Source organism: Rhinopithecus roxellana, chromosome 7 (genome assembly GCF_007565055.1).
Source record: "Rhinopithecus roxellana isolate Shanxi Qingling chromosome 7, ASM756505v1, whole genome shotgun sequence".
NCBI lineage: Eukaryota > Metazoa > Chordata > Mammalia > Primates > Cercopithecidae > Rhinopithecus > Rhinopithecus roxellana.
In genome coordinates this window covers 63,175,983-63,248,071 of record NC_044555.1, presented here as the reverse complement: position 1 = coordinate 63,248,071, position 72,089 = coordinate 63,175,983, and the positions used below count along the sequence as shown (strand labels likewise).

Here is a 72,089-nt window from a genome sequence, read left to right as displayed (position 1 = left end):
GAATAATGCTCCCCCTCAAAGTTGTCCACATCTGAATTCTGAGCATCTGTGAATATGATACAGAGTGCAAAAGACACATGGCGTATGTGATTAAGTTAAGGGTCTTGAGAGGGAAACAAGAGGGCAAGAGGTATACATCTCTCCTTTGTAAAGATGCCTCACATCTCCTTTGAAGCAGAGGCAAGACAGGAGAAAAGATACTACTGGCTTTGAATTTGGAGTAAGGGGTCATGAGCCAAGGAATGCAGGCAGTCTCTAGAAGCTGGAAAAGGCAAAGAAATAGAGTCTGTCCTGGAGCCTCCAGAAGGCATGCAGCTCTATGGGCCCATTTTAGACTTCTGACCTCCAGAACTGAGGCAGGAGAATAGGGTCAGGAGGCAGGGAACTTAAAACTGTTTCACGCTGACTTCCTAGAACTAAATTGAAAGGAAAACCCTGGCCGGGCGCAGTGACTCATGCTTGTAATCTCAGAACTTTGGGAGGCTGAGGCAGGCAGATCACCTGAGGTTGATGAAGTCGGGAGTTCGAGACCAACCTGACCAACATGGAGAAACCCCGTCTCTACTAAAAATACAAAATTAGCTGGGCGTGGTGGTGCATCCCTGTAATCTCAGCTACTCAGAAGGCTGAGGCAGGAGAATTGCTTGAAACTGGGAGGCGGAGGTTGCGGTGGGTGAGCCGAGATTACGTCATTGCACTCCAACCTGGGCAACAAGAGAGAAACTCCGTCCCCCAAAAAAATAAAAATAAAAATAAAAGGAAAACCCTAACCTTCTATGCCTAAGTAACAAAAGGACCAGAGGCTATTCCCTTTGCAAACCCCCACCTTTTCTGCGGGGCAGATGGGAAATTTAAACTACCTCTGATTGGTTGCTTTTTGCAACCAATTAGACATTTGCAAATTGCTTTTTGCAACCAATCAGACATTTGCATAGGAGTGTAACTTTGTAACTTCAGCCTCTGATTGGTTGCTGTCTGCAACCAGTCAAACTGATTATGGGCCAAGTCTTTGAATAGAAGTGCAACTTTGTAATTTCATTTTAGCCTCTGATGGTTGCTTTCTTGCAACCAATCAGATGTTTGCATAAGAGTGTGGCCTTTGTAACTTCACTTCAGCCTCTGATTGTGGGCCACTACTTCATTTACATGGGGTGCACACCAAGTGGCCAATGGGAAACCTCTAGGGGGTATTTGAACCAGAGAAGATTCTGGATACCGGCCCTTGAGCGGCTTCTCTGCCCACTCCCACCCTGTGGAGTGTACTTTCGTTTTCGATACATCACTGCTTTTGTTGCTTCATTCTTTCCTTGCTTTGTTTGTGCGTTTTGTCCAATTCTTTGTCCAAAGCGCCAAGAACCTGGACACCCTCCACTGGTAACAGAACTGTAAGAGAACAGGTCTGTGCTGCCTTAAGGCACTACATTTATGGTAATTTGTTACAGTAGCAATAGGAAAGTAATACAGTGGTTAAGAGCTTGGGCTCTGCTATCAGACTACTTGAGCTCAAGTCCCTTTTCTACACCCTGCTGGATGTATGACCTTGGGCAAATTAAATTCTCTATACCTCAATTTCATCTTGATAAAAGCAGTGATGGAAGAATTAACTCTTCTGACTTATTGTGAGGTTTTGAGGAAGTGTCTAGGATCATCTGGAAATTAGTAATTTATTTTAAAATTACTAATTTAAAATTACTACATTTATTTTAAAATGTAGCCATTGTTCTCTTGTTGAGAAGCATCTACTTTAGGAGCCGTGTATACAGCATCTCATCTGATCCTTACAACCAGCAGTGAAATAGGTATGATGGTAAGTTTCCATATGAGAAAACCGAAGCTGTGGGAGGTGAATTTTTCCAAGTAACATAGCTAGTAAGTGGACAAATCAAAGTGACTGATTTACCCCGAAATTAACTTTTCCAGAAAGGGCAGAGGAAGCAAGGAAGAAGTGCATGGCCTGAAGTGACGCCTGGCGTTGCCCAGAGCCCGCCCAGCGCTGCCAGGTGACGCCATTGCGACACAAAGGCGGGGAATGCGTAGGGAAAGGCCCTAGGCCATAAACGGGGGTGGGGCCTCCCCGGAGGCCAGTGCGCGGCCGCGGTGCTCCACCGGCGCGTCGCTCCGCCCCCAGGGAGAGCCGGCTCTACCATGGAGGAGTACCATCGCCACTGCGACGAGGTACCGCCCCTTGGCTACCTGGGAGCGCCCCCCACTCCTGCCTTCCTCTGCGCGGGGCTCTTGCCGAGTGGTTTCCCAGCGAGGGCGGCCCCAAGAGTTGGGGTGCGGCGTCCTCCGAGCCCGGGTCCTCTCCGCTGGGCCAGGGATCCGCCCCGCCCGACCCGTTCTCCCCACCCCGAAGTCCTGAGATTCGGGGTGGCAGGGGTGGCCAGGAGCGCGCGGATCAGACGGTGGGGTCGGGGCAGGGTTGGGAGGACGAGGCCTGACTCGGGTGCGAGGAGTGGGCATGGGGTGACAGGCGCCGCCCTCCTACCGGGCGGGCCTCGAAAACGGGTCTTCCCGCTGCTTCCTCTGTCCCTTGGCTTCCTCAGTGCAGGTGCTGCAGCCCCCATGGCTCGGGGTCTCGGGGTCCTGGTGGCACTGCCACTCCCGCTCCCGGTAATGCTTGCCTGGGTGGGCTGGAAGGAGGTGCTTTATGGATTACGAGCCCTTGCTTACTGACTCAGGCTTTCCCAACCCTCACCAGAACCCCATGATGTCAGTTGTCATCTTCCTGTTATTGATGGGGACTCCAAAGAAAAGACTTAAGTTGTCAGACCACTGTATAGTACTAAAGTGATATTAATCTTGAGTTATCAAGTATTTTCATAGTCTTTAATTTGGGAAAGGAATTTTTGCGTATAAATTTTTGCCTAGCATAAGTTAAAAACAAAATTGAAAATAGTCTATTAAGCATTCTCTTCTTATGAACCACTTCATTCTCTCACTTAGCTGAAACCATATCTATATTCTTATAACACATCTTCATAGCCACCTCTTGCTTATTTCCTATGTGTTACAATACAATGATTCTTAATCTAGGATGTTCTTTAGAATCACCAGTATAAAGCACTTTAAAAAAAATATATAGACTTGCAGGCTCTGCCCCAGACCTCATGAGTCAATCTCCAGGGAGGTAGGTAGGGAAAGCATTCAGTATTTTTAAGTGTTTAGGGGCAAGATTGGCCCCTTCTGTAGACCCGATGCCCTGTATCACTGTGGTCTCCTGTCACTAACACCTGTCTAGGCCAGCCTATGATATTCTGTGTAGCGTCATATTTGCAAGCCTGTGTTGAAAGCAGCTTTACCTTTTGTTTCCCCTTTAGGTTGGCTTCAATGCTGAGGAAGCCCACAATATTGTCAAAGAGGTGAGTCATACATTTTGCTTCTCTTGAAGCTTGCTGCATTGGTGGAGACTTTTAAAAGCTATATTTTGAGTTTCAGTACAAACTTAGAAACCTTACTGTTAAAAGAACAAGATTTTGCTATTTTATTTTATTTTATTTTATTTATTTTATTTTATTTTATTTTATTGTTTTTTGAAACGGAGTCTTGCTCTATCGCCCATGCTGGAGAACAGTGGCACGATCTTGGCTCACTGCAACCTCCACCTCCCGGGTTCAAGCAATTCTCCTGTCTCAGCCTCCTGAGTAGCTACAGGCGCCCACCAATACACCCGGCCAATTTTTGTATTTTTAGCAGAGATGGGGTTTCATCATGGTGGTCAGGCTGGGTTCAAATTCCTGACCTCAGGTGATCCACCTGCCTTGGCTTCCCAAAGTGCTGGGATTACAGGCGTGAACCACCACACCAGGCCAAGAACAAGATTTTAAATATTTGTCCACTAATTCTTTATAGGGGTCCTTCTATGTTTTGTTGTGTGCTATCAGCATCTTGGGGCTTATTCTGAAAGAGATGCTTAAGGATTTTCTTAGTCTAGAAAACTGGTTTAAAATTGATGCCCTGTCTTTTGGATAAAATAACTTTTATTCCAGAAGGCAAACATTATTTTAAATGTTAATGCTATAAAAGTATATGTATGTGTATATATATGTGCACACATGTCAACTTTTATAATGTAAAGTATATGTATAATATATATGTATGTTATGTAAAATAGATAACAAAAGCCCTAGAAATATCGGCCTTTGGGCATGTACACTTTTTTGCCCAATATAATTGGAGAAATGATCACTTAACATCTTTTAAACATTGATATGATAGTAAATCAAAATTTTAAGAAAAATATTTGAAACTCCTTTTAGGCAAATAGAAAAGAAATTGTCTTTGGGAGTTAATTCTGCAGGGGAAGTCTCATTATTTTAGAGGTATCACATACAGACTACGGTATGGGAAAGGTATTTTTTAACACCCAGGTCTGGCCTTACACAGTGAGAATTAATTCAAGGTCTGAGAGGACTAGACAGGCACCTGAAAATCCTGCCATATTTTAATACTTCAGAATTATGCATTCTATCTGTGTAGCCTGGGAGTATTAAATTATTAAAAGTAGAAAGCAAAGGTTTTTAATACCTTTACAATGTAAAAGCACAAATGAGGGAAACTGGGAGGTGGAAGAGGGAGTGGAGGTAATGAGAAGGGAGTGATCTTAGTTTTCAAAGTGGAAAGTCAGGAAAGATTGTCCTTGGTTGATGGAACATAGAAGAAAGAATGCTGCGTTATTTGGGATTCCATTTAAATAGTGCCTTCTTCCTTAAGTTCTGAACCAAATGAAAAGAAAAAAGAGCCAATAGAAAGAGAACAAAATACCACCTTTATTACTGATAAAAACTAGTTTGGTGATTGTAGCTTGTTTTGCTAACTCCCATTCAGTTCAGCCCTGGGAAGAGTCATCCAAGAGAAAGTTTGAGTCAGCAGAGAGAAACACTTGTTCAGGCTGGTGCCTTTCATTTGTTTGGGTGGAGAGGGAAGGAGAAACTAAAGCCCAAGTTCAACACATTGGGGAGACTGGCTCTCCCGAATGAGATGTTAGAACAATGGTTATCACCCACCAACCAGGTAGCTCGTTCCACCTCCATGGGGAGGAATAACTGACAGGAAAAGAGGCCAGGAATATTAAAGAACAGTCCTCTGTGTGGAAGAAAACATCTAGAGTGGAAAAGAAACATATTTCTAACAGTGTAAATAGACTTAAGTTAAAAAATTGTAATTTCACTATATTGAGAGAAGGGGGCGGGTGGTCTGAGGGAACCAAATTCTCATGTATCATAGTAGGAGTTATATGGATGTTGCCTGTAATTCATAAATCAGGAAATAGTGACATAAACATTATTTGGAGATACATAAGTAACCCTCAGAAGAAATAAAAACAGTTGTACACTGATGAGTTTCCTCTGGGGAATGGGACTGGGGATGGGAAAGGAAAGGGTGGGAAGGAGACTCTTTTCATTCTAAGCTTTTCTGTTCCACTGGATTTTTCAAACCATATGCCTGTTACTTTAATATTATGTCAAATTAAAAGAGTCATGCTTTTTCAACTGGAAATGCATACTCGGCAGTGGCTAGGTGGTGCTAGAAGTCACTGGATGCATTTTGGAACATCAGTTTTTCTTGAATATTTGTGAGAGGGAGTTAAGTAATATAAGTAATTTAACTGAAAACATTTTAAAATAAAAACAAACTCTGATGCATTATGTAGTCAAAAGCAAGCTTCTCTTGAATTTGTATATGAAATATGAGACTACAAAGAAACTCAGCTTTGCTACAGGTTACTTGCAGCTAAATGTCTATCTTTCCTCTTCCCATGAACCAACCCTCTTTTGCCATTGAAACATTTCCATTGAGGCATTGGAAATGCCTGAGAATGAGCAACATTTTAAAACAGTTCAGCACTTCCTAGATGATTACATAATTTCAGCAGTTATTTCTGATTTCCTTACTGATCTTATTGTCTTATTAATCTTATTCTCTTTCCTTTGATTTCTTGCTCTGAGCCCCTATGCTGATATGTTTTTCCTTCTGAACTCAGAGACACCCATTTATCAGTAATATGCATACATTTTCTTTATTGTTAGTAATAGAAATTGCTTCCCAATAAAATCGTCGAAGAAAAAATGAGCTACAAATGTAATTAACTTAGAACTTAGTCTAAAGTGTATTTAAGATACCCAGCGAGTATATCAAAGTCAATATTGCTTCAACAACATTTGTTGAATACCTACTAAGTGCTAAGTTTAGCACTGAGAATACAGAGCTGTTTAAGGACCTCATTGTCTCATGGGCCTCCGTGTTAATGTAATTAATTAGGCTAAATGTTAATTAATAGTAATTAGCAGGGCTATTTACAGTGGCACCCACACCCCATGGTGTTTTCTGCTGTTTAGAGCAAAACTTGGAGTGGTCCTACTAAATAACCTGAAAGAAAAATGAGTGCTCTTACTTTATCCTTAAGGAAAGGTGATCTCAAGAGAGGAATAGGTCTGTCCAAAGGTCACCAGCTTAGGAATGGTAAAGCCAGAATTAAAATTCTATTCCCCTGATCCTCAAGCCACTACTCTTCCTACTTTCTCATGTTATTGAGCTTTCTAGGAGAAAAATTTGAGCCACATTACTTTTGTCAACCCTGCTAAAATATTTAATTTCTCTTTTTATATTTTATCATTAGTGAAGATTTTATACTATCCAACTTAAGATTTTGTATTAGTGCCTTTATAAATATTTACTGTGGTCTAATCATAGCAAATAAAGCTGCATGTGTGTGTATGTGTGTATTATTAAGCTAGATTCTAAAAATGAATTAAATGAGTCTAATTATAGTAAATGAAACTGCATGTGTGTGTTAGAGTCTAAAAATGAATTAAATGAGTGCTTTATTATCCAGTTTTCGTCACTCAAATGTAAAATGTAACAGCAGCAATATGATAATAGTTAACATTATTTATATGCTAACTCTATGCTAGTCCCTGAGCACTTGGTATTCATTGTCTCATTTCATCCTAACAGCAACCTGATAAGATGATGCTGTTATCCTTTCTATAAGGATTAGGAAAATAGGGATTTGAAGGGGTTAAGTCACTTGCTAAAGGTCACACAGCAGATAGGTGTCAAAGTAGGCCTTAAAACCTAGGATTGTGATACTAGAGCCAGTGCTTTTAATCAGGCGTCAGAAGTGGATGAAATTAAGCACTATGGGAAATTATGATATTTGACTTTATCTTTCTAGAACATCTTTATTTACTTTCAGTGGCAGGTATGCTAGTTGTTTCATAGCTAAACAATCACATAGTGTGAATGAGAATATAATTATTATGCATAAGAATTACATTTTTAAATTAGTCCAATCCTGTTTCTAGCATGTGAGCCCTAATTCAAATCCCAGCTATTTCAAAGCTACTTGTTAACCAGTTGATATCACCTTTTAATTTCTCCACCACAATTTTATTACATAATTTATCATTAGTCTTCCTTGTGTTATAGATATTAGAATGTTTTATTAGCTTCTCTGCTAGATTAAGTTATTTACACAGAAACCATGACATATTTATCTTTATACGGCCCATAGTATCTCACAGAGTGAGATAATGCATGTGGAAACTCTTTCAAAACTCTTAAGCAATTAGAGACAGTGCATAATCAATATTTACCAAGTGTATATTTTCTAAGATGCCTTATTGAGCTGTAAGTATATTTTATGTTTTCAATAATTTTTTCACTGCAATTTGTGTAAAACTTGTTCTTTTTGAACAATTTTACTGACTAAATTAACTGCCCTCTGTGCCCTTTTAGTGTGTAGATGGGGTTTTAGGTGGTGAAGATTATGATCATAACAACATCAACCAGTGGACCGCAAGCATAGTGGAACAATCCTTAACACATTTGGTTAAGTTGGGAAAAGCTTATAAATATATTGGTAAGTATCAGTATCCTTCCTCACTAGTTCACTTGCCTTTGTCATTGTGATTTTTTTTGAATTTTGAGAAGGTATATAAACAATAGATCTTTAAGTTGGATACTAACAGGGTATAAAGGACTTCTGATTTACTCATTCAAAGATAATCTATAATAATACTTAAAAGACGAAGATCTTTCACTACTCAAAGGCAGTTTGAGCTACTTGTCTTTGGTAGCATCACCCTTTGCATTTCCATCAGTTCTTTCTTTCCACTGAGACCCCCGCTCTTAGCTCAACTGTGTTTCTTTCAGTAGTCCCATGCCTCTTTATCTGTGATTCCACACAGCAGCTGTTTATAAAGTGGAATATTTCCTGCATTTCTGTGTGTGAATTCTTCCCATGGTACAAAGCACAGGATTTGGCTGATATTTTTCCAGCAATACAATCACCAGTGGTAATGGCAATGGTGAGAAAACCAACTGAATCCAGTGGGGTCAAAATCATGATGCTAAATAAAGATGAGAGGCTTTTATTTTTTTTTTCAATCTATTTGCTGAATGCTTTGTTTTCTGTTATTTTTTATTTGTATTGTTATTTTTTTAAGGCTTGTAGAGCTCTGAACTCACACACTTTGACCTTGGTTCTCTTTCCCTTTGTCTGTAAGTGTCCTCATTCTGTGACTTTATTTGCAGTGACCTGTGCAGTGGTCCAGAAGAGCGCATATGGCTTTCACACAGCCAGCTCCTGCTTTTGGGATACCACATCTGATGGTAAGAGATCTTAAGCTGATTTACGCAAAATCCAACTTTTAGCAAAGTCAAACTGCACTTTTTAATCAAATACTTATTTAATTCTAATTAAATTCTGAAAAGACTATCAACAGTATTGCTTTGTACCTAGTAACAAGTATACCTTCAGACCGATATGAAATGTGAAAACGTAACAGGTTGAAGGAAATAAGATAATAAAACATGAGAAAAATGTATATGTGTATATATATACTCTGATAATTTTTATGTTTTGCTGGTATTTCAAAATCTTTTTTGTGTATGTTTCAGGAACCTGTACCGTAAGATGGGAGAACCGGACCATGAACTGTATTGTCAATGTTTTTGCCATTGCTATTGTTCTTTAACTGACTAAAAATGTTGGGCTAAAGCCATTAACTTAAGAATTTGTCAGTGTATCCTTTCCAAAAAGAGTAATAGTTGTTTACTAGTGTGCTAGATGACAAGCGTGCAATATGCTTTATAGCTATCAACAAAAACTGATATTATCAGCAAGCAATATCATAGTAATTGGCAGATTAGCTCATATTCTATACAGCATCATTTAAATAGGAAAAATGTAATGCTAGCAAAAAATAAATTTAGAAATATGGCATGACATGAAAATACAATCTTACATTTACACCAGCTTTTCACTAATATTTTGTACCTAAGGTGATGGGGAACTACATTCAGATAATAAAGTTCTCTTTCAGCTAGAGAAGTTAACAGGAATAAATATATGAACAAAAAAGCTGTAAGGATAAATGTGGAGAAAATGATAAGAATTAGCTAACATCGGCCGGGCGCGGTGGCTCAAGTCTGTAATCCCAGCACTTTGGGAGGCCAAGACGGGCAGATCACGAAGTCAGGAGATCGAGACCATCCTGGCTAACACGGTGAAACCCCGTCTCTACTAAAAAAAAATACAAAAAACTAGCCGGGCGAGGTGGCGGGCGCCTGTAGTCCCAGCTACTTGGGAGGCTGAGTCAGGAGAATGGCGTAAACCCGGGAGGCGGAGCTTGCAGTGAGCTGAGATCCGGCCACTGCACTCCAGCCCGGGCGACAGAGCGAGACTCCATCTCAAAAAAGAAAAAGAGCTAACATCTTTTAGTTTTTTAAAACTTTCTTCCCCTCACTTAGTTGTACTTAATATTTAGTGGAAAGTAATAATTTTTTTTAATTTTTTATCAACGGATAGTATAGTAACAGCTATGATTAACTTGTTTACTTTTTATGAGGTTTAGTAAATCAATTTTTTTAATATTTCAAATTTTTGGATTTACACTTGAGGGTAAATTAAATCTGGTAAACTGAATTTCCTAGTTAAAGAAAATTAGTTGCAGTATATGATGAACAGTATATGACTCAAACAGCTGCCTTACAATTCACTCATTCCATGTGGAACAAACATTTATCAGATGCCTATTATGGGCATATTTCTCTGCTAAGCACTATAGTTGTCAATGTGCTGTGCAAATGCTAAGTTTCTTTAGCAATTGTTCAGTTGGAAGACAAGTATTAATATTTGGGGAAGGAAAAGAAAATAGTGGTTTTACAAGGGAGGAAAAAAGTGAATCTGGTTACACATATAGAAGTAAGCAAAATGAAAAGCACTTACTGTTTTCTGACAGAATTATAGATGTAATTTTAAGAGTTGCTCCTAGCAAGTTAAAAGTGCGTATAAAATATGCAACTCTTAGTTAAAGGCCTTATTATCAGTCTTATCTATACAAGTAGTAAATTTTGTCATTGCTTTAGTTACAACCATCTGTAAATAATTTAAAAGACTTATTATATGGGTTTCAAATTGAGTGGAATAAAGTATAGATTAAAAGTATACAATCATTAGCACATTATCTCAGGGCTTATGAAATGTAATTAAATTTATTAAGAAAATAGATGAAAATTAGGGTACACGGCTGGCCACCAAATGCGAAGTCAATTTGCTACTTAACCCTGAAAACAAAATCAGTTTTGCGTATTACCACTAACACTAATACATATAGAGAGTGGAACCATAACCCATTGAATTTTGGAGAGGAATAAGCTTTGTGTTAATACTGACAATATTAAGGCAATATTCTTGTAGGAATACTATGTGCATGTTTGATATTTTGCCGAATAACAATAATTAATAATTGTTCAATGTTTAAGAATAGTAATAACAAAATAAAGGAGTTTAATGCAGTGATCTTTGTTTTTGGCACATCAAAAATTCTCAGTCATTATTCATGTTTCTTTATGCTGCTGGCTTTTGTGCCCTGGAAGATTATAATAGTGACCAAAATATATATGCAGACTTGTTTTTTATTATTGTTGTTTAAGCCTAATTTAAGAAAAAAAAATTCATACCTCGTGAACTTGCTATCTGCTCTGTTTCTAGTTAAAATATAATAAATATTATCTTCCTGTGCTGTACTTTTGCTTCTGGATAATCATTTAATACTTAGAGAAATGGCATTCTGCTTGCTATTAGAAATTCTAAATAGAAGAAATGCCGGGGGTGGTGGCTCACACCTGTGTAATCACAGCACTTTGGGAGGCAGGTGGATCATTTGAGGTCAGGAGTTTGAGACAAGCTTGGCCAACAGGGTGAGACCCCGTCTGTCTTAAAAATACAAAAATTAGCCAAGCATGGTGGCACACATCTCTAATCCCAGCTACTCAGGAGACTGAGGCAGGAGAATTGCTTGAACCTGGGTGGCGGAGATCGCAGTGAGCCGAGATCACGCCACAGTACTCCAACCTGGGCAACAAAACAAGATGAAAGAAAGAAAGAAAGAAAGAGAGAGAGAGAGAGAGGAAGGAAGGAAGGAAGGAGGAAGGAAGGAAGGAAGGAAGGAAGGAAGGAAGGAAGGAAGGAAGGAAGGAAGGAAGGAAGGAGGGAGGGAGGGAGGGAGGGAGGGAGGGAGGGAGGGAGGGAGGGAGGGATGAAAGAAAGAAAAAGAGAAAGAAAAAGAAAGAATATTATGCAGAATAAATATCATTAAAATAGCAGCCCAAATCCAGTACATTACAACATAATTAATAGCTTCTATTTTATGCCTTTTACTTTTTGATTTTAACACAAAATTTCATTTTCATAAGTCAGTGTAAAAATATACTCTGTAACTACTAATTTTTAATGATTATTTTTTGCAAGGGATTTTGTCTTATTTGTCAACTTGCAATTGTGTTGTTGTTTTTAATTAAGGACTTTAAGTTTGTAAAATTAGGGTATTCAAAGGATTTTTGTAACATTCTAATTTTGTGTTTGTAAAGTACCCATAAGCTGCCTAAATGATGGCAACCTCTCATTACGATTTCTCTAGTGAAAGTACTTTCTGCTCTTCTTTCCAAGCTGTTACCTAATTATGAGTCATTGAATATTACTACCTGCTTTCATCATCACATTCTTTAATCTTAGGATGTCCAGGATTATATTTTCAAAGTTTGAGTAAAAATAGTTTTCTATTTTTGATAACAGTTTTTTTTTTTTTTTTAAGTGGGAGAAAAGTGTGTGACTTTTTGTGGCAGAAGTCATTCTTATAGCAGATACCAAAGCAAAGATTAAGGCTGGGCATGGTGGCTCATGCCTGTAATCCCAGCACTTTGGGAGACTGAGGCAGGTGGATCACCTGAGGGCAGGAGTTTGAGACCAGCCTGGCCTACATGGCAAAACCCTGTCTCTACTAAAAATACAAAAATTACCTTGGCGTGGTGGCGCATGCCTGTAGTCCAAGCTACTCGGCAGGCGGAGGCAAGAGAATCGCTTGAAACCAGAGGTGGAGGTTGCAGTGAGCCAAGATAGTGCCATTGCACTCCAGCCTGAGCGACAGAGCCAGACTTCATCTCAAAAAAAAATTAATTAATTAATTAAAAAAAAAGATTAAGAAGTAAATAAATTTTACCTCATGTGCTAGAATCTACCCAAGGGGCATTTGTTTTATAACCTAGAAGGTGGAGCTACATTTGTGGTTAAAGAGGATTCAATGTCAAGTAATTCTGTAAAGTTAACCTTTGCACATTTATGAAATTTTTTTTATTTTTTATTTTTTTATTTTTTGTTTTTGTAGGTGGAGTCTCGCTCTGTCGCCCAGGCTGGAGTGCAGTGGTGCGATTTCGGCTCACTGCAAGCTCTGCCTGCCAGGTTCAAGTGATTCTCCTGCCTCAACCTCCCGAGTAGCTGGAACTACAGGCACGTGCCATGACACCTGGCTAATTTTTCTATTTTTAGTAGAGATGGGGTTTTGCCATGTTGGCCAGGATGGTCTCGAACTCCTGACCTCAAGTGATCCACCCGCCTCGGCCTCGAAATGTTGGGATTACAAGCGTCAGCCACCCTGCCCATCCAAAAAGATCTTAAACATTCATCTCTTACAAGATTTAGATGACTATCATCAATATGCCTTAACATCAGTAGTTTAGGAGACTCTAGCCCACTTTGTCTAGTTGCAAACTGTAATTCTCCCTGTGGTCCCACTGAATATCGTTCCACATCATTCTTGGATATATATGATGTATTGACAATTCAGGTCTAGATAGAAATAGCCCCAATTGCTTCATGAGGAATGTCCTCTCCCCAAATGGCTTCTGAGGATCTCACAGTTAAAGCTAGTATCCTGTACAGACACTTGTAGGGCTGCTAGTATGATATATCTCGTCCCTGTGGAAGACAAAATGTGGGCAACCACCCCCATTCTGGGATCCTTAAAAGATGAGAACCATATCAGAAAGTTCCTTCACAGCTACCCCCAACTGGGTCAGGGAATTTGTTGCCTGGGCTTATCTAGTAATAAATATTCAACTTTATGGCAAATGCATACCTTTTAATTTTATTGAATGCTTTATCTTTTTAGATACATTTTTCATGAATGCCATTGTCTTAATCGGTTTGGGCTTCTATAACAAAATACCATAAACTGGGTGACTTATAAACAATAGGAATTTATTTCTCACAGTTCTGGAGGTTGAGAAGTCCAAGATCAAGGCACTGACAGATTCAGTGTCTAGTGAGAGCCTGCTTCCTGGCTCATAGACGACAGCCTCTAGCTGTGTCCTCACAAGGTGGAAGGAGCAAGGCAGCTCTCTGGGGTCTCTTTTGTAAAGGCAGTAATCCCAATCATGAGGGCTCCATACTCATAACTTAATCACCTATCAAAGGCCCCACCTCCCAACTCCATCATATTGGTATTTAGGCTTCGACATGAATTTGGATGAGACACAAACATTCAGACTGTAGCAACCAGCTTTAATTTGAGATATTTCAATCTAGATTTCTCAGGGCAGAGTTTTATATGAGGAAGTATTATTTAATGAAAATTCTGTCAATTTATTTTTATTTCTTATAAGGCCTTATGGAGAAAATCTCTTTGAAAATGATTAGATTGTGGCATGTACTGACCTTTCTATAACCTCTAATTTTGTAGGCTAGGAATTTGATATGGGTTAAGTTGCATGAATTAACATGGGCTTTTGCAGCTAATGCTCATACAGAATACCACCAAAAATAGTCAGGATTGGTGTAATGGGTTCTTGGTAATTAAACAAAGCAAACTTTTTTTGTAAAGGGCCAGCTAGTAAATATTTGAGGCTTTGAAGGTTTTTGCAACTACTCAAGTATGCCACTGTAGTGTAAAAGCAGCTGTTGACAAGTAAATGGATGGGGATGACTGTGTTCCAATAAAACTTTACATATAAAAATAAGTAGCAGGCTGGTTAGAGTTTACCAACCCCTACATTAGAGTAAGTAATGTTTTGTGGTCACTTTAAAAATTGTACCTTAATGATTTGAGCCTTTTTTTTTTTTTTTTTACTGTTATAAACAATCGAACACAAAACACATTTACCTATTATGATTTTATCATCTTGGACTCAGAGGATCCTTATCAGTAAACCAAACTTGTGATCTCTTTATTATAAGAAAGCAGGGCTATACATCAATTTTTCCAAAACTAGATTATTCCTTTTTGATACACATCACCTAACTTTTAACTAGATTACAGATTATTTTGTATCTTCTTATCTTGAAGTTTATTTTACAACCATATTTTTTGAAGAACATTATTATAAAAATTCAACACTTTGTGAGTGTTTTATTATTTTTTGCTTACTTTATGATTAAGATGGGCATCTAGTTTACCTAGAGAATTGTCCATGCATACTGGACATCGCAATCACGGCCCACTCAATATCTCCTGTTAGCAGAAATCGCGTAGCCCACAGATCAAATAATCCTGCCCTTCAGCTTGGGGAAACAGATGCTCTACTTAGGAGTGACTACATATTGCATTAGGCATGAGCACCTGACCCAGTGATGGATCATCCATACATGGATTTTAAACCCCTAAGGCGGCAGGTACATTAGCTAAGCCGAGCAAACTAGTTCCCTCTGAATTTTGGATTAGAAAATAAGGAGAGTATTAGTCAACAGGCGGAGAAGAGTGCAGATGAAGAGAGAAGCAGAAACACTTGAGTCTGGTTAAGGATTAGCCCACGTTTTCTTAATGGCAGAGCTGGGGCTACAGATGCCCTCTCGTCTCTCTACCACTCTCCAATCCAGGGAAGACTGTCCAAGCTTCAATACTACTAACACCGGCAGCAGTATTGATAATGGTATCAGCAGCAATTGTGGCAGAGAGCATGATGTACTAGGCAGGAAACAGATTGATGGGAATAGTCTACTCCAGTAGATGACAGAATTTCCAGCACATGGTGATAAAAAAAATAGACCAGTAACCTAGACATGGGTGTTCATAACAGCTTTATAAGTAATAGCAATAATCTAGAAGCCACTCAGATATCCTTCAATGGGTGAATGGCTTAACAAACTGTGGTACATACATATAATACTACCAAAAACAAAAACAAAAACAAAAAACACTTGATATGTGCAACAAATAGCATGAATCTCCAGGGAATTAAGTATAAAAGTCAATCTCAGCCAGATGCAGCGACTCAGGCCTGTAATTCCAGCACTTTGGGAGGCCAAGGCAGGAGGATCACTTGAACCCAGGAGTTTGAGACCAACCTGCGCAACATAAGGAGACCCCCATCCCTACCAAAAGATAAATTTAAAAAGTGGCCAGTGTGGTGGTGTGAACTTGTGGTTCCAGATACTTCGAAGGCTGAGGCAGGAGGATCGCCTGAGACCAGGAGGTCCAGGCTGCAGTGAGCTGTGATCATGACATTGCACCCTAGCCTGGGAGATAGAGTGAGAACTTGTTTCAAAAAAAAAAGCCAATCTCAGAATCATACATACTGTATGATTTAATCTATATAAAATTTTTTAACCAATAGTTAAAAATGGAGAAAAGATTAGTGGATGTCAGAGGACAGAGATGATGAAGGGAGAGGAGCCTCCTTCACCAGGAGGCAGGAGAGAATTTGGTATGGTTATAAAAGGGCAGCACAAGGAATCCTTGTGTTGGAGCTGTTCGGTATCTTGGCTGTGGTGGTGGATACACAAACCTAGACGTCATAAAATTGTGTAGAACTAAATATACACACAAATGAGTACAAGTAAAACGGGGAAATCTGAATAAAATCAAATTTTATCAATGCCAATATCCTGGCTGTGACATTGTGCTCCAGTTTTGCAAAATGTTACCACTGGGGGAACTGGGAAACAAATACATAGGATCTCTCCCTATTATTTCTTACAATTGCATAAAGTCTATTTATCAATACAAATCTCAATTAAAAATGAAGGTGAAATAAGATAATTTCATACCAAAAACATTTTAAAAGCAGAGCAACTCTTGATCAGTTTTATTATTGTCTTTAAATTCCCTCCAGACAATGCACCCTCTTATTGTTTATACCCAGAGAGGACCATTCTGACTACTCTCCTTGATACAGCACTGGGTAGAGACATAATGAAAGATAAAGTGAGATGCCAGAACAGCCAAGTCATATTGCAGGGGGAAGGGTGTGCCAATAGGGAGCAGGTAGGTAATATATACGGTATTAGAAAAATTAGCTGTCATGAATAGAATTAAGCTTTATTTTTTAAGCTTTGATGTCAGTATTAATAATTCATACATTAGAAATTATGTTTGAAATTTGAAATTTGAAATTTAAAAACAAATAGAAACAGGAAAATTTTAGTTTTGCTTTTGTAATATTCTGATCCTTTCATGTGAGTCTAACATTTTTCTTCAGGCCCAAGATGTCAATGTCAAGGTCTTTTATTTCTCTTTTTGATGTACAGGCCAAAGAAAACATGTCTGTGGGGCCGGGCGCGGTGGCTCAAGCCTGTAATCCCAGCACTTTGGGAGGCCTAGAAGGGCGGATCACGAGGTCAGGAGATCGAGACCATCCTGGCTAACACGGTGAAACCCTGTCTCTACTAAAAACACAAAAAACTAGCCGGGCGAGGTGGCGGCGCCTGTAGTCCCAGCTACTCGGGAGGCTGAGGCAGGAGAATGGCGTGAGCCCGGGAGGCGGAGCTTGCAGTGAGCTGAGATCTGGCCATTGCACTCCAGCCTGGGTGACAGAGCGAGACTCTGTCTGAAAAAAAAAAAAAAAAAAAAAAAAAAAAAAAAAAAAAAAACATGTCTGTGGGTCACATGTAGCCCATGGGTCATTAATTTGTCGGAGTTTCATAGCTCCTGCAGATTTAGTCTTCTAGTAGCTCTTATCACTCTACCCCAGCTTCCTCTATTGATTGGGTCATCTGGTCAGACATTGCACTTGTTCCACCAATGGTCAACAGACAGAGGGAAGGAAATGAAGCCAGCTGTCATCTGGACTTGAGGTCCCATCAGAACGTCTGCGTGCAACTGCTATTGTAGCAAGCTTGGTAATGTAAACTAGGAAGTTTACATGGACAAAACTAATGTTCTATGAATCATTAGCGTACTCTTTCTAGAGGGCAATTTGGCAGCATCTGTCAAATTTTTAAGTGCTTACGTTCCATGACCAGAGTATTAGAGATCTATACTACAGAAATAATAACATGAGTGAAAAAAAGAAAAAAGCAAGCAAGAATTTTCTTTGTAATAACAAATTTAAAAAATGAAAACAACTTTAAAGTGTCCACCAAAAGGGGAAGGGATAAATACATTATGGAAAAGTAAAGATGAAATATCACTTTTTACTTTATGTATTATATGATTTGAAATAAACAATTATATAATACTTTTTAATACTTAATTTAAATTGCACAATACATGATATTGTTTTTCACCCAAAGCATTATGGTATAACAAAAGCCTAAAATGCCCCTTGCCCTTCATCTTGTCTTCTCTCTGTCCCCCACCTTCCCATGTACTCCCATGAGGTAAAATCTACTGTCATTTTCATGCATAAGATTCCAGGCTTTTCTGCACATTTACATGTATACATCAATGTATAATTTTTAATTGTAAATAATATATATGATTCTGCAGATTGCTCCTTTTATGGAACAGTATGCCTTGGGGATTTTTTTTTTTTTTCATGTCAGTATATACAGACTCATCTTGTTGAGTTTAGCTGCCATATTGTATCTACGGTATGGATAGGACACAGTTTATTCATTTTCCTATTGATGAACATTTAGGTAGTTTCTACCGTTCTACTCTTATAAGACAATGCTGCTATGAATATCTTTGTACAAACTTCCTTGGGTCCATGTATCCACTTTAGAAGTAGGATTACTGGGTTATAGGATGTATACCTTTTAAATCTTAATGAATAGTATTTCTTCTGTAATTTAAAAATAATACTTTGTTTTAAGAAGAGAGAAAACAATATTCTTAAAAATAGCAAGTGGCTCTCTCATGTACAGATGTACAATGTATACATACATAGCTAAAGAGATCCTGTGCCAGCCCTTAAAATTATCATTGTAAAATAGAATTCATTGTGAATCACAGCTTACCCCCCAAAAAAGCACAACAGTCATACACACTGGGCCTACTGTTTTTGGTATGCTTGGGATATAATACCAGCCGTGCTCTTTACATATACTTATGAGTAGTGTGTGTGTGTGTTTCTGTGCATGTGAGCATGTGTGTGTGTGTGTGTGTGCTGGCACATGTGTGCTGCATAGAACTTGCAACAGGGTTTCTTCTAGATGACTCTTCTGAACCACAGCAATTTCTGTGGAAGTAGGAAGAAAATTGATGAATGTAAGAGATATCATGGAGTTGGAATCCCCTGGAAATCATGACTGGTAGGTCTAGGCAGCCAGGCAGAGAGCAAAACTAAGGATGTCATAAAGTTTAGTTTCTTGTTTGCTGAGCTGAATGAGGTTTGCTGAACTATCCAAAACCACTGAGAGCACTGTTCACTGGGGTCAGCTTCGTCGACGCTCATAGCTTTGTCTCTCTGCTACTAACAGCAGCATTTGGTAAGGTGTAAGAAGGCCTGCATTCTAGTCCTGGCTCTACCTCCAATTCGCTATGTGATCTTGAAGTAATCATTTCACTGCACGTAATTCATCTATAAAATGAATAGGACTTTTTTCACCTTTAATATCATGGACTAAAAATTCCAAACCAAGGGTTGAACAGACATTTGGATATCTGTTACACATACCTAAATCTGTACAAGCTTGCATCTAACAGATATACAATGCTAAATTAATTCTTTTCATCTGTCCAGGATCTATTCTGGTATTTTTTCTTCAACAATACTTGTTATAGGGCTTTGCAGAACTAAAATGGGGCAAATAGAAGTGAATCCAAAGAGGATGTAGATGTTTCCAACAAGTGAAAGCCTGAAGTGGGAAAGTTTGGGATGCCCAGACTCATAGACTGGAAGGAGGTAGAATGAGAAAGAATCATCATAAAGTTGTAGAATCCCAGACTTTAAGCTTGCCTATACAAACCTTCCAGCTTCAACAGATATCAGTTCTACAAACACACCTTGCAGATAGCTATGAAAGGAGCTTGTTTGTGGTCTGGACTGGGGGGTGTGTTTTACAGCAAAACATAGCTGTCAGGGTAATAATGTCTTTCTTCCATTCAACTGGTCTCCTTTGATGCTGAACTCACAGTAAGGCAGCACGGGCATGTTTCATGAAAAAGAAACCTTGGGAGATATTTATGCGAAAACGCACACACACACATACATTGCACACACATGTATGGCTGGTATAGGCTTTGAAAGATATTACCTTGAAATTATTGTTTTGTTTTCTCATCTTCAGACTTTATCTCTTCATGCAGTTTAGCTGTGCGGCCACCAGGGGGTAGAAGGATGCCATTGATTGTATGGTGAAGGGTAAGCCTCGAAGTCTGTTCTCTCCCTGAGATTCAAAATAATGGCTCTCTGCCCATTTTGACCCCCTACCCAAGATATACAGTCACATATATCCAGCTTTTTCTATAAAACGAATGCCTTTGCTAAACTATTTAAAATATGTCAAACTTTAAACTCATCACACTGGAACCACATTTCCCAGGCCCCTGAAAAACAGCAGCAGTCTCTGGTTTGTAGGAACTCTTTTTCAGAGAAATCACCAGAATTCCAATTCCTTCTGCTTTTTTTTAAGTTCTCTCAACTGTGTCCCATTTGGATTCCTCAGTGGCCCTTCCAAGGCCTCTTTTGCCTAACTTTCCAAGACTCATTCTCCTTCGCTGGTCTCTTTCCACACGCAACATGGGGTTAGGTCAGTAATTCATGCAGTAAATATTTACTTTGTATTCACTGTGTGCCAAAACAATCCCAGACTCTCAGGAAACAAATAAAACTTTTCTGTCCTAGAGGTTGCATTCTAGTGAAAAGGCAGACAATAAACAAATATGTTCAGATGATAATAAGTGCTGTAGAGAAGTAATAGTAAGAAATAACGCAGGAGAGGGATATTGGGAGTTATTCAAGGAGGGGATGGTGGCAGGGCTGATATTTTAGATGGTACTGTCAGAGCATATTTCTCTAATAAAGATGGCATTTCAGCTGTGACCTGAAGGAGTTGAGAGAGCAAGCCACATATTCCAGGAAGTTGGAGAGGGGGGCACAAATGTAAAGATCTTAAGGTGCCACTAGTCTCAGTATGTCTGAGGGGCAGCAAGGTGGCCAGTGTAGCTGAAGCTCAGTGAGAAATGGAGAGAATGATGGGAAATAAGATCAAATAGGTGACAAGGAATCTGATCTTGTAGGACCATCTCTGTGAGATAATGCAGCTCTGACAATTTTGAGCAGAAGATTGACATGGTCACTGTGGCTGTAGTAAGAAGTGTGGGAGAAGGGATCATATTCTGGAAATGGCTTGAAGGGAAAGTTGACAGCATTTAATAATGAATTGTGTGTGGTAAGTGTAAGAAAGAAGAGTCAGGGGTAGGCTAAATATTTGGCCTAAGCAAATGGAGTTTCTATTTGCCGGGACAGGAAAGACTGGGGGACAGGCAGTGAAGTAAAAAAGAAAACTAGATGAGTGTGTGTGCCGTCCTGAAAGCCAGGTGAAGAAAGTTTTGCAAGGGGGAGAGAGTTATCATCTGTGTCCTACACTAATGAGGTGGATGGCATCCCTTCTGGCTGTAGCTGTCGCTACCTGCCTCACAGTCTCACTGACATTGGTGTGCTTTTCTGCCACGTCAGATACTTGCTGGATTGGGAAATGGTCCTCAAGTGTTAGAGACAATTCCACATAACCTCAAAACACGATGGTCCTCTATATTCTGTTCTCGGTTCCCAGTTTCCTGGAGCTCGATTAGATGACAGACAACTGAACTCTCATCCTGCATCAAGGGACAAAGGGATGCACTACTCAGTGCTACATTCAAAAGGCTCCTCTCCACCAGACTCTGTTTAGCTTCCAGAGCAAAGTCTGTAAGAGGACTCCAGCTTTTTCCATTTGTAGTGGTTCTTTTCCACCTAGAATGCTGCCTGGGGTTGAGCGTCTACCTCAGCTCTCCCACACAAATCCTACGGCATCAAGCAATACTGCCTACTTCACGGCCATTAAACCTTCGTGTCCAATCTACTCAGATAATCCCAGGCACTCCAGGACTCACAGTGGCCCTAGACATACAAGCTGTACTGCACTAAATTAAAGAATCATGCCTTACGCATTTTGTTGAGTAAATGGAATTACCAAAATAGAGACATGTTGTTCTCACCCAATTTTTAGCTGTTTATTTAACATCATAACATAATTTTGCTTTTATATACTGTCACTAATTAAAATTTTAAGTCTGAAATTATCATTCTCTTCCCAGATCAGTTTTTGAGAAAAACCCTTACCCTTCCCTCCCATCCCAGTGAATTTTATTATCACCATTCATTTACCATGACTCTTCACAAATATCCTACGAAGGTATAGGGTAAGCTTGGGGGGAAACACGTTGTCCAGATTCAAGTCCTAACTGATTTGTTTCTTAGATGCATGACATTGGGAAAATTGCTTAATATCTCTATGACTCAGTTTTCTCTCCTAGAAAGCACAGATAATAATTGTTGTGAAGATTAAACAAGATGAAGTATGTAAAGTTCCAGGCACATTGTAGAAGTAAGAAGATAGAGCCCATCTTAGCGTGGGTCCATAAGAAAGAAAAATGTTGGCCCCAGTCAACATGCAATGATCACATAATGTAGCAATAAATAAGCTCTAGTTGCTTTAAGCCATTGAGATTTTGGGGGTTGTTACTTCAGCAGAATCAGATGCTGACTAAGTAAAACAGAAATTGATACAGTGGGTAGGGCATACAGTAACAAAATCTAAAACGAGTGAGTTTGACAGAATGGTAGGTTGGTGGGTGGCAAAGAAACATATTGAAGGCTGAAAAGATGAAGATCCCTGTTAAGCAGAGGCAAAACATTTGTTATAAATGTTGCCTGTAGTCACTTGGGAAGAAAATCATGTGCCTATTGAATGTGTAGACTTGGAGGGAAAGATGGAAAACATAATGCTGGTAGTCTGTTGTTTGCTGTTGACTGAGAATTGACTGGCTTGACAGTAGAAATGGTGGAAACTTCTCAGTATCAACTAAAGTTTATGGACTTTGCACATAATGCTGTGACAGGTTGGAAGAGCTTTGAGATTGCCCCCTTGACAGCAGGTATACTATCAAGAAATGAAGAAGTAAAGCAAAAGGAGTAAACACAAGCCAAATCATGAAATCTCTTTTAAGCCACTTAATTAAGGAGTTAAGTCTCTTTCTTGAAACAGCAGGAAGCCTTCAAGGGTTTTTGAAAAAGGGATGACTTGAGTGGACTGGAAATGAATTTCTTATAAAAATTTAGAAGAGGTTAACATCTTGTAAACAATATATGTGCACAAATCAGATCATACATAATCTGAATTAAAATATTCAGAAACAACATAGCATACATAATATAAAGTAAAAATTAAAATTCCCTTTCATGTAACACAAATTTCCTCTTATTTCCCCAGATTATCATATTGATACTTTGATGTGTGTCTTTCCAGACCTTTGATATGCACCCAAACACACGCATGTGCATGTGTGTCCCATTCCCCCCTCCCCCCACACACACTCTTAAACATAGAGTGTTGGTTTGTAACATGAATAGAGTCACACATATAGATGTAACTATATGACTATTTAACATGTATTCCAGTGTGTGGATGCACTATAATTCCTTTTGTTAAAATTTTACTTTAAGTTCTGGGAGACGTGCAGAACGTGCAGGTTTGTTACATAGGTATACATGTGCCATGGTGGTTTGCTGCACCTATCAACCCATCATCTAGGTTTTAAGCCCCGCATGCATTAGGTATTTGTCCTAATGCTCTCCCTCCCCTTGACAGGCCCCGGTGTGTAATGTTTCCCTCCCTGTGTCCATGTGTTCTCATTGTTCAACTCCCACTTACGAGTGAGAACATGCAGTGTTTGGTTTTCTTTCCTGTGTTAGTTTGCTGAGAATGATGGCTTCCAGGTTCATCCATGTCCCTGCAAAGGACATGAACTCATCTTTTTTATGGCTGCAGAGTATTCCATGGTGTATATGTGCCACATTTTCTTTATCCAGTCTGTCATTGATGAGCATTTGGATTGGTTCCAAGTCTTTGCTATTGTAAACGGTGCTGCAATAAACATACACTGCACTAGAACTTCTTATTGATGAACAATTAGAATGTTTCCAATGTTGCATTAAATAACTGCACACATCTAGAGTAGTTGTAAAGCTGTCTCCAAACTCAGGTGTGCACGATGTATGACTCTATTTTTCTCTAACAAAGTGTAATTTCTCTTTTAAGCACCTTCTATCACGTAGCAGGAAAACTAACCCAGTCTTTTTAGGATTATGGCCTTACTGTCACTCATGGAATTTGAGTCATGGTTCCAGAATCTTACACAAGTCAAGAGGGTTGGTTGGGGCCCTTGGACATAGTGTCATCTGTTCATTTTCCCTATCAGATCCAGGGTCTTTCAGCTACTTCTGTGACACATCTGGGCATGTGAAATTATTTCTATGAAGCTTCCCATTATCATATCTACATGGCTTATGTTTACTCCTTTTGCTTTACTTCTTCACTTCTTGATAATATACCTACTGTCAAGGGGGCAATCTCAAAGCTCTTCCAACCTGTCACAGCATTATGTGCAAAGTCCATAAACTTTAGTTGATACTGAGAAGTTTCCACCATTTCTACTGTCAAGCCAGTCAATTCTCAGTCAACAGCAAACAACAGACTACCAGCATTATGTTTTCCATCTTTCCCTCCAAGTCTACACATTCAATAGGCACATGATTTTCTTCCCAAGTGACTACAGGCAACATTTATAACAAATGTTTTGCCTCTGCTTAACAGGGATCTTCATCTTTTCAGCCTTCAATATGTTTCTTTGCCACCCACCAACCTACCATTCTGTCAAACTCACTCGTTTTAGATTTTGTTACTGTATGCCCTACCCACTGTATCAATTTCTGTTTTACTTAGTCAGCATCTGATTCTGCTGAAGTAACAACCCCCAAAATCTCAATGGCTTAAAGCAACTAGAGCTTATCTATTGCTACATTATGTGATCATTGCAGCCTGGGTCCGTGATGCCCTGGGGGCGGCAAATGAGGCTCACAGGCCTCCCTCACTTCGGGCACCTGTCCTCTCTCGAAAACTTGTCTGTCCTCTGCCAGCATGTCATTGTGTCTCCCCACAGTATTTTGTTGAGTTCTGGGCCCATCAAACATGGAAATTCAGAGATGGGAGGGACATGGGTACAAGGGGCAGCACTGCACAGAGACCCATGGGGACGAATGACCCATGGCCCACGGAGCCAAAACCTCGACCCTGACCAATGGGGTTGGCCTACTGGTCCTGGAAAAGGAAAAGGGTCCCTTTTGCTTTGGGGAGACTTCCAGGCCCCCCATAAGGCCTCCAGAGTCAAAGCATCATGTTTCTGCAGCCCTTTCAAACCAGGCTTTGCTCGGACCCTTAGCCCAATTGTTAAAATCTGAGAGCACGTTCCAGCAGGGTGCGTGGCAATGAGGCCCCAAAGGTTCTCCTAGAGCCAAGGGCGTGGACTCCTCTATTACTAGTCCTTTTTTCTTTTTTTTCCGACAGAGCCATTCTGTCGCCCAGGCTGGAGTGCAGTGGCACGATCTCTGCTCACTGCAGCCTCGACCTCCCAGGCTTCTCCCACCTCAGTATCCCAAGTAGCTGGGACCACAGGCACATGCCACCACTTGTGACTGAGTTTTGTGTAAATATATATATATATTTTATGGAGTCTCAGTTTCATCATGTTACCCAGGCTGGTCTCAAAGTCCTGGGCTCAAGCTATCCTCCCTCCTCAGCCTCCCCGTGTTAGGATTGCAGGCGTGAGCCACTGTACCTGGCTTTAAGAAGTTCTAATTCCAGAGCAGACCAGTCGTATTATTCCATAAGCATCAAAAATTATCCAGCATATCATCTCGTTAAAATACCATTTTGTTTTAACCAACTTCAAGTAACAAATCTGCCCAATCATGTTAGTAATTATTAATTAAGTTGATGGCCAAGTCAGTTGGTCTCTCCCTGTGGTAGCGTTGCTCCTACTGTAGGGTGCTACCTCAGGAATTCAAAGGGTTGAAATTTCTCAAAGTTGTAAAGCAGAAGCTTTAAACATCCCCCAGAATGTAAGCTTGCTCTAACTTGCTCACCAGGAAAAATTACAGGTTACATCCGTTTGCCCTGCCTCATCATTTTGACTTTATAGAACCTCACAACTCTCCATAACCTTTATCTGTTATTTGTTAGATGTACTATTTGTTAGAGATGGTGCCATGCGGCCAGGTGTGGTGGTTCACTCTTATAATCCCAGCACTTTGGGAGGCCAAGGCAGGTGGATCACTTGAGGTCAGGAGTTCGAAACCGGCCAAGCTTGAACCTGGGAGGTGGAGGTTGCAGTGAGCCAAGATTGCACCACTGCACTCCAGCCTGGATGACAGAGCAAAACTCTTGTCTCCAAAAAAAAAAAAAAAAAAAAAAAAAAAAAAAAACAAGAGATGGCACCATGCTCCTTTAATGGATTAGCTCACATTCCTAATAGGCATTTGAAGCTCTTTCAGAAAAGACCCTTGAACTGAGCACACACACATGCTGAGTATGGTTCTTTGGGGCTCATTGTGAATTGATGGCTGTGCAGTGATGCTTCACATCTTCCCTTGCCTCACTTGCTGGGTTTCTCATGCTCATCACCTTAGGGTTATACCTCCCAAGCAAAGTATCAGTAGTTTAATCCCTGCCTCAAACTTTGCTTTTTAGCAGAGCACCTAGACTAAGCTAGCCAAGTATAGAATTCTAAGTTGAGGCCGGACGCAGTGGCTCACGCCTGTAATCTCAGCACTCTGGGAGGCCAAGGTGGGCAGATCATGAGGTCAGGAGTTTGAGACCAGCCTGACCAACATGGTGAAACCCGTCTCTACTGAAAAAACACAAAAATTAGCTAGGCATGATGATGGGAACCTGTAATTACAGCTACTCGGGAGGCTGAGGCAGGAGAATCATTTGAACCTGGGAAGTGGAGGTTGCAGGGAGCTGAGATTGCACCATTGCACTCCAGCCTGGGCAAAAGGGCAAGACTCCATCTTAAAAAAAAAAAAAAAGAAGAATTCTAGGTTGAATATAATTTCCAGCAGAACTTTGAATTTCTATGGAACTTCCCATGGACATATGTACATAAACAGATGGCATATCCTTTTTCTCTCAGGTGTGGTCCCTGGTCCATGGGCTTTGGTCCATAGACTTCTAGTTTCCAGTGTTGCTGAAACAAGTTTCATTCTTGCTACTTTATGGGTTACCTGTGTTTTGATTTGTTTTGTTTTGCTTTACTATTTCCCTTCTGGAGGCTGTTGCAAATTTACTTGAACCTCGATGTTCTAAAATTTTGCAATAATATGTCTAGACCTAAGAAATTATTTTCAATGTGCCGGCTACTCTGTGGACTCTGTCCATATGATGACTTGTATTATTTAGCTCAGATAAAGTATCTTATAATTTCTGACACTTTTCTCTCACGCGCTATTTCTGTACTCTCTTTCTGAAATTTCCATCAGTTGGATGACAGATTTGACTCTTCGTTTCCATGTTTCACTCTTCCCCTTCTTTGTATCGGGTATTTCCATGCCTCTAATTTCTCTGGAATTCTTCAGGGTAGGTAGGCATCTTCCTGAGCATTGTCCCTTCCTCACATACTTCTAAGTTTGATTTCTTTCTACTTAATTCATAATTTACCACTTCTCTATCAATTATCCAGCTTCTAGGAACATGGTAAAAATTTTTATTCCTTGATAGTCCTCTTCTATTCTCTTCACACAGGTTATATCATTATTATTTTTATTTTGTTTTTATTCTTTGAGACCGAGTCTCACTCTGTCACCCAGGCTGGAGTGGTGGCGCGATCTCGGTTCACTGCAACCTCCGCCTCCTGGGTTCAAGCGATTATTCCTGCCTCAGTCTCCTGAGTAACTGGGATTACATTTGCCCACCACCATGCCCAACTAATTTTTGTATTTTTAGTAGAGATGACATTTCACCATATTGGCCAGGCGGGTCTTGAACTCCTGGCCTCAGGTGATATGCCTGCCTCGGCCTCCCAAAGTGTTGGGATTGCTGGTGTGAAGCACTGCACCCGGCAACCATAATAATAATAATAATAATAGTAATAATAATAATAATAAATGCAAATATATATTATTATATATACTTTATATATATATACAATAATAATAATTATTATTATTATTTCAGATAGAGTCTCACTCTGTCACCCAGGCTGGAGTGTAGTGGCACGATCTCAGCTCACTGCAACCTCCACCTCCCGGGTTCAAGCGATTCTCCTGCCCCAGCCTCCTGAGTAGCTGGGATTACAGGCGCGAGCCACCACGCCCATCTAATTTTTTGCATTTTTGGTAGAGACGGAGTTTCACCATGTTGGTCTGGCTGGTCTCAAACTCCTGACCTCGTGATCTCCCCACTTCGGCCTCCCAAAGTGTTGGGATTACAGGCGTGACCCACTGCGCCCGGCCCCATTATTATTTTTTAAATGCCATTTAAGAGTCTTCAGGGACAGAGAGAGAGAGAAAGAAAATTGCTTAGGATCAGTTCATCATCCTGAACTGGAATTGTCTGAATTTTTATGATGTAGTTGAATCTGTGTTTTCCATGTAGCTTGTGGGTTTCAAGACTGCTTATCAGGGCTGTATTTTTCCTATATGTCAGACATGCTTTAGATTCATTCATCCAGTTTAATATTTACCAAGTGAAGGGTTTATGGTTCGTTGCCATCTCAAAGCAATAAACACCACCTGCAGCCGACCTTCATCTAGCAGATCAAGACTTCCTCATTTCTGAAAATAACTGTTTTTAAATACTATTGAGAAAGCAGAATGTAAAACAGTTGCTTCTTAGTATAATCTGTATTTTTCATTTTCAGCTGAAGATTTAAAAAATTATTTTTAGAAGAATTCAACTTTATTTTACTAAGTTTTATTATTTTTCTTAAAAAAGTTGTAACGCCTCAAATAAGATGTGTTTTGATTTTCTTTCCCTCCCTTTTTTAAAGCAACCTAGTTCTTTATTTTTATCTTTAAATAAATTGTAAACAAATTTCTACGTTTTTTAGGCACAGTCTACACAAATTCTTTCCTCCTTTCCTCTAAAACGTGGAGGTTCCTGCACTAGAAATGGAAACATACTAATAATACTTCAGTCATCTGAGAACACCATGAAATGAGTCATTCTCAATGGCTACACTTTTCTGATACCCTTTAAACTTAGGCAAAAATCCTATTTTGCATAAACATTTAGGCTGGCTTAACTTGAATTAACCCTTTTGTGAATGGACTGCTAACAATATCATTGCCAGATTGTAAACTCTAATTAATAGTCTCACTCCTTTAGGTTCTAGCCAGTACAATGACCAGAGAAAAATCTCAGTATACATAGCATTTGTTGAATAAACATGTGAAGTGAATGAATGAATAAATGCAGTACAGTGATGCTCTTAGGTTTTACTTAGGCATACGGAGCTCCTTTTCTCTTACACTAACGGGCCCCGAGCTGCTATGCTTTTAAGTGTTTTTGAATCTGCTTTGCAGTGTTTCTTTCTTTGCCCTTAGGTTCTCAGATGTCACCTGTTATCATTGTGTATGTACCTATCTCTAGAAGTCCTTCTCTCTTAACGTGACACTTCTCATCAACTATGACTTTGGGACCAAGATGACTAAGCTGGTTATGGCAAGTACACAACAACTCTGAGTGAATTTCTGACCGACTTCGCCACTGTTTAATGTACTGTTTGTGGATTTGAGCTCCAATTTGGTTGCCCAGACATTGTCCTCACACACTTACCCACAGTTCATACTTCCATTTCAAATAGTGAGATAGTCAGGTAGCTTATTTCTACACGAATGGAATGACATGCTAGTTATTGCAGTAGAATTGAAATAAACTACCTGTACTTTCTAGATGGTAACACCTTTTATCTGAGCCCAAGGACTTTCACACTTCCAAAACACGTATGCCTCCACATAATTCATGACAATTCAGAGGATATAGTATTTTACTCATAGCAAAGCTAATGTATTATTCAGGGCAATCCCCCAAAAAGGGCTATGTGGTATTAGCACAGATACAGTCACCTACAGCTCTCACCCTGAACCCCTCTCTCTCTTTCAACAATTTTTGATGCCATTTGCATCAGCGGTTTTGTTATATAACAAACTACTCTGAAGTTAGTGGCTTAAAACAACAATCATTTAATATTTCTCATACATCTACAGGACAGCTGGGTGGTTCTGAGGACGTGAGCTGAACTTACTCATGTATCTGCAGTCATCTGTGGATGACCTGGGCAGTTTTGTTAGTCTTGGGCTCTCTCTCACATATCTGGGGTCTTGGCTGGGACTAGCAGGCTGACTCTGCTCTGCCCCACAGGTTGTACCCTTGAGCAGGCTAGTCTGAGCATTCTGTATGGAAAAGGTAGAGGAACAAAAGAAAGAAGAGAAGCATGCCAGGTTTCCTGAGACCTAGACTCTGGAACTCACAAGTCACTTTTGCCACATTCTATTGGTCAGGTCATGTTACGAGAATATCCCAGATACAAGGGATGAGCAAATGGACTCCTCATGATGGAAGGAATTACAAAGTCACACTGCAGAGGATGTGGATCCAGGGAGAAGTAGGAAATAGGAGCCAATTTGCAATCAATTCAAGCATTACTGTTTTAGAAAAACAATAAAAAAATACACTATTCATTATAATATTCTTTATTTTGTTTTTTCTCTCTATTAATATGGTTACCATTCATTTGTTCTACATTTCCCCCAATTTCCATCCCCTCACCATTTGATATACAATATCTTAAAGAGGAAACGAATTTCTCAAAATGCATTTTTATATTTACCAAAAGGAAAGGAAAGTTTTCTGATTATTTTCTATAAAGGAAGGGCAAAAACTCATATTCTTAAAGGCTGTTTTGCATCTGACTTTCTTTGTGAGTTGAACATGGTCAAGCTTGCTGTTGCCTTCGATCTTAGTAAAGCCATAGGCATGTTTGTCCCAACAGAATAAGCACTGGGTAAGGAATGCAGCAGGAAGTTGATAACACAGATGTATGAGTGTGATATTTTAGTCACGAGTGATGCAGAGCCCCCACCTGGAAAACAGGATAATCAGCTGTGCTGAGCTCCAATAGCTTGGTCTGGAATAACTCCCACGTTAATAGTGTGCCCTTGTGGTTTTCAGCCAATGCAAGCACATTTGCTATTCCCAGGAGATGTTTAGGTAGCATAATTTTTTTTCTTTTCAATCAACGTAAAGATTTATAAGAATTGCCCTGAAATCTCTTGGAAATAACAAAGGTGTTTTCATTCCTTATGCCCTGACTTGCCCTCATCTGATCAGAAAAAGTGATGTTTAGTGTTTTCTATGAGCATAAGTAGGTTAGTGATTTTATTATTACTGAAAAGAGGAAGTGATATTTAGCAATTGAGGGATCTAACATAATGGTAAACTTGGTGATTTCTTTATAATAGAATGTAATTTGAAGATTTATGAAGATCTTTTGAACTTAATTTATTACATAAATCAAGTTTGCTGTCTTTGGAGCAGTCCTCTATGAAGTATGAAGTTTCAGGATACGATACTTTAGGCTATTTTCAAAAGTCTCAGATAGGCACAGTCTTCGTGTCATTAGTTCTTCAGAGTAAAATCTAGAAAATAAGCTCACAGTGCCCTCTGCTCATGTACAACCTTTCCTAGTATTTTTTAAATCCAAGAAGAAGTGTATTTCAGGATTTAGTTTCTTCTTATAATTTACAGCATCCCACTTCCTTGAAAATTTTGCATCTATTAGCAATAAGTATTAATTGGAATATCCAATTATTTAGACTACCTCATTCCCCAACCACTACAACAAGATAATAAAGGCTACAGGTTTAAATGAATCTCAGGCCACTTGGTTGATCATTTTTCCAAATTTTAAAAATCTCTAGTCATCAGATTTCCTAGCCTCTGTTAACACTTTGTTTTTTGCCAAACTGCATTTACGATTGAGAAATTTAACTCCTTCCTCACACAATCTTATTACACGCAGACACACAGACACACACACACACACACACTGTAGACAATAGCTGGCCATTCTCTGAAAGACAGAAATTGTTTATAAATAAAATAAACATAAATGAAAAAGTAGACTTAATAAATATTGTTGAATCACCCTACAGCCTTCTTTTCTCCAAGCAAAATAATTCCATTTTTTGATAGGTTCTATTTTATCATAATTTAAAAGTAAAAATTAGCATGAATCAGATTAACCAGTGTTTCTAAACTAAGACACCAAGTTACTTAAATGGTATAAACTAGAGATTTATGTTACCACTGTTACCCAGCTATTGTTGGTGCATAATGTGTACCCAGCATAATCGCTTTGAAAATATCCTTAGTTTTTGGCCAGGTGCGGTGACTCATGCCTGTAATCCCAGCACTTTGGGAGGCTGAGGCCGGCGGATCACCTGAGGTCGGGAGTTCGAGACCAGCCTGACCAATATGGAGAAACCCCGTCTCTACTAAAAATACAAAATTAGCCAGGCGTGGTGGCGCATGCCTGTAATCCCAGCTACTCGGGAGGCTGAGGCAGGAGAATCGCTTGAACCTGGAGGAGGAGGTTGCGGTGAGCTGAGATTATGCCATTGCACTCCAGCCTGGGCAACAAGAGCAAAACTCTGTCTCAAAAAAAAAAAAAAAAAAAAAAAAAAAAAAAAAAAAAAAAGAGAGAGAAATAAAATTACCTAGTGTAATCTGTTAGTGTAGTATAAAGGACATGGAGTTTGTCCCCAGAAAGATGTGGATTGAATGTTGACATAGTCACCCAATAGTTTTGGGAACTTTTCCTTCTCGTTCATCTTCGTTCGGACTGTTTTCTTATCAACAAAATTGGGATAAAACGGCTACATTGTAGTGTCACTGAGGGATTAAATAAAGTATATGTAAAATGTTTGGCACAGTAGGAGGTGTTTACCAAATGTTGGCTATTTCTGTTGTCGCCATTTATTTTAGGTAATGTCCTTTCCCTCCATGACAGCACCTGTTGACTCCCACAGGAACATGTCATGCCCACACCCCTATGCATTTTCTAAATAATGGAGATCATAACTGGTTGACTTATTTAGAACAAAGGCTATCACTGAAGCATGAGCATATGTGCCCACAATTGAACTTGATGACACTTAATTGTGAAGTTAGAACATGAAAGTTCAGTAGACATGGAACAAAGATGTCACACTGGGGCTTCTTGGTTTCTGAAATTCTGTCTATAACATTAAGTTGCCCTCCCTGTCCCTTATATCAGTGTTGTGAGGATCAACAGTATTCAGCACAGAACTTAGTCTTCAGCTTTCACTTCCCAATCCATAAACCATGAAGTGTTTGGCATGTCATATGCAGAAACACAGAGTGTCTCAACCCCACCGGGGCAGAGAAATCGTTACTAGCTGAATTTACCCTTTAATACAAAGATCAGTAACACAGACACAAAGAAATCTCGTTTATTTTAATAGTTGAGCACAGTTTTGAGAATTCCCTGTAGGAATTATCTCCCAGGTCCCCCCCTAGAATTATTCACATACAAAGCCTGCAAGTATTCAAATTTCACAAACACAATTGCAAAAGCAGAAGAACTAAGAAAAGCCTTCATAGTCTCAAGATTAAAAACAATGCTTCATTATTCTTACAGTACCTGTTAATAAATGCTAAATACTAAGTGCTACAAAAAAAACCCAACAACAACAAAAAAAACAGCTGGGCTGGCAGCTGGCTGCTGGTGGCTGGCAGCTGGTGGCTTGAGAGAAGAATAAAGAAGGAAGCTCTTATAATGACAAGCACTCTTATACTCATTTTTTATCTCATAACTGGATAACACAGGGCAGATCTCTCCACTTTCATAACTTAGTTGGTTTCAAAGATAGAAAACCTTGGAGAAACATTCTCAGAGCAACAAATGAAGCTGGTTTTAATTATGCACATAGGTTAGAAAGGGCCAATATTCTCAGACTCCTTATAACTGAGGTACCCTCTCCAGTTCATACTTTGGTGTAAAGAATTGAAACAATAAAAAGAGCCTGAGTCATAGTAATAACACAAATACATACCTGTTGAATAGATGAATTGATACCTGAGGTGCAGTGTGAACAGGCTAGACCTAAGTGTTTCTAAGCAGAAACCATCCCAGTACATTTCACAAAGGCTATATTCACACAGCAGGCCTTATTTGTCAGACCTACCCTCAGTGTCCGGAGGATTCTGGGAGACCAAAGGAACAGTAGTATGACAAAGAACAACTGAGTTCTTATTTAGTTCATCCTAGTTCCCTGAATAATCCTCCTCAGCATCAAAATTTGTGACCAGATTTAAAAGTATTCAATACCCTAGATAATCAAAACAACATGAATATGTGTATACTTCCTTCAATTACATTCAATACATGTAAAATTTTAAGAAATCTGGGGCAGGGAATGACCAATATGAGACCCCCCCTTTCCCTGTCTCTCCCTTTTGTCTTTTTTATTTTCTCTCACTCTCCCATTCTCTTTTCTCCTTATTTCCTTTTCCTCCTAAATCAGTCTCCTGCCCTTCCCCCAACTCTTTCTCTTTCTTCCTCATTGCCAAAGTTGAAGAGTTCTAGATATTTGTTGCTCCAAGGGGTGGGGCAAATAAAACTGGTTTTAGTTCCCAGAAATGGGACCAGTTCTAAGAAAAAAAACCAAAACCCTGCTCTTGGCCACACTAACAGTGATTTAGAGACTCTCTCTTGAACATATATTCATAACATACTATTAAGTGTGAATTTGATCTCTGTATGGAGATTTTTGTTTCTGGATTGTTAATTTTAGGATGATCATGATGATATAATACAAATAAACCATTAGTCACACAGATGCGATCCATTTCGTGTGTGTATTTATGGAAAACAAGGGGTGGGTGCTATTTAAAACAAATGACCATATCAGATACATATTTGTCACAGTTCTTAAATTGGATATTCATAAGGGCTAGCTGGAGTAGACCACTTTGGGCAGGAAATCAGTCTACATTTATTTTATAGCACAAGGAGCAGGACTAGATGAACCAGAGTCATGGCAGGAGGTTAATTCTCCACCTCCAACCCTCTTTTTTCATGCTTCAAATAAGAATGTGCAGAACCCTCCAGGCTATCCTATTGGTTAGTATCCTTAACCTGTTCTTGACCCTAGGTAGAATCAGATTCCTTTGGTCTATAAGAGCAATAGAAGTTATTTCTTTAGATAAATTTTGTTTAAGGCTTTAAATTAATTCTGTGTTGGCATTGTGTGGTTCTAAGTTCATTCATTCATTCATTTAACAAACCTTACTTGAGTATCCACTCTCTGCCAAGCACCGTGGTAAATGATGAGTACTACATTAACTGCAATCAATCCAATATTATTTTGTAGAAAGAATATCTGGCCCAGTTACCCTGCTGTATTAGTAAACTGGAGTATGCTCAGATGTCAATACTGTCACTACTAAGTGTTGAGACACTCTCAACATATATTATGTCCTAATGATCTGGAAAGTTTCCTTCAATATGATAATAATGATGGCAAAAATGACACAAAATATAAATATGTAGCTACTCCTTGGTTTCCTTCTTCTTTTGGGGAACACAAAAACTGATTTTGAGGATTCTGAGGCAGCTCAGTATTGTGGAAAGAGTATCAAACCTGGAGTAAGATGGGCTAGATCTGGTCACAGCTTCATAATCTTAGGGAAGTTACTGAACCTTTTGATCCTTTCCCTTTTGATTCTAAAATTGTGTCCAAGAATCTTTGCCCTACCTTCCACTGACATTACTGAGAGGAAAAAAATTACATAATGTTTGTAAAAGTGCTCTTAAAACCATAGAGCTCCATATAAATGTAACTTATCACTATCAAACGATCTTTGACATTCCTTTAAGGGAAAACCATTACATTATAGTTTCTTTTTGTCCATTTTTAAGCAAGGAGTATTTACATGATCAATTAGCATTATTTGAGCATTTGGCAGCACAACCCACATTTATTTCCTCATGGAAGAGATGAGTTAGAAGTTTTCCTTGTTGAAAATGAAATGCACTCCCCGAGGGCCAGACTCAGAGTTGGAGATGCTCTGTTTACTGAGGGTTTTAGCCAAGGCTTCAGGTCCACAGAGGAAAACTCCTATTCTGGTACTTTTGGGAAAGAAGAAAAAAGACAATTTCAAGCTTTGGGATGAGATGTCTACAAAGCAGGTAGGTAAATTTCCCATTAATTTGAGGTTCCAGGGCAAAGTCCCCTCTGCTCCTTTGTCTTTTCCACAAATAACAAAGGGATCACATTGCTCAGAGGGAGTGTGGTTCAGCCTGTTTGTGTGAGCATCTGGATAGTTCAAAAGGTAGTTGACTTCCCTGGCAAAAATAAAATCCAACCAAGGTTTTTGGAACTTCTATCACAGAGAAAATGGTGGTGAATTCATGAGTCTGTGGGCTACTTTCCTTCAGGGCTCTGTACCCCCTGGCATCTTGAAATTAGGAACAAGCCAACTATGCCAGCCACTCTGTGTGGCTTCATTTCTCTAAATTTTAGAGTCTAGAGCCCTGTTCAAAGTGTGGTTTCCGATCCGTAGCCTTGGCGTCAGCTTTTTTAAAAATGCAGATTACCTGGCCCTACCCCAAATCTTCTAAATCGGTATCTGCATTTTAAAGAGATCCCCAGGTACTTTGTATGCTCCTTACAGTGCCAAAAGCAATAGTCTAAAGGGTACATGTATGGTGATCTCTTGAGTTTCTCAGGTGTTCTAGCAAGATAAGGGATCCCCCTCAAGCTTTTATAATGATTAAAGTTTTAGTGAGAGCAGAAAGCACCTTGAGACATCTGTCAACTTAAGATTTTAGACCCAGAAGCTATAAGTAAAAGTGGGGACAGTGTCTCCTTAACAATATGTATAAATTATATTGAATCTTAAAAAGAAGCAGATACACTAATGAAATTTAGGAGACTAAAGAAAAGAACCAAGCTGTGGCCCTACTTGAGACAGGCAGGTTGAGAAAGTCAGAGATGGGGACCTGGAAATCTTTGTTTTTAATAACTCTCCAGGTAATTTGGTATAATTTAAAGATTCCTTCTTAAAGTTGAAGATATCTGGAATCTTTTGTTGGGCATGAATTCAACCTTTATATAGTAATACACATATTTGAGTTTCTAAAATATACAAGTTTAGCTACGTATGGGGGCTGCTGCTTTAGGCAGATGCAAGCTTCAAAAACATCTTGGTGACAGACTCCTTACTTAGGGTGTTGACTCGCAATTGTCTTGAATTCATTATCCCAGTTGGGTCGTCCATACAAAGTCTTTTGTTTCAGGCCTGTGATCACATCTTTCTCCTCATCATGGTGCACAGCAAAGTGATTGGCCTACAGGAAAGGACATGAATTCAGAAAAAAAGAGACATGCTGTAAAAGCACATACAATGTATTTACATCCTTCACAAACTATTCTAACCAAGGCACCCTGCTGGATGCTGAAAGGTATACAACGATAAATAAACTGGATCTCTCTCAAGCAATTTACAATCTAGAAAGGGAGACTTTGAAGTACAAATATAAATAATCCCATATGTCGAACAGGGTATGATGAGTGTCATGAAAGAGGCACAAGCGTCCTAATGAGAACAAAGAAGGAAGGTGGAGTGGAAGAACAGGGTAAGGGTTAGGGCTGCAGTATTTGAGTCAGGCATTGATGGATGAGTAGTGTCTCACTGTTTTTCTCTCTGCTCTATGTTTGACTTTTTCTCTTCACCCTAATATACTTCCACTCCTTTGGGAGAATTACTAAGAGATGTAACAATTTTAGACTAAAATGCAGCAATACTTTGGTAGCATAGTAAGACATCAAATCAAGCCTAAAGCTAGTGTGTGTGCGCGTGTATGTGCGCGTGTGTGTGCGTATGTGTATATAGTCACATGCTGTTTTTCTGCTACCATTCTAGGAGGCTTCAGTTTGAACAACAGGTATTTTTCATAAAAGTGGTTAATTAAATTTATTTTTAAAAAGCAAACCAGATTTGAAATTCACTAGATGGATGGTGGGTATAGAGGATATTAAGAAAGGTGGGCACTCCAATTTAATAATCCTATAGAGATCAGTTTTGCAAAGAAAAATAATTAATTTTTAATACAAATAAATTACTGATTTAAAAAAACTGTGCTTTGTTTTTTAAATAACAAAACAGTAAAGCAATTTATATAATACAGATTTTTTTCCTGAGTTTTATTTTTATCAAAGCATTTTTGTTTTGTTTTTAAATTGCAGAAGTGGCATTTCGAAACCACTTTTTCTGGAGCAACAATTCTTATGGTTATGTTTCCTTAATCTATATTTGCTACAAGATTCCTTTAAGACTTGGAGAATCTGTGATAAACAATATGTCAAAACCCAAATGAGAATTCAGTCTTCACAGTGACAGGGTGCACATGGAAGATGCTCAGGGTTGTGGAGCCAATGTCTATGTATACCCAATTGCTATAGTTTGAATGTATCCTCTCCAAAATTCAGATGTTGCCAATGTGATAGCATTAAGAAGTGGAGCCTTAAAAAGATGATTAAGACATAAAGGATCATCCCTTATGAATGAATTAAGGGCTTTGGAAAAGAGTCGTCGCACAGTGTTTGATGAGCCTGCCCTTTTTCTTTCCACCATGTGAAAACACAGTTTTTCTCCCACCCAGAAGATGCAGCCTTTGCTAGACAACCAAACCTGCTGGTGTCTTGATCTTGGACTTGCCAGCCTCCAGAACTTTGAGAAAATAAATTTCTGTTCTTTATAAATTATCCAGCCTCGGGTATTATAGCAGCACAAATGGACTAAGACACCAGCTGAGACACAGGACAGAAATATGCAGAGACTCTTGCCTTAGCTCCTCACTCATGGTGGCAGCATCTGTTTCCAGGTGAAGTCATTAATGTTTGCTTATTTACAAAGATGTTACCACTCGAGGAATCATTAACTTGTTTCAGGGTTTGTCAATTTCAGCACTGTTGATATTTGGGACTGTATAATTCTTTGTTGTGGGGGGCTGTCTTGTTAATCGTAGGATATTTACATTGCCAACTGTCTCTGGTGTGTGTCTTGGGGGAAACAGAGCAAAACTGTTCCTGTTGAGAACTATTGGCTTACTTTATTATAGTGGTCTCCAAACATTTTTGAAAGAGCACTCTCATTGTACACACACACACACATATACACACACACATACATGCATATATATCACCTTCATTAGATATATAGTAATTTATTTATAAATGATAATCATGAACTACTGCGAGATGCTGAGAGTGCAGGCTCTGGCACATTCTGTCTCTGTCACTTACTTGTTGGGTGCTCTTAGGAAAATGACCTAACCTGGTCTGAGTTTCTCCATCTGTAAAGTGTGGATAATAATAGGAGCTACTTTATTGTGTTGGTGAGAGGATAAAATTAGAAAATCTATGTAAATAGATACATAAGAATAATACTTGGCAATATATATACATAATAATTATAAATGTAGTGAGTATATTATAAAACATACAAAAACATATAAATTATTTTATAAATACATATGTACATATAAATATATGTGATACATATATAAATACATATTAAAATATATATATATACAGAATCCTTTATATGCTTATGTACGTTATATATACAGATGCTCCTCAGCTTACAATGGGGTTATATCCTGATAAAACCATCATTAAATTGAAAATACCATAAGTCTAAAATGATTTTAATACATCTAACTTAATAAACATCATAGTTTAGTCTAGACTACCTTAAATGTGCTCAGAACACTTATATTAGCCTACAATTCCACAAAATCATCTAACACGAAGCCTATTTGTAATGAAAGGTTCAATACCACATGTAATTTGTAGAATACAATACTGAAGCATGGCTTCTACTGAATGCATATTGCTTTCACTTCATTGCAAAGTTGAAAAATCATAAGTTGAACCATTGTAGTTGGGGACTGTCTGTTTTATACACACACACACAGAGAGAGAGAGAGAAAAAGAGAGAGAGACAGAGGAAGAGAGAGAGAGAGCGAAAGAGAAAGCTAAATTTTCCCCAAAATAACACTGTGCATCATCTCAATCACCTGATTTCAGAGTGCCTGGTGGGAGAATTGATCTAATAATGTCAAAGTGATGGCTTTTATTCCCTCACAGGCTCTGATTCTAATCTGAGCAGTCTAAATATAATGTGGCGATACTAAATGAGAGTGAATGGACTGGATCACCAAATCCACTAACTGTACTTAGAAAAAATAGTACACAAGACACACCAATAACCAAGGGGAAGTTCGTAAGCCCTGTACACTATGGGAAGGACCTGAGCCTTGGAGTCTTGTCCTTACCTGAGACTCATCCCAGCCAGTGAGGTAGATGTTGTAGCTGAGGAAGCCGGCATTGTTCCTTTCCTGCATCTGGCTCTCCAGCAGTTGCAGCAGGTCTGCAAACCACTCAAAGGCATGTGTGTCCCGGCACAGCCAGTAGAAGTAGATCTGAAAATGGGGTGGACCATGAAGCAGATTATATTTAGCAGGCCCTATCAGCATTAACATGTGGAATTCCACTTTCTGTCACCCAAACTTTTTCCTGATGCTCAGAATGCCTAGAAACATAGATTTTCAGAAGGCTCTGGACATTTCACAGGGTAGTTTACAGGAACCTGCTGTGGCCTTCATTCTAGCAGGGCAGTAAATAAGTAACCTGGCCTCAGAAATACATGACTTAAGAAAAAACTATTAGCCCACCAAGTTTCTCTCTGAGTCTGCTCTTACTCTCCCAGAATCCCTGGCTTCCTTTGAACCTCTTCTCAGAAAGCCTGATGGAATCTAGACTAGCAGGGATTGCCACAGAAATTCTTCCCTGCCTGCTACTGCCAGACATTCATGAGTTCCTAGGGGAAAAATAAGGTTCTATGCATATCTCCTCCACATGGAAAAGAGGTACAGGGAGAATGAAAAGTCAAGGTAGGCTTAATGTCCCTATTAGAGTTTATCTTTACAGTTATTAGAATGGCCTGAGGTTTATTTAGGATGCCCTTTATTACAGAATAAAACCAAATTTATAGTTAACCAAAAAATCCACTGTGAATTGACCCTGAGGAGATATTCATAAGTAGAGTTTCAGGTCTCCTCTTCTCCCTTTGCAAAAAAAGTATTGGGTGGTGGGGAGGGCGGCTGGAAATTGAATCAATCTCAATATCTAACACAAGATGGAAGAAAAATTATTCAATATCCTCTCAATAGAACATGAAGGGATCATTTAAACTCATCATTATAAAGCCTGTGAAAACATTGAAAATCACTTTCTGTAATATGTTTTTTAAAAGCAGGACATGAAATTATACATACTCAATATTTATAACTTCCTAAAAATATATAAACATGGAAATATTAGAAGAGAATATACAAAAATTATAGCTATTAAGTTGGGGCTGTGAATACTTTCCCAACTTTCTTCTGAATTTCCAGCAACACTATACAAATACAATATATTCCCTTCACCAATAGGCCTACTTATCTAGAAGCACATTAGATTTAACAAACATTCTTTTGAAGAAAAGTCTGTCTCTCTGGAACCACCGGAAGCTTTTCTTCACTTCCCACAGTCTCTGCCAACTTTAGCCCTGAAAGCATTGTCAGGCCTCACATGGCAGAGTATGGTTACTGCTCTAGGTCCTCCGGTAAATGAAAGGACTTACCTTTTTGAGCCTCAGATTGGTGGCGTTATTGCAATATTTGTACCAGACTGACTTGAGAATGGATGCGAAGGGTGTGACCCCAATCCCAGCTCCCACTAACATCACCACCTCATAGCTGAACACATCTTCACTGGCAGTGCCAAAGGGCCCATCAACCGCTATCCTGAAGGGAAATGGGGGGGAGATAGTTACAGAGATGTCTTGATCTTCAGAGTGAGATGGGACAGCCATAATTATTGGGGATGTGCAATATGTTCATTCAAATTGGAATAATGTATCTATTGGGTGCTTCCTTCTATGAAATAGCTTTCAAGTGGCCGGGCGCGGTGGCTCAAGCCTGTAATCCCAGCACTTTGGGAGGCCGAGACGGGCGGATCACGAGGTCAGGAGATCAAGACCATCCTGGCTAACACGGTGAAATCCCGTCTCTACTAAAAAATACAAAAAAACTAGCCGGGCGAGGTGGCGGGCGCCTGTAGTCCCAGCTACTCGGGAGGCTGAGACAAGAGAATGGCGTGAACCCGGGAGGCGGAGCTTGCAGTGAGCTGAGATCCGGCCACTGCACTCCAGCCTGGGCGACAGAGCGAGACTCCGTTTCAAAAAAAAAAAAAAAGAAAGAAATAGCTTTCAAGTAACCAAACTTAGTGCCAGGTTGGGTTTGGAAGAAGAGAAATATTTGGCTAACCAAAAACATTTAGTAACTCAGAACAAGTTTTTGTTTGTTTGTTTGTTTGTTTGTTTTTATCTCCCCATCCCTCTTCACACACAACAATGCCCCCTCCACACATACCCTGTGTCTTGCCGGGACATCCCACTCTTGAAAATCTTGCACATGCTGCACACTGAAGTGAGAATTTGCCGCATCAAAACATCTTGTAGATTTAATGTCTCCACTTTTCATTTGTCTATTCATTGAGTTATTCAACAAACTCTCAAACCTTTCTTTAGCATTTACTAAGTACCTGATAGCACGTTGGGCATGCAGGGAAAAGGAGGCAAAGGGCCTAATATATGGCATTTAACCTCAAATAAATTATGCCAATGAAAATTTAAGAATGGGCCGGGCGCGGTGGCTCAAGCCTGTAATCCCAGCACTTTGGGAGGCCGAGACGGGCGGATCACGAGGTCAGGAGATCAAGACAATCCTGGCTAACACGGTGAAACCCTGTCTCTGCTAAAAAATACACAAAACTAGCCGGGCGAGGTGGCGGGCGCCTGTAGTCCCAGCTACTCGGGAGGCTGAGGCAGGAGAATGGCGTAAACCCTGGAAGCAGAGCTTGCAGTGAGCTGAGATCCAGCCACTGCACTCCAGCCTGGGTGACAGAGCGAGACTCCGTCTCAAAAAAAAAAAAAAAAAGAAAATTTCAGAATGTTTTTGATACACTGCTATTATATTTGTTAGGAAAGTTACTCTAACTTGGCCTTGACCCTTACACGTTTAAAGGAATTTGGGAGTATTTATTTCTAATATTTGATTCAAAGGTTTCATATTTCACATAACATTTATGAAAATATGCATAAACATACTGCACATATAAAATGGCAACCACAGAAATAGCTACCTATATTCTTAGAACCTGTGTATTTTGTTGGAGACTTAGTAAAACATGGAGGAAGAGGAACTATTTAATGCCATTTTTCCTGAACTCATACATGTTGGTAATATGTACTTTTTACTCACTTAGGTAGTTTCCACGCATCTTGAAACTCCTGCTTATCACAGCCACAAGCATTGAACAGCCCCTCTGTCCAGTCCCCAACGATGCGGATATGGATACTAAAGAAGTCTTCCTCAGGGGCAGATGTCAGTGTGAAAGGGTGCCACTCCAGCTTGGACACCTTGGGGCACTTGACAAAAATGTATTGTCCCACTTCCATTTTGAACCCCTTCTTCTTCATCTGTAGCTCGATGGTTTTGAAAGGGTGAGTGACCACCTATAGAACAAAACATATGTCTGGAAATGACATTTTTCCTAAATACTTGCCTTTTTAGTGTCCATATGGATAAAAAACTGAGCTAAATTGGCCCACCTAGATCTTTGCTTTAGGGACAACACAGCAGTTCCTCCAGCAGATGTGTCTGTCACAGGGAATTGCCCTCAGTTGTAGCCCATTACTAAAGATGGGCTGATTATGGGATACTGAGGCCTAGTGCCTTTTCCTTAACTTAGGTTAACTCTAAGGGGCCATCTCAATTCCCGCACTCCCTGTAGTATCATCTGAGATCACAGCTGCAACTAGAAAGAGGGTCAGCTTTTCTCTCTCCCCATTCCTGCCTTTCTTACTTCCTTTCCAGGTTTATCTCTTACAGAATGCCTTAGAAACCTGCATGCAGTTATTTCTCAGTCTTTACCAGGGAATCCAACATAAAAAATCAGCCTATTGTGATTTTTTTTTCCTCTCAGAAGTCAAAAAAGTGCTAAAAAATTTACAAAAAGTGATGTTTCCTGCTCAGCCTTCCTATCTCCCCAGAGGATGAGAGAGGGCCTTAGTATTAAGTTGGTGCAAAAGTTATTGCGGCTTTTTTACTCACTTAGGTAAAACAAACAAAAGTTATGTGCAATAACTTTTGCACCAACCTAATAGCTGGCAAGAAGAAGGAGAGCCCATTGGCTAGTTATGTAGCAACATTCCCCAAACCAAGACTAAGTTGGTCTATCTTTGTCTTGAATCACACAAGGTGTGATTCAATCACACCTTGAATCTGCCTGATTCCATGTGTTATTTCTACATTTCTCCCTATCTGGGGAGTACACCATCTATTCTACCCACCCATTGCCATCCTCATTTGTCTACGTACACACATGTTTACAACAGCTTTATTCATAATAGCAAAAAACAGGAAACAATCCAAATGTCCATCAACTATTGAGTGGATAATTTTTTAAAAAGTAGAACACAGTGAACAGCAAGACAGAAAGTAATATACTGTTTCTTTCATGATTCTTAAGACTTCTAGAAGAACCTTATATGTATAACTAAAGACAAACCAAGGGACATCAAAGGAAAGAAAAATCAATAGAAATAAAATAGCAGCTTCCTAACGTTAACTGATACTGCTGGGCTTTTCTTGAACAGGGAGTTGTGGAAGAGTGAAAAATTCTTTTTTAAAAAATGTCAAACGTTTCCAGAACTTGTGAATTAAATGCATCTTACGTGATTAAAAACTATAACCAACTTCCCTTCTGCTCTGAAATAAGGAGTTGCAAAGCTTCATTTTGAAAACAGAAAATTAAAATTATGTTGAAAATTGTTTACCATGTTGCAATTTTGTGTTGTGGAAACAATTTTTACCGTATTACAATTTTGCTATCACAGGCACAAATGAGATGTAACTAAATAAGTGGATAGCATTCTCATTGGAATACTTTTGGATAACATCTCGTCTCTCATATTTATTTATATGAGAAGAAAACAATTATCTATTTTCTTCAAAGGAAAACAAGTTTTCCTTAAAAGTATGTTTAAGAAAAATACTTGTCTGGTTCAGTCATCTCTAGTCTAGTAAAGGAAATTTTGCAGCAACTGTTTTTGCTGATCTGTGGGATTGCTCTTATAATGCAATATAAATATCACAAAAGGAGAACTGTTGTGGTTTCCTATATTTCAAGACTTCCAAAGCCAGCTGAACTAGCTTTACTATGACCCACCAGAGACAGCAAATGAGGAAAGATAGGGTGGAGGACAGGAAGAATTTGTGTGTTTTGCAAAAATAACCCATAGTAGGGTTTTGGCAAATACTTTTTGCACTGAGTTGAATTGAATTAAATTTTATTTGATAAAGATATACTTTCCTGGTGTTTCCTGAAATTATAACAAGGAGTTCCATTTACATTTATTTAGTTGGATTTTTTTTATTTTGTGATGAGAAACAGATTAGAGTTCAGGAAAAGTCACTCTAGACTTGGAATTAGGAGACCAAATTTGAGACGCAGCTTATTTACTAACTTGCTGAAATTTTGGGCACTTCAACTTTCATATTAGATTATTACATACACAGCAGAGAAAAGGTGGTAAAGACAAATTGAAAAACTAGCTCAGCCTCAATGAGACCTACCCTTAGATCTCTGGTTCTTTTGGCATCTGAACATTTTAAGACTCAATTTATGCCCCTTTGAACTCACCTCTTTTTCTTTTCTGCTCTTGACTAACCAAATAATGTCTCTGTGGCCTTCCCCTACACACACACACACACACACACACACACACACACACACACACACACAGTGGGTGAGGGAGATTCATGCACAGAAAGAACTTGGCTTCATTTTAACATCAAAAGTGGTAACTTGTAGTTTCCCCAGTTAAAGGTTCAGACATTTGATTATTGAGTGAAGTAACCTGAAATAAATTGTAGGCCTTCTTTCTGCTGTAACATCTGACCAATGATATAGAAGGGTTGGGAAGACTTGTCTATGATACAGTTAGACACTGGCCACTAGTAATTACTAAACCAATCAATACCTTGGTGATGACCACCTTCTGTTGAGATCGCCAAAACCGCACCAACCTCTCACAGAGATACAGAAACATGGGACCCACTATCCATTTCCAAGTCTGTAATCAGAGCAAACATGAAAATGACATACATTAACTGGCAATAAATAACAAAATATTCAGAGGGAGAAAAATTTGAGAAGCCAAGTTAATCTTTGTAGGCTTGCTTAAATATCTGACATTAGACAAATACATTTCTTCTACAATGGAATATATGAAAATATCTGAGACTAAGATAATTTTGAGCCAGTAAAAGTAAACATTCTCCTTAGTCACATTGGGGAACTGTACTGACAATATAAAACTTTCCCAAGAGGAACTGTTCACAAGAATGGGATTTCCTCTCAGTGTTGCAACTACAGTTGCGGTAACCCTATAACAAAGCAAGGTTGGTTTCAGAATTAACATTTCTTTAAAGGATAATATTTCAGCAACGCAATATTTTTTTTTTTTTTTTTTTCTTTGAGACGGAGTCTTGCTCTGCCACCCAGGCTGGAGTGCAGTGGCCGGATCTCAGCTCACTGCAAGCTCCGCCTCCCGGGTTTACGCCATTCTCCTGCCTCAGCCTCCCGAGTAGCTGGGACTACAGGCGCCCGCCTCGTCGCCCGGCTAGTTTTTTTGTATTTTTTTTTTAAGTAGAGACGGGGTTTCATCGTATTAGCCAGGATGGTCTCCATCTCCTGACCTCGTGATCCGCCCGTCTCGGCCTCCCAAAGTGCTGGGATTACAGGCTTGAGCCACCGCGCCCGGCCAGCAACGCAATATTTTTAATGCAACATTGTGATTGCTTTCTCTTAGTTATGTAGTCAGAGTGACAAATTTGCAAGATGACAAATTTTGTGCAAGAGTTTGGCTGTTTCTCCAATATTCTGAGAAATTCTGGGAGTATGCAATGCACTTGCTGAATGGAGACAAACCCAGAGCATTTCGGACTTCTTTAGATATCTCTTGGGTCAGAACATGCAGAACATGTAGTGTTTCTGAACACTGGAATTACTCTGTAGCATTGTCGGCCGTATAAAAACATTGAGGCCAAACAGATCCATCCTGAAACTCAGCCAGTTGGATTTCTAGTTTAATACCTAAACTAGCAAAGAATTTTAGACGGCAATATTATCTAAAAGATGACTTTCCGGAATGTATTCTAAGGGGGAAAAATAAGAGAGTGCTTCCCATAGTCTCACATATAATCTTTCTACTAAATTACTTTTACAGGAAACTTACTGTTGGAAATTGAGAGCACCTGAATCTCCCCAAACTTGAAGAATATTTGCCCTAGATATAAACAATGTTCTGTTTTTGGCCTTTGTTTTAATGGGATAGATATTTAAAACAGTCTCAAATCATCCATCTGTTTCCTGAGTGCTAGCATGGAGCCTCACTGAATGGAGCCAGATTTGGATATTGTTGCTGGTATACCTAGAAATTCTTTGAGATTGGTTTCTGTTAAGGCACTAGTATTCTGACCCCAGCTGTCATCGAGGAAATGTGCCTTCCCCTGCCCACAAGAGGACTGGCAATACAGTTCCCTTTTTATCCTTTCTACTGATGTCTGCATGTAGTGGAGCCAATTCACTGATATGTCTAGTTGCTTTCATTAATGGGAAAGGATGCTTAAAGATACTAAGTCCTCAGATAGTATGCTGTGTCTAGAGGAAGAGTGCTCCTATGCTAAGAGAGTGAAAAAAGAAAGGAGAAAATGAAATGGAAAATTTGCTTTTATGTTATATTATGCTTGAGGAAAAAAAATAATCCTCTTCAGAAGCCCTGCACAAATGTTGATTTTTGCCTAGTTTTATACCAATGGCTAGCACAATAACCAACAAAGTATACTGTCTGCCGATGGGGAGAATGCTATGAAGATTACAAGGCCCACATCTTACTCTATGGAGCGGTGATATGAGAATACACAAAATGGAGCCCTCCAGAGCTCCCAATAGAAGAAAGAAAGTATTTCACCATGTATTTCCTTGGTCACCCTTGCCACATTTCTGCCCACCACATGATGCCATTGGATGTTGGTATGAACCTGGCTGTCCAGCCTCCTTTATGCCTCATAAACAGGAAACTCCTAATGCCTAAAGGTAGCCTTATGTATCACCTCATCAATTTCCTTTTCAAATCTGAAGCTGTATAGAAAGTATTATGTGCTGATATCTGAAGAGGCCCTTCACTCCTTATAAGTGATTTATTTGAGCTATCCAACTCAGCTCAAGATGGAATCCCAAGTGTCCCCCCAAAAACGGCGTCGTCATGAAGAAAAGAGATGCAACTTCTTGAACCAAAACACCACTTCTAAAAAGACTATTTTTCCAAGTTTTATATCAGGATGTTAATAACAGAACAATGCAAAGCTTAGTTTTCAAGAAGCAATTCTATCCAATAAACACAGCAGAGAAAAGTAGACACACGTTTTAGCTGTTCCATGACATTTGTAATGGACATCTGTATAGATGTATAACATCTGTACATGTTTCTTAGACACCAGGTTAAAGATTGTCAGTAATGAAACTGTAATAACAGCAGTGAATTGTACATACCATAGGAGGGTTTCCAGCAAACTGAGGGATTGGGCAGTCCTTTATTTTTCCCCATTCTGAGATTTTTTGTTCACAAACTTCTGGTCTATGCTTAACCAAACTCTCTGCAGTCTGCCCACGTACAATTCGTCTGGGAGAAAAATGTAAGTCCAGATCATTTAGTAATAGGAAATTAAATTGTTTTATTAAAAGATTCTGTATATATTTTAAGCGCTCTGATGTAGGTCCTGTATTTTTCACTTAAAAGTGATAGCTTATTGCTCCCTCTGAATAGATGAAAGGAAAGAAAATGTATAATACCCAGCAACAGAAAAAATGTATGTTTTTTACATACATTTTTACATACATTTTTTACATACAATATTTACATGTAACATTATAGAGGGTAAGTCTTGGATCAAATTATCTTAAGGGAGAATTTGTACTTCTGTCTCAAGTATCATTTTCATTGACAAACAAACAAAAGCAGAAAAATTGCAAATCTAACAGAGTGACTGCTGGTCCCTACAGTGCCTTTGTGCAAATTAGAAAAAGGTACTCTTCGTATGAGGATAGTCCTATAAGCAAAGGGCTCAATCATCAAAGTGTGGGCCAACTTTATCATCCTTGGCCAGGCACCCACTATAGTAGACGACCAAGACAGTCATATGCAGTAGCACTGAAGCTTATCAGAAGTGCCTTATTTGTGGGTTTGGAAATTATCTAAATCAAACCAAATTTTGAAACCAGTGTGAGATACTTAACTATATAGGGATTATAACATTCTCACAGACATCAACACTAATAGTGTGTACCTTAAAATGCTCAGAGCTCATTCATTTCAATTCAATAAATGTTAGTTGAGCAACTACCAAAACATAAGACAATTATTGGTGATAGAGAGAGGAAGGCACAACGTTGAGTAGACTTCAAGGAACATAGATGACAGCATCTTCAGAATATGTAAGAAGAAAAGACACAGAAAACCCATTGTAAAGGTTTGTTTTGGAGACCTAAAATTTATTGTGTCATTTGGTGTATTATGAGAATGTTTTAATTCAAGTTCATTAACCACTCCTTTCTATCCTTAGGTCTTGGGGAAGAGAATTATCATGTATTGAGCACCTATCATGTGCCAGGCTTGGGGAAAGACATTTTACACAAATTATCTCAGTTAATCCTCATGACAAACCTGAGAGGCAAGTATTATTGCCTCCATTTTACATGAGAATGTAAATCAGAATGATTTAGTAACTCAAAGCAGAATGTTTTGATGAAAACAATTCTGCTTTGTGTCAGACAGACTTGGGTTCAAATCTCAGTTCTACCCCTTACTAGTTTGGTGGACTCAGGCGAATTATTGAACTTCTTCTGAGCCTCAGTTCCTTCAGTTGTAAAACAGATGTAATAGTACCTCATTAAAGGTTCATTATAATAAGCAATTTGCATGATGTATAAAAAATGCCAGACACAAAGTAAGAGTCCAAAAAATGACTATTAAAGTTCAAAATGCCTAAGTTCCCATGGGAAGAAAATGACAGGAAAATAATCTGATTTTCTCCTTCTCTTCTCAATGCCAGGACCAGGAGTCCGGAAACCTGCATTTTAAAACCAATTCAGCTGCTATGGAGCCATGAGACTGTGAGAAATCACCTAACCAGTGTAAAGAGCAGATTCTCTTCAAGTGGAAGAGATAAACATATCTCCTCTGTCCGCTTCAAAGGAAGACGAATATCTGTGAAACTATACAAACAGAAAGGGGTGGAATTACTAAATTGGAGAAGGGAAGAAATTATTTCTCTTCTCTCGATTACCTGAAACACTGGATTATGACTAAGTCCCATTTAAAGATACTTGAGTGCTTTAAGAGAGTAAACAGATTCTTGGTCTACATTGATTTCTCCATGCTTACAAAGAATTTATCAGGGGTCACAGTCAGCAAGTAGTTTAAGAATGCAGTGCCCAGTGAAGCTTTCCCCACTCTTCCCCTTTTTCACACTCATGTCTTGGCCACCATCTGGGCTCTGGGCAGAGTGAGTCTTGAGCTTCTACTTCCTCCACCCCTAATTTCCTGGAGCCCTATACCCACCAGGAAACTTCCGTAGGCCTGCCTTTGTGTGCAGGTAGTATGAAACAGTACAAAAAAGGAAACTTGGTATGAAGGAGGATTTCCAATCAGGCAAACTCTCCTAACCACATAGCCAGGAACTGTGTGTCTCTAAGAGCACATTTATCACAGCCTGCTTTAGACTGCCTGGCTCCAATCTCAGCTGGGCCACTTACCAGAGGGGTGGCTTAGGTTGCATATTTTAACATTTTAGCTCCAGGTTTCTTGTCTACAATTACTATCCCCAAGAAATGATGATAGTGAGAAATCTATACATTTTGGGGGTTAAAAGAAATATCTCATGTCAAACCCTTAGCACAGACCCTTAATAGAAGTTAGCTGTTACTTTCATTATATTAGAATGTTTGAAGGCAACACCCATATATTTTTCCTGCTTGCATTTCTTGCAGTGCCTGAGATAGGTCCTCGTACACAGTAGGCAAAAAATAAATGATTGTGGGCTTAAATCAAAACTTATTGAACTATAACAAACCTCTTCAACTGGTTAATCATTAACTCTTCTAGTTTGGAGGTTTGTTTAATTTACTAGTGATTAAACCACAGGGGACATCATTACAGATATTCTGGATCCTACCAGTGCTCTCAACATGTTTTATACATTTGCAAAGATACTCAGACTTTGGTGTATTTTTCAAGCTTGCTATGCATAACTACACTATGAATAGCAATTACGTGGGTGCATGAAACAAAAATGCCAGTGTTGAGTGGTTTCTGTCAAACTGACCTCTGCTATCCTCTCACATTCCCTTAGCAGACAGGCTAACCACACACAGGCAAGGAGGTCACTGTGCCTCTAATAGAGCATCATGCCTAGAGATTGAGGGACATGAAATCCTTGACTTCAGAGTTTAAACACTCACTCAACTCCATGGATGGCAAGGCCAATGAAGAAGATCACAAAGAGATGATGTGTGTACCAAAAAACTTCAAAGTAGGACCTCCGGATGGTTTTGGTGGAGGAAGTGATAATTAATATGAGGCACAGCGTGATGACAACTCCAGTGATGCCTGCCACCCGGGTCACAGCCAGGTACAGGCCTCCTTCAGGGTTCTGTGAAATATAAACACACATACACACACACACACACACGCACACATTATTATAGGTTCTCAAATGCAGGACTATTATAAAGTGCCCAATGTATAGAACAATAGATATTTTCACCCCCTCTTTGAATAATCCTAATCATCCCTCACAGAGATATAGATTTGAAATAGATGTTTCTAAATTTTGAAATGCCTTACATGGTTCAGATGTCATAGGAAATGTGAATTGATATACTTAATTATTTCTAAGGGGGTAGAAAATAAAGGAAATCAATCAACTACAGGATGTCCTAAAAGTGTCTCAAAGCTCTTTCTCCCTTTGATTTTGAAAGGGTCACAGTATTTAGCTTGAAAATATATTCTGGGAACGCCAAACATCATCAACTGTGTTCCTCAGAAGCAGATCCTGAGATGAGACTTCATGGGCAAGTGACTTAGAAAACATGTGCTCCAAGAGAAACTGGTAAGAGAGTAGGGAATAGGATAGAAAAGATGAACAAGTCAAGCAAGGGGGTGAAATCAGGCAAAGTCTCACAAGGGATAGCTTCAGCCTGATCCTGCAGGGGAACTCTGGAGGGTAAGTTACAACTCAGAGTTGATCCTGTCTCAAGGCAAGGAAGCCAGGTTTCATAGTCTGCATCCACCAGTGATTGGCTAAGGGTTGCACAGGAACAGGCGTAACCATTCAGCCGCCCCCCACCAACCTTCCAACATCTCTGAGTCTGTGAGAAAAGGGATGCCCCAGGGCAGTCCTCTGAGGAGGAAACACAGTTACAGGTTATTGAAAACGAAAACATTTAGAAGAGTGGGAGAGCATAAATACAGCAAAAGTGATCCAGGAACAATTGAACAGAGCGTGATAGTGTAGACTTACCTAGTTATGTTCATGTTGCCACCCTCATATATCATTGGGCAAACAATGAATAATGTAAAAGAAAAATGACCCAATATATTGTAGAAAAAAGTCTGGTTTTTTATGATGCTGTTTAATTCTGTTCCTAAGTATATCAGGCAAGTTTTTCTCATGTAAGTCTGAGGATAATAATTATTTTTTCCCAAAACTAAACACAAGGAAACATTTTTAGAATTCAGTGCATATTAATGTGATTTAGCCATCTTCCCAAGTCATTGGGTGCATGAAGACTTGAAGTTTCTGTCTCTGAGTGTAGGAAGCTTCAACACCTGCTGGGATAGAAGTTCTTACTTCTGGATACCCTCCTGGCTACCCCTAGAGAAATGCTGAGTTACTCCCAGTGCACCTATTCTTCTCAAGGAATGACAATTTGTGGACACAGGCCATCCTTCAGATGTTGTAGGTAAGAAAAGACAAAGGGATCACTGACAACTGTCAGCTGGTGGCTGGCCTTACACTAATACTTAGGACAGGATGTTCCCTACTTCGCATAAATAATTTCACAAAAACACCAACCTCAGAGGAGGTCACTCTGTGACTGTGATGGATTGAGAAAAAAACAAAATCACTCCAAAATCATGTCTGAGCCTAGACAATGACTACTGCTTCTTTGCCTATTATAGACTTAGTCCTATTCTGTTCCCTCTGCCTCCTAGAAAAAATAATTAACATACCTTATCTGAGAACTACCCCCAATTCCTGACCATAACTGATCCAGAGAAAATCCTTGCATTCTTAAATCCTCCCCCAAACCATCTAACAGTATCCTAAATCCTAAATCCACTTTACATCCCTTTGAGATGCCCAGAGTTCCTCAAGGTGTGAGATTTCTTTTGCTGTAGCAAGTAATAAACGAAACCTTGTTCGAATAGGCATGTGTTCCCAGCTTTCTTTGGTGGGCATAGTCACAGGTAAGCCTGAGTTACTCCAGGATTCACATGCACACATTCTCATGGATGAGCTTAAAGACCTGAAAACATCTAGAGACCTCCACACATGGGGTGAGGAGTGTGGGAGACATTTTTTTCTATACTCCCATTATTGTAACCTACAGACTTGTCCCTCTGATGGTTAGCCAACTTTTTTTTTTTTTTTTTTCTGGCAAAGTAGAGGTCTTCACTCACTGAAATCTAGTGCTCAATTGTAATGGCCTAGAGAATATCTGAATCAGATAATGAGAGGCTTACCTTGATTCTATCTCGAGCAAAATTGAGATAACTTTCATTTTGCCTGTCTCCAAGTTCAGAGAGTGCTACTGAATAACGATCAGAATTGCCGACTCGGGCATTCACACACCATTCCACATTAAATAGATGTGCAATGGTGTGAATCGCTGAAAAGGGCAGAGAAGAGAAATAAAGAGAGTGAAGGGTATGCACAAATTTATTGAAAGCTGGGTTTCTGGGACAGCCTCTAACTCTATGATAAGCTACAGGGAGACAAAGGGAGGCCCAGGACACTTATAAACAAGAACTGGGTCTCCAGAACCAAGGAGACAAGGCAATTCTATCTCCTTTCTAGTTGTGTAATTGTGGGAAAATGACTTAACTCTCTGGTCTTGGTTTCCTAATTTGTAAGATGAAGATGTTGAGCTATATGATCCTAAAGACCCAAACAAGTTATAAGATTCTACACAATAGCCTTAGTTTCTGAAGGTGTTTAGATATGCTCTCATTATCTCTCTCCGTAATATATTTGGGCTCAAACAAGAAAACCCTCATGTAATGAATGCCTAACTGCCGGCCCATTAACCTGACTCTGAAATTACCTCCAGAGAGAGATGACAAATTTGATTGAATTGATACAAACCTATGGCCATAAGGTATGAATCTCTCTCTCTTAAAAATTACTTTCTTTATTAATAAACACTTACACAGGGCTTACTAGATGCCAAGTACTGTTATAAGTACTTCACAATGACTTGATCCTTACATTGACCCAGTGATGTAGGTACTAATAATATCGGCTCATCTTGCAGATGAGGAAACTGGGACGTAGACTGCTTTAAAACCCTGCTCAAGGTCATCAAGCTAGGAAGCAGCAGAGTTAAGAATCAAATCCAGTACATTTGGCACGCAAATATGTGCTCTTAATCCGTACACTATGCCAGTTTCTAACAAGATTTTATCATATATTTCTTTTGAACTATTTATTTGCCACTGCTCAAAAAGCCTGCCAGATGTACTAGTAGAAGAGAAGCTCAGTTAAATGCCTGTAACTGAAGCCTATTTTACTCAGGCTAGGAATAGACTCCTTAAGGGCAGAGTACAAGTCTGCTTTATCACTGTTCTTATCTATTCTCTGGCACATGAATTATTTGTTGAGTGAATTAGTGGGATTAGATAAGTGTCCCAGATACAGTCCGTCTTGCACTGACACTACCACCCTAATAATTTTAATAATAATGTATAATATCCATATACACACATATATATCCATTGTATGGATACATGTAATAACAATAACAATAGTAATGATAATAATGAAGGTATTTAGCTGATAATGACAGTCTTGAGGGATTCTCATTTTATGGGCTGTGGTTCATGTAAGTTTACTGCAAAAAGCCCACAAATTTACATGTGCAACCAAGAACATTTTTTAGAATAAATACGTTTTCATACGTGAATTAACATTTTTGACACTAGAAAGAATAGGAAAGGGTGAGGACACTAGGATTGACTTTTCTGGTGGCATATTTTCATTTTTATAGGAAAATCCTGAAATAAAAATGCTTTAAAACCTAAAGGAATAAATCCTAATATTGAAGTGGCAGAAAGTGTGGTAAATACTTTTGAGCACAACTCATTAAAAAAATACAACATATCCAACCACCACTTAATCTAACTATAAAAACTGATTGATCTCTTATATAAAAAGGTATCTATGAATAGAGGGAACTCTCTGGTTCCAAGTTTTCTTTAATAAACTTACCAGAGTGAAGTGCAATCATCCATGCCACCATTTTATGAAAGGTGAGATTCCTGTCCAGTTGTCTTCGAACTCTTGTTGAGCAGCACTTTGGATTAAGGGGGAAAGAATGGAATAGCAATTGTTAACAAGAAAGCTTGCTGTATGTCAAACGTTTGATGCATATTATCTCATTTAATTTTCATGACCACCCTACAAACTATATCATTATATCTATTTGATAAATGAGGAAACTGAGGCTCAGAGAGATGCAGTCATCTTCCTCAGGTCAAACAGCCAGTAAGTGACATGGCTGGCTTAACTAGTATGTTTTCTGTTCTCATACTGGTGACATAAAGTCTCCTCTGGAATCCATTGCTTAACTGTATAAAAATATAAACTTGGACAGAAAACATATCTAGCTACATAGTTTCTAGTTCTGATTAATTTACTCATTAAACAAAGGATGTAGAAATTAATAAAGGACAGGACTGTCTTCACATACCTGATAGTCAAGTGGGGACACAGACAAGTGAACAGTTCTATAACAAATGAATAGTTTTCAAACAACACTGTTCTAGGACATACACACTATGAGAGGAGAAAGAAGGGTACACCTGCCCATGTAGGTGAACAACATCACAAGGGAGATCATTGACCAAATACTAATAGCCAAAATAGCAATAGCTAACATTTACCAAGAGCTTCTGCAACTGTTTTACATGCATTGACTAATTTAATTCTTACATTAATCTTTAATGTAATTGATGGAATATTTAATTTAATTTAATCTTTAATGTAAGAATCAAATTAACTCTTTAATTCTTACATTACAATAATGGTACAAGGGAGGTACCATTATTATTACTACATAACAGATGAGAAAACAAAGGGATAGAGAATTTACCTGGCCTTAGGTCACACAGCTAATAAGTTGCAGAGCTGGGATTTAAACTCAGGCCACCTGATACTAGAGTTTATATCAACATTCTGATATTTCATACTTTACATGATTTTCTTTGGCATTAAAAATACTATTGTACTCAGTATTTTAGTGTATTTGACAAACCTACATGTTAGAAAATGTGAATTTGAATCTCAATTCATGCCAATGTTCAAAGAAAGAAAAAAAAAACTGATTTATGGTTGAATTAGAGCTTTGCTCTCGTGAAAACTGGCCAATGTCTTGCTCTGGTTGCTTTGTTCCGTAGTCTAAATGCACTGTCACAGAGATTCAGGGAACTTTAAGAACAACAGGGTGAAGTACCAAAGAAAATTTATGTATTTAAAATATTTGGTTCTAAATGTTTTGTTCTATTTAAATATAGGGGTGTTTAATATTTGGCTTACTTATTTTTAATAAAATACTCTGATTTTGTAGAAAATATAATTGCATAGAAAATTGTGCTTACTCCACCATCTATCTCTCAGTTAGCCATAACTAGGGAGGGCAGGAAGTTTAAACCATGAGGTCAGATTCTTGGAATTACAGAAAGAGTAGTAAGGAAGACACTGAGGATTCCAGAAAAAGGAAAAATAAAAAAAATTATGCTTTATTGAATTCCTTCTGTGAACTAGGTAGTTTACCCATAATCATTACTCATTTAACGCAACAAGGTAAGTCTTAATGTCCTCATTCTACTGGTAAGAAAACTAAAGCTAAAATTGCACATTGGCTGGGATCCAAGTCTATTTGTCTTATAAAAGGTTAATGCGCTTTTCTACCAAACCAAATGCAGGAATATAGTCACTATTATTCTAAGTGCCTAAAAGCCTGTGATGAGAATTTAAGTGTAAGTATTCTATTCAGAAGGTGATCATAGAAAACGAGGGTAGGAATGAGACTGGGAAGGAAATTAATGAAGAGTGTATTATCATATCAGCTACCATGATCATATCATATCACTGGGCTCAATCACACCAGGGAATTCTGGGAGACTGTATAGCACTTATCCCACAGGTTTTTTTTATTTATTTATTTTGTTTGTTTGTTTTGTTCTTTGGTTTTTACCCAATGGGTTAAGAAGCTTGGGTGCTCAGCCACCAACTGCCATCCATGATTGGCTGAGGGCTGCTCTGAGGGATGCTCTCAGGACATCAGTCCCCTGGGATTTCAGGCTTGCCCCAGGAGAAAGCTAAAAGAAAATCTCCAGGCAGAGAGTGAATGATGCTTGCAAAGGGCAGTTGTCGCATGGATTGCAAGTGCCAATGCTTAGGGAATATGGTGGAGCACCAATGACATCAGTTATAATTAAATGTTCACCAGTGGAGCTGAGCAATGACTCAGACTCTCAAAACAATGGTTTCCTATTTGAAATAAAAACTTGTAAAATAAAATTTTTCAAACTTAATGTTTTTGAAATAAAAATTTATTTGTAAAATACATTTTACTGATGTGTTGGTGAAAAGCTGACCATTTTTGTTTTCTTATATAGCCGCCTTGTCTTTTGTGTTCATTTCAAGTGCTGAAAGTTATTTTCTACTTTGTATTCCTTAAAATTTTGAGGAAATAACTTTTTCCTGTTTCCCAATTGCCATGATCCTCTATAGTCTGTCTTTCTTTCTTTCTTTCTTTCTTTCTTTCTTTCTTTCTTTCTTTCTTTCTTTCTTTCTTTCTCTTTCTTTCTTTCTTTCTTTCTTTCTTTCTTTCTTTCTTTCTTTCTTTCTTTCTTTCTTTCTTTCTTTCTTTCTTTCTTTCTTTCTTTCTTTCTTTCTCCTTCTTTCTTTCTTGCTTGCTTTCTTGCTTTTTTTTCTCCTCAAATTTCAACTTAATTTCCTCTATACTTTCTGAGAGTCCTTGTGGTAGACAGAATTCTAGAATGACCCCCAATGACTTATATAATCTCCTCACCTTGAGTTTGGACCTGTGAAAATGATGAGACATCACTCCATGATTTTGTTACATTGTATGGCAAAAGGGATTTTGCAGAGGTAATGTCCCAAGTTGACTTTAATAGGCAGATTATCTGGGCTGACAAACCCAATCACATGAACTCTTTAAATCTGGGTTTAGAAGTCAGAGATGGAGGAAGTTTAGAGATTTGAAGTACTGCTGCTACCTGGAAGGTGGAGGAGGGCATGCGGCAGGGAATGCAGGAGCATCTAGGATCTGAGTGGCCCCTAGATGATCACCAGCAAGGAAACACGGACCTTTAGTGCTACATCTGTAATGAACTGAATTCTGCCAGCAAGAATGAGCTTGGAAGAGGGTTTTTACTCTGCGTTTCCAGGTGGGAATTCAGCCCAGAAAACACCTTGATTTCAGTCTTGTAATACTCTGAGCAGAGAATCCAACCACTGGGTGCTCTGGACTTGTGACCTACAGAACTGTAAACTAATAAATGGGGGTTGTTTTAAGTTATTGTGGTAATTTGTTACACGATAGATGATTGATACAGTCCTTACAGGAGTGGTGAAACTAGGTTGGAGTCCAAAGAACCAGAGAATGAGAGTTAGTAGGGCTGGAAAGCAGTATTGAATTACATTTCAGAGCAAGTTTTGTCTTCAGATATACCTGTGTTGGGTCCCAGTCCTCCCACCTAGCCGTGTGACATTGAACAATGTACTCAGTCTCCAGTTTCCTCCCCTGTATAATTATCATAGTTAGTCCCTCAAATCCCTACTGCATATATTCATTGACAGGTATTTAATAAATATTTGACGTTATTTAGTATCATTATTTAAGTTTTCAGTTAGAATGGCTGCACTCCCCAGCTAGCAGGTAAGCTTCCTGTGTGAAGAACAGTATGTCGTGTACTTTATAAAATATTTTAATCATTATTTGGCTGGATAAATGAAGTACATTTTCATTGCCCTGGAACTGGAGATGATTGTACTAAACTTATAGAGACATATTTACCCCCATATCTATATTTGTCACACACTGTTCTCTTCTATTTGTTGACAAATCCTTTTGAAATTTTTGTGGAAAATTCGCTGGCTCCTGCGTGCCGAATTTAAAGCAAAAGAATATGGTTTTGTTGTGGAACATACACTGTCTGCATATTCCTATCCTTATCATCATCATCATCAGCATGGATCATAAAAAATGTAAAATAATATATGCTGATGCCCCCTGATAGATTTAACTGTAGATCCCTAGAGAAAAATTAACTGAAAGCCAGAACAGTGGAGAGATGTGATTGGGAAATACATTGTTCATTCAATGATACTCTGTTTCATCTTAATAGGTAATTTTTAAAAAGCCAGTTAATGTAAAACGCATACATTATATTGAAAGGAAAAAGTGAGATTACTAGTCACTAATGGATCAGTGGAGTGGGTCCAACCATCAGGGCACAAATCCCTAATTTTTCCCACCTACCCTCTTTGGTGTGGTCAGCAATGGCAAACAAATCCAAAAAGAAGCCACAAGTCATGCTGATGCTGAGCTTTTAAGAATATCATCTCCTCACCACTTCCTTAAAAAAGGAGGCGAGACACCCAGTTGGTGGCATAGGAAGGAAGGACTTTACTGTCTGTGACTGCCAATAATTTTTTGTTCCCCATCATCATGCAGATTGCATTTATATGCTTTGAGTTACTTCTGAATTATTGCCAGCCACTTCCCAATTATCCAGGTTGCCATCATGCCCCATAGCTTCCTTACTAACTTACTTTACTTTCTGCCATTGACTTCTAAAGGGAAGTTTCTCTATTACTGTCACCTGAAGCCTTGCCCGATTTCAATAAACTACGATTCTAATGCAAGGGAGATTATTGAGTCACTTCAGCAGATTTCTATGCTCTATTGAAACTGAGTAAGAAAAAAATATTTCAAGAAAATGGGAAGTGGGGCCGGGCGCGGTGGCTCAAGCCTGTAATCCCAGCACTTTGGGAGGCCGAGATGGGCGGATCACGAGGTCAGGAGATTGAGACCATCCTGGCTAACACGGTGAAACCCCGTCTCTACTAAAAAATACAAAAATTAGCCGGGCGCGGTGGCGGGCGCCTGTAGTCCCAACTACACGGGAGGCTGAGGCAGGAGAATGGCGTGAACCCGGGAGGCGGAGCTTGCAGTGAGCTGAGATCCAGCCACTGCACTCCAGCCTGGGCGACAGAGCGAGACTCCGCCTCAAAAAAAAAAAAAAAAAAGAAAAAAGAAAATGGGAAGTGGAACTAAAAGGAAGTACATATTTTATGGGGTGTAACACGTTACAGAAACTCAAAAGCTCTATTTTTTGTACACTTGATCTCACCACACGCACCATTAATGTGTCTGATTTAGATATTTATATGCAATTGGGAGAAATTTCAAAATCCAGCTTTGAATCTACAGAACTCAGGCAAATAGTTGACAGTAATATCCACACCTGCTGGCAGTAGAATATGTGATAAATATGAATAACACTACCTTATTTGCATAGCACTGTTTATAATTTGGAAATTCCATGTTTATTCTCTGCCTCTTCTGTAACACTCTAAGTTCCTTAAGCTCATGGCCTATCTATACCTTACTCTTTGCTCATCACATGTCCCCAGTGCTTAGCACATAGACGTCACTCAACAAATATTTATTGACTGACAACTCACTAATTGACAGACTTAAACAATTTAATATACTTTTAGACCAACATGTGCCTTCTTACATTTATGTTAGTTGACCTGTTTTTCAACTAAAAGAAAAAAAACTATGAGACAGAAAGCCCAAGAGACTAGTGCTAGACCACATGATTAGAGATAGAGGCACACTGAGTGCCTCTGACTTCCAGACTATATAAGGTAACAGATAAAACCTCACCCTCTCACCTTCCTGTTTCTCTCTGATCTTAAGACTAGGACTGCCATCCAGATAGAAATTAGTTTCTGCCTGGCAAGTTGGGGGTTATTAAGGCTTCCTTAGAGATTTTTGTATGCTGAGTTTCACCCTTTCTCCATTTTTCTCAACAAAGCAGTCTGATAGCTTTTACCCCTACCTTTCCTGGAGTGGTGGGGTGGGCAACCCTGGGGCTTTCTTTCTCTAGGTAACCAGAAAGATTACAAAGCAAAGGTTCGATGATTGAGACCTCTAGAAACTGAATGCAAGTTTGTGGCTATTTTGCTTATATAGTGTCCTACTATCAAGTCCTTGTATTTATAACATCTTTGTCATTTCTAGTCTAGGTTACTTGGCATGCTCAAATACTCATATATATAATGGCTTTCTAAGATCATAATACTGCAACAGCACAATTTCAAGAAGTTTCGGCAGCAAGATTTAAAGTGAATGGGCTCTGGGGACACAATGACCTGGGTTTGAATGCCAACACTTCCATTTAATTTTGTTCTCACTTTACTGGTTTGATGTGCAGATTTCATGAGGTGAATTCCATTGAGTTTCAATGAGTGGCAGCTATATTATTTCTGACATTAGTCACAGCACACTCACTCATTTTAATCCCAATCAGAGAAGAAGTTTTATTTGAAAAGTTCACATTTCAGGTTAGGAATCCCAGAAGAAAGTACATGCTTGATCTATAAAAGAATGTTGCTTGGTGATAGTTTTAAAACATATTCTTTTTATATAAAGATCTATCTAGCTATACAGCCAAGCTTCTCTGCAATTTGAAGGGCAGTCTCATTTCATCCCTGTCTTTAGAGACTCTCATGCAGATCTTCGCTCCTGGGTCACAGGAGGCATAAAAGCTGGCATTACAACATGTGCTGCTCATGGGACATGGTGCTCAACAGCAGTGCAATTTGGACTTGTGGAGTAACCAAGATTTCTTAACAGGTCATCTTGGTGAGAAGTTGCCTGTTTCTCAGGCTTTACTTCCTCTAAATAGAAACTATTCTAATGGGGGTAGGGAGAATAAAAATGAATTGTGTCTCCTTAGAAACAAGGAACTCGCCAGGCAGGTGACTCATGCCTGTAATCCCCACATGTATGGAAGTCAAGGAGGGAGGATCACTTGAACCCAGGAGTTCCAGGCTGCAGTGAGCTGTGATTGTACCATTGCACTCCAGCCTGGGTGATAGAGAACCCAACTCAAAAATAAGCTATAGTACATGGGCTTCATTTAGCAAATGTTCACTGGGCAAGTACGATATATTAAAAATTATACTTTACAATAGGTGGCTCATTAATAAAACTTTCAATTGAGTGTAATTTTACCTCTGTGATTTCTTATATTTAGAAGATTTTTTGGAAATCCTTGTAATCAATGTCTAATACCAAGTACTGTTGTTAGTTTTTGGTTTTGGTTAGCTGTCAGTTTGCAAGACAACATTGTGTGGCATAGAATTTATGGCTTAAGGAAAGGAACCTCATCACAGAATTTTTCAGAGGAAGATATCACAACTCTTTCTGGAACATCTTAAATTGGTAATCAGCAATTCTTTTTTTTTTTTCTGAGGGAGCGAAGGTGTTACAGTTATTTCTGCCAACTTTTAGTTTAGATTTGTGAGAGCCCAATTTTTGGCAGTTGGTTTAAGATGAAATGGTATTTTGTGAATAGTTAAATCATAAAATAAAAGCTAAATTGTAGCCTCTAGTTCTATATTAGTAAATTAAATGCTATATGTTCTCAAAGAAAAAAATATTCTCTGGATCACCATGAATTTAGTATAACTAGGAAAAACAAGGCAGAGTTCAAGGCAAGTTATGCTTGTTATTACAGTTTATTTCACTGCCTCCTTCAAATATTCTGTAATTGCCAAATTAAGCATGAACTCCTCAACTATACATATGCAGTTCTAGTTTACCAGCAAAATCCTACCTCTTTTCTCCAGGCTTATGTCAGGCATCTGCCCTGTACAATCCCTACATTCCCACAAAAGTAGTTTACTTTCTGCTCTCCTCCATAAATGATCTCTACTTAATAAGTATTTTTTTTTTTCAAAAAGCTTACTATACCTTTTATTTAAAAAAAAAACGCAGAAGCTACTAGTCATTAATGAACCATGGAATTGGTCCCACCAGGACACCAATCCCTACTTTTTCCCAGCTGCCCTCTTTGGTGTGATCACAGGTGGCAAAAAAATAATTATAATAATAATACAAAGAGAAGCCAAGGCTGTGCCAATTCTTGGCCTTCAAGAATACTATTTCCTCACTATTTCCTATGCTTCTGTTCATGTCATCCTCTCCACATAGAATGCCTTTCTCTCTCATTTACACCTCTTAGAAGCTTACTTATTTTTATATGCTCATCTCTAATGTCACCTTCTCTAAAATGTCCTTCTTCATTCCCTGGCCCACCTAATACAACTTCTCTCTTGCTTCCCCATAGGATTTTATTTGTAAAGCTTTGTGGGACCCATCATATTTTGCTTTGTATAATATTTATTTGAGTACACTTGTAGATTTTAAGTTCCTTGTTTGTCATCTTTGTATAATAATACTAATAAAAATTTGTATACCATTTTATGGGTTACAGAGATTCTTCCTACTTATTTTTCCCCCTTCTAGCACAGTACATTTAGTGGCTTACTAAATTGTTGAAGTAAGAGTCAAAGGAATTGTGGACATTTAGAAAGCTCTATGCTCCACAGTTTCATGAAGTCAACACTTCTTGGTCACATTCATTGTAGTGTGACTCTGTCCATTGACTCCATCTCCTTGGGATATTATCCACAGAAGATATTTCCTCTGACTTAAATTTTTTTGAATGACACTGAAAGATTAACTCCCAAATATCACATGTTAACTTCCTAAAGCTCTGTATATATGCATATCTATCATATATATGTGTGTGTGTGTAGATGCGTACATGTGTGCTACTTCATTGCTATTGTTGAGGTATAGGTGGTTTTGTGTGTTTTTTCAAAATTTGTTTTCCAAATAGTTGTCTTAGGGAGCTCCATCCACAAATAGTACAGAAATATACTAGATAATGGCTTGGCTCATGAATATTCTACAGAAGCTGGAATCCTCACAAACCATTCATTTGTTTTTACCTTAAAAAGGGCATTTTGCTTGATGGCCTTTGAAAATTAGAGGAACTTAGTAAAACATTTTCTCTTACCGCACTGGAACCCCTGAGGAAGGACAGCAGATTTCGACAGACTGGCAAGAGAATCAGCATGCAGTTGAAATTCAGGCAGGCTGCAGGGGCCCTGGCCAGTGCCAGTGCTGACTAGAAGAGGCGGGAAAGGGAGCAGAGTGACTTTTTTGAGCACAGAATGTGCCCTGCCCCCACTTCCCCAAGATTCTCACCATGAGGCCACACACCAGAGACACCAAGTGATCTGGACAGGAAGGTCCTTCAGAGCCAATGGTTTTCCTTTAGTGCTAGCTAGGACCATTTGTTTTCATCTGAAATTGACCTTTTGCCCTAATTGAACATTTTATTATCAAAATGTTCAAACATAAAGAGAAGTTGAAAGAAATGTACAATAAATACCTGTTTATTTATCTCCCAGATTGTACCTTTTATGCTTGCTTTATCACATATCTATCTATCCATTCCTGTATCCATCCATCAACTCATCTAATTTTTGATGCATTTCAAAGTAAGAGACATCAGTTCACTTTCCCCTTAACACTTAAGGTGCATATCGTTAACTAGAGTTAAGTATCAAGACTTTTAAAGATTTTAAATATTTTCTTAGCACTTAGATTGATCTTAACAGTATCTTAAACTGGTATGGTATAATGCTTTGGCATTATAATTATTATCTTTGTAATGTCTAAAGAAGTTGCATATTTTGGAGGGAGAAAGCATCAATGTGAATAAGCTAACAACAATTATAATAATCTAGCATAATTACATGCTAAAATTATTTATATATGATTTATAATACATATAATAATTAATATTAAGCAATTAATTAATAGTTTCAGCATGATGTAACAAATGCTTTCTGGAGGCAAGAGGCCTGACAGTTCAAGGAAACTCAGAATATTAAAGGACCCAAGGAAACTGAAGGGCCTTCACTCTACTGGCCTAGTCAACAGATGTGGCCCTTGAGCAAGTTCCTTGAGTCTCCATATGTAGAGAAAGGTTGATTTTCTGAAGATCTTTTCATAACATGTGATTAGGAGCAGAGCTCTTCATGCAAAAACGTAGTAGGAATTACATGACTTAGAAAATATGGAAAGTCCCACTTGTCCCACATGTGTCACTCCTGGATGGATTGCTCCAACCTGGCCTTCCATTTCAGAGTTAGTATTAGATTTCTCCTTTAAGCTAAACAATGGCACATGGCTCTTGGTTGGGGAGGGATGCCACTGGGCCCCTCTGCCCCACTTTTGTTGGTCCCAGACTGGAAGACTTTAAGTGATTCTTGCCCAGGAAGTTGCAATGGAGGGAGTGAGGCTGATGGTACTGTTGGTTGGTCAGAATATTTACTTAAAATGCTAACAGGAAGATGAACAAGAATGTCTGATGAGAAATGTGAACCGGCCAATATTGCATGGGATGGAATTTATACTTACCCCAAGAAGTTTTCTTGTGTAAAAGAACTTAACTGGAACATCATAAACCCGGTAATACCAGACAAAGAGGAAGACGTTCAACCCCAGCCAAACCAGCTGCACAAGCAGAAAAAAATTGCATGAAGTTTTCGCATTTCAAAAGTAGATTCCACACAAGACTGGAGCCAGATAAGGGTCAGGACTTCCCCAAGTGCAACTTTGACAAAGGTAGTGACAAAGCTGGATGTAACCAGCTTAGAGCCAGCTGTTTCCTCAACGGTGTCACTACACTTGTCTATAATCAAAATCTCTCCACCCTGTGTTATTCTCCATGATTGTTTTATGATTTGGCCGGTATACCAAATTATCAGTGTTACATTCCCTCTCCCTTTTTTTCCTCCTCTGTTTTGCTTAACCTTAGATAGGTAGCTGATAGCAGGCCACTCTACTTAAAATGAGAAAAGAAGGGAACATATTACTATTGCTTTCCCTCCACCCGTATGACACTGGGTTCTGTTTTCACAGGTGCTAATCACCTCCCTCTACCACACAATAATCCAGTTAGTGAATTCCCATCAGCTAAAATTCCAAGCCTTCCATTTTCCTTGATTAGTTTTACTTAATGCTTCAAGGAGAGAATATTGAGCATAGTGAGGGGCATGGGATTTACAACAAAAACAGCTTTCTAGATCATGACAGTTCGTTTTATCCTAAGCACTGACTGGATCAAGTGGTGACCCTATCCAATTCTCTATCTTCAGCTCCATAGTGATCTTTTCTCAACTATGCTTTGAAGCTATTAAATGCCATAGACACTTGATAATATTCTCTCTTTACAAAGAAAAAGGTGCTAAAGCAACTTTCCAATTTCCTGATCTTGTCATTCTTTCTTTACTCTGACTTTCCAAGCTGTGTTTTCACTTTCAAGTGCATGAGTATATAATTTAGAAGGAGATCATTTCCTGGGAAAAATTGTGGTGAGAGCTAAAAGTATAATTTGAACTTACTTTCTATAGAAATTATTTGCTCTTAAAAATGGTGATAAGAAGTTAAGTTTACAGCTTCGAATGCTCAGAAGAATTATCTATTGCAGTAAAATGTTGGTTTGGCATAAAAAATTTTTATGACAAAATATTTGTTGTTTTTATTTTATTCGTGCCACTAATTTCTTTCTATATTTAAAACTCAAAGACTCATTATTCTTCATGATAAATTTTTACAAAAGTTCCATTCTTATTCCATTCATAATTGTTCTTTTTAACATCTGTGTAATGCTTCTATTGGTTATTTAGAAAGGCTATTTAAAAATCTCATTTCTGGGCCAGGCACAGTGGCTCACGCCTGTAATCCCAGCACTTTGGGAGGCCGAGGCAGGCGGATCACAAGGTCAGGAGATCGAGACCATCCTGGTTAACACAGTGAAACCCCGTCTCTACCAAAAATACAAAAAACTTAGCCGGGGGTGGTGGCGGGCACCTGTAGTCCCAGCTACTCAGGAGGCTGAGGCAGGAGAATGGCGTGAACCTGGGAGGCGGAGCTTGCAGTGAGCCGAGATTGCACCACTGCACTCTAGCCTGGGTGACAGAGCGAGACTCGGTCTCAAAAAAAAAAAAAAAAAAAAAAAAAATCACATTTCTATCTACCCAATTTGTCCGTATTGCTTTGCCGGTAACACCATTTTAGGAGAATAGTTGATTTTCTTTATTTTAAAAAGTACAGAAATCATTGCATCCATTTTTACTTACATAAATTGTTTCTCAAGATAGATTGTACTGATTTATATATATACAATTATATGTAATATACATACTACATATTTATGAATCTAGACTTATTTCAATTCTGTTCTTTTGATTTTTATAACTCTTGTAAATAACTCAAGTTTACATCTCTGAGAAAAGAAGTTACTTGTTTTCTAAAAGAAGTTTGAGAAATTTTATTATATTTAGTGTAATTACTGAAATAAAGGCCAACTTCCCATACATGAGTCAATCTTATATTTTTAATTTAGAAAATGGTATAAAATTTCAATCTGTCATTTTAAAGGTAGTATAAACACATAGATATTGTGCGTCTCAGTAGACATTACTAAACAACTCAGAATCAGAGATCATTAGCATGAATATTTTCTACTCCTGCAAAATGCCGGCTAAGTTAGGCCTCCTAGGAATTCAGAAGTAAGCTAGAAGTGAGCCCACAGATATGTTCTTTCCATTAAGGAATTTGGAAGAATGGACTCAGTCTGTTTACAGATAGATATACGTTCACATAGTAAATCAGTTTCAACACAATTTCTCAAATGAACAAAAAAGCTTTGGTCTATTTTAGTTCCAAGGTAACCCGAAGAAGTCAGAACATTTATAACTTATCTCTTGTTGGTACTTACAATGACAAAAATGGAGAGCCCCTCATTCACAGCCCAGTTCCCCATGGTGGCAGATGTTGAATGTGTTGTGTTTGCCTTTCTTCTCTACTATGCTTCTTCTTCCAATGAGGAAATGAAAACAGCAGCCCTGGGGCAATCGGTTTCCTTTTCTTTTATCAGAAATTGGCTAATAATCATTGGTCAACTGAAAAGCTTGCATCCATAACAAACTTAAATCTTTAAACCTCAACAACTACAAAAAAAAAAGGTGTCTATAATGATCCAGTCACAATTAAACATAGTGGAAAATGAAACCAATTTCTACAACTAAGAGATAAATAACTGCATTTTAAGGGATGTATTTTACACAGTGAAATAACTTTTTAACTAATCAGCTATTTGCTTGAAATTTTTAAGTCACTCAAGTAAACATGACTTGGTGCTGGGTAAAACATTAAACAGGTGTGATTTTGAAAGGCTGGAACAGCATTTATAGCCTTGTTGAGAAAAGTAGTAACAACTGTAATGGTTGATATTTACAAGACACTTACTATGTGCCGATTTTATGTTCTATATATGTCTCTATATATGTGTGTGTGTATGTTCGTATATAGACATTATATATATATATATTTATATATATAATTTGAAACATACATATATAAATACAGATGTTTTGGCCAATGGTGAACCACATGTATGACAGTGGTCCCATAAGATTATAAAGGTGTTGGCCAGGCACAGTGGCTCACGCCTGTAATCCCAGCACTTTGAGAGGCTGAGGGGGGCGGATCACTTGAGGTCAGAAGTTTGGGACCAACCTGGCCAACATGGTGAAACCCCATCTCTACTAAAAATACAAAAATTAGCTGGGCATGGTGGCGGGTGCCTGTAGTCCCAGCTACTCAGGAGGCTAAGGGAGGAGAATCACTTGAACCTGGGAGTCATTGCAGTGAGCCGAGATTGTGTCATTGCACTCCAGCCTGGGCGACAGAGCGAGACTCCATCTCTCTCTCTCTCTTTCTGTCTATCTATCTATCTATCTATCTATCTATCTATCTATCTATGTGTATATATATATATATTTGTGTGTGTGTGTGTGTGCTGAAAAATTCCTACTGTCTAGTGACATTGTAGCATAACACATTACTCATGTGTTTGTGGCAATAATGCTGGTGTAAACAAACCTACTGAGCTGCCAGTTGTAACAAGTATAGCACATATGATTATGTACATTACATAGTACTTGATAGTAAAAATAGATGACCATGTTATTGGTTCATTTATTTACTAGACTATACTTTTAATCATTATTTTAGAGTAAACTCCTACTTATAAAAAAAAAGTTAACTTTAAAAGAATCTCAGGCAGGTCCTTCAGAAGGTATTCCAGAAGAATGCATTGCTGTCATAGATGACAGCTCCATGCATGCTAGTGTCCTTGAAGACTGTCCAGTGGGACAAGATGTGGAGGTGGAAGACAGTGATACTAATGATCCTGACTTTGTGTGGGTCTAGGCTAATGTGTATGTTTGTGTCTTAGCGTTTAACAAAAATGTTTTAAAGGTAAAAAATAAAAATAAAAATTTTAAAAACAGAATAAAGCTTCTAGAATATGGATATTAAAAACAATTTTGTACAGCTGTAAATTTTTTTGTTTTAAGCTTAGGGTTATTACAAAAGAGTCAAGAAATTAAAAAAGCAAAAGTTTATAAACTAAAAAGTTACAGTAAGCTAAATTTATTTCATTATTGAAAAAACAAAATTTTTATATATTTAGTATAGCCTAAGTATACAGTGTTTATAAAATCTATAGGAGTGTACAAAAATGTTCTAGGCCTTCCTGTCCATTCACCACTCACTCACTGACTCACCTAGAGTAACTTTTAGCTCTCCAAGCTCTACTTATGGTAAGTGCCTTATACAGGTGTACCATTTTTAATCTTTTATACTTTATTTTTATTGTTTATTTTCTATGGTTAACTGTGGTTAGATACACAAATACTGACCATCGTGTTAGAATTGCCTACAGTATTGAGTACAATAACAAACTGTTATTGGTTTGTAGCCTAGCAACCACAGCCTATACCATGTAGCCTAGGTGTATAGTAGACTATACCATCTAGGTTTGTGTAAGTAAACTCTATGATTTTCACAAAACAACAAAATCACCTAAGGATACATTTCTCAGAACAAATCCCCCATAGTTAAGTGATATGACTGCATATATGTGTGTATTACATATACAGACACACATGTAAACACACACATCAATTCATTTGATCCTCACAACTCAACCACTGTAAAGCAGATTTTATTATTATGATATATATAAGGAAACTGAGTTCCAGAGCAGTTCAGTTACTTGGTTAAGTTTACATGACTAGAAAATAGTAGAGTTGGGATTTGAAACCCAAGAAATTTGGTTATACTTCTGACCAAGATACTAGAAAAAAAAGCCTTACTATGCCTACACTAAAAACCCTACACAAAGTCACTCCACATACAACTATAGGAAATGAAAGCATAACAAAATACAAGAAATATACCAAAATGTTTAGATGGCAATCATGTTTCCAGGCAAACATGAGATCCTATATGCTAAGTGAGTAAACAGAGTCAGCACAAAGATATGTCAGATATGATAGATGCCAAAAGCTAAATGTAGCATCATTTCCCTTGTTGCTACCCACTCTTCAAGACATGAAAGAGACAGGAGGGTAGGATAGGAACCCCATTGTGAGATCAATATTGACTAACTGCAGAAGGGTGGTTGTACAGCAGTTATAGCTACGTGGAAGTAAAAAAAAAAAAAAAAAAAAAAGAAAAGAAAAAAAAGAAATGGGAGGAGTGAAAGGGAACAAAAGAAGGAAAAAAAGACGTACTCTTTTGATTGCTGACTATGAACTACTTGGGAAGCTTCTGTAATTATGATAATTAGCAAAGTAGTAGTGTTTTTCGCTTCTTAATATTCAAGGAAAGTTACTTTTTAGAATGCTACGGCTCTTAGAGCATGGGTAACCCACATAAAGAGAAGTTGGTCTCATGGTTCTGTCCTACACAGAGATGAATTCAAAGAAACACACTTAGACAATCAAAACATGTGTCAATTATTTGCTTCTTGCTCTCAGGTCTATTCTCCACTTTCCTTGCTCTACTGTGTTTCATAGAGAATTGTATTGCCAGCCTCCTTGGCCCTCTGGCTTCTAGTGTGTTTAGCTGAATTGGAGAATGGAGAGCAGGAGATAAACCATAGTGCTTCTTCCCTGAGCTTTCTGCTTCAAGTGGCACCCATGAAGGGGCTGCATCTGCACTGAGGCTCCAACTTTCACCAGTCAGCCTCTCCCACTGTGGCATGAGCTCCTGCTGGCCATCACCACTGTAGCTCTAGATTCTGCCAGATGGCCCTGGCTTCTGAACTCAAGTTACACCACCACCTCCCAGTTTCCCTCTAACCCCTAGGGTGGTAACCACTTCCTGTAGTTGTTCATCTTTATGTTATGTTGCCTCTGCACCCCGTGTTGGGATTCTCCACTTTTCCATAATCCATGTAACAAATTTCCTGATATGAAATTCCCCCTGTTGAAATGCAGTGGTTTCTGTTTTTTGACTGATACAAAAAGTTATTCATATCTGTACTTATTTTTTTCATGTAATCAAAGAAGTGAGGCCTTTACACCTAAAGAAAAATAAAACATATTTAAAAATCCACTTTCTCTCCTCATCTCTGCCACTCTCAAACTCCTCTACAAAGATGACTGCTTCTCCATAAGCTCTTGAAACTCATCAGTTTTTTCCTCTGTACTTATCCCCACTGTTATCTTTCCCTGCCTATTGGATCATCTTCCTTTATCTCACTTAAATTTTCAAGCCTTTCTCATACTTTTCTACCTTTATCTCCTGAAGCCTGTACTCTGCTGGGGAGGCAATGACAAAGGGATCATGAATCTGCATATACCAGGAAATAATGTCACCATTTTCACATAAACTTATTTCTTGAACGTTTTCCCACTCCCTTTCCTTCCCTCCACAATTTGAGAAGAAAATTCAAAAAAGAAAGAATCTTTTCCCTGAGTAATCAACCATTCCATTCTACTGATTTTTCCCCCTTTATA

General features: G+C 38.7%; 2 protein-coding genes across 2 annotated transcripts; one reads left to right on the top strand and one right to left on the bottom strand.

Moving 5' to 3' along the window:
- Nucleotides 1–2,018: 2,018 nt before the first annotated feature.
- DYNLT3 (dynein light chain Tctex-type 3) lies at nucleotides 2,019–9,017 on the top strand. The gene is made up of 5 exons (XM_010357998.2): nucleotides 2,019–2,175; nucleotides 3,321–3,362; nucleotides 7,741–7,864; nucleotides 8,539–8,616; nucleotides 8,905–9,017. The coding sequence occupies exons 1-5, from the start codon at nucleotides 2,146–2,148 to the stop codon at nucleotides 8,979–8,981; spliced, it is 351 nt and encodes a 116-aa protein (XP_010356300.1). The 5' UTR covers nucleotides 2,019–2,145; the 3' UTR covers nucleotides 8,982–9,017.
- A 23,987-nt stretch (nucleotides 9,018–33,004) lies between these two features.
- LOC104658069 (cytochrome b-245 heavy chain) lies at nucleotides 33,005–68,128 on the bottom strand. Its single transcript, XM_010357999.2, has 13 exons — nucleotides 67,997–68,128; nucleotides 65,632–65,727; nucleotides 64,220–64,330; nucleotides 55,299–55,383; nucleotides 53,555–53,700; nucleotides 51,268–51,458; nucleotides 48,301–48,430; nucleotides 45,728–45,820; nucleotides 42,945–43,198; nucleotides 41,264–41,426; nucleotides 39,912–40,058; nucleotides 36,796–36,920; nucleotides 33,005–35,699 (listed from the first exon to the last, which is right to left on the bottom strand). The coding sequence occupies exons 1-13, from the start codon at nucleotides 68,039–68,041 to the stop codon at nucleotides 35,573–35,575; spliced, it is 1,713 nt and encodes a 570-aa protein (XP_010356301.1). The 5' UTR covers nucleotides 68,042–68,128; the 3' UTR covers nucleotides 33,005–35,572.
- Between the last annotated feature and the right edge of the window lie 3,961 nt (nucleotides 68,129–72,089).

What these genes read in the sequence shown, in the direction of transcription:
- DYNLT3 (XM_010357998.2), top strand. Translation starts at nt 2,146, where the DNA reads ATGGAGGAGTACCATCGCCACTGCGACGAG. An exon ending in CCCACAATATTGTCAAAGAG is followed by an intron (nt 3,363 to 7,740) that starts GTGAGTCATACA and finishes GTGCCCTTTTAG; the next exon opens with TGTGTAGATGGGGTTTTAGG. An exon ending in TTGGGATACCACATCTGATG is followed by an intron (nt 8,617 to 8,904) that starts GTAAGAGATCTT and finishes TGTATGTTTCAG; the next exon opens with GAACCTGTACCGTAAGATGG.
- LOC104658069 (XM_010357999.2), bottom strand. Translation starts at nt 68,041, where the DNA reads ATGGGGAACTGGGCTGTGAATGAGGGGCTCTCCATTTTTGTCATT. An exon ending in GATGATTGCACTTCACTCTG is followed by an intron (nt 53,701 to 55,298) that starts GTAAGTTTATTA and finishes TGCCCTTTTCAG; the next exon opens with CGATTCACACCATTGCACAT. An exon ending in AGAAGGTGGTCATCACCAAG is followed by an intron (nt 43,199 to 45,727) that starts GTATTGATTGGT and finishes TTTGTTCTATAG; the next exon opens with GTGGTCACTCACCCTTTCAA.